This window comes from Rosa chinensis, chromosome 7, assembly GCF_002994745.2.
Source record: "Rosa chinensis cultivar Old Blush chromosome 7, RchiOBHm-V2, whole genome shotgun sequence".
NCBI classification, from domain to species: Eukaryota; Viridiplantae; Streptophyta; class Magnoliopsida; order Rosales; family Rosaceae; genus Rosa; species Rosa chinensis.
The window spans coordinates 13452651-13523505 of record NC_037094.1 but is presented as its reverse complement, the minus strand read 5'-3'; the positions used below and the strand labels follow the sequence as shown (position 1 = coordinate 13523505).

General features: G+C 37.5%; 6 protein-coding genes and 1 non-coding gene across 15 annotated transcripts in view; 3 read left to right on the top strand and 4 right to left on the bottom strand.

Moving 5' to 3' along the window:
• Positions 1 to 12563: 12563 nt before the first annotated feature.
• LOC112176954 (ABC transporter C family member 10) lies at positions 12564 to 18888 on the bottom strand. The gene is made up of 12 exons (XM_024315097.2): positions 18699 to 18888; positions 16217 to 18305; positions 15819 to 16139; positions 15647 to 15733; positions 14960 to 15541; positions 14705 to 14869; positions 14287 to 14581; positions 13988 to 14202; positions 13599 to 13904; positions 13337 to 13400; positions 13018 to 13257; positions 12564 to 12914 (listed from the first exon to the last, which is right to left on the bottom strand). The coding sequence occupies exons 2-12, from the start codon at positions 18278 to 18280 to the stop codon at positions 12793 to 12795; spliced, it is 4461 nt and encodes a 1486-aa protein (XP_024170865.1). The 5' UTR covers positions 18281 to 18305; positions 18699 to 18888; the 3' UTR covers positions 12564 to 12792.
• A 2212-nt stretch (positions 18889 to 21100) lies between these two features.
• Positions 21101 to 26166, bottom strand: LOC112176955 (translation initiation factor IF-2). Of its 2 annotated transcripts, XM_024315098.2 has the most exons (8): positions 25979 to 26166; positions 25501 to 25576; positions 24961 to 25075; positions 24537 to 24606; positions 24055 to 24367; positions 22469 to 23512; positions 22060 to 22209; positions 21101 to 21875 (listed from the first exon to the last, which is right to left on the bottom strand). In XM_024315098.2, exons 2-8 carry the CDS (start codon positions 25525 to 25527, stop codon positions 21441 to 21443), a joined length of 2154 nt encoding a protein of 717 aa, XP_024170866.1. In that variant the 5' UTR covers positions 25528 to 25576; positions 25979 to 26166; the 3' UTR covers positions 21101 to 21440. The 2 variants fall into 2 exon arrangements, with proteins under 2 accessions (XP_024170866.1, XP_024170868.1); XM_024315100.2 differs by lacking the exon at positions 25501 to 25576 and having other exon boundaries at positions 24055 to 24422.
• A 10819-nt stretch (positions 26167 to 36985) lies between these two features.
• TRNAE-CUC lies at positions 36986 to 37059 on the bottom strand. The gene has a single exon. It is a non-coding gene; the product is annotated as a tRNA-Glu (tRNA).
• Positions 37060 to 47476: 10417 nt separating this feature from the next.
• LOC112176964 (V-type proton ATPase subunit E) lies at positions 47477 to 49917 on the bottom strand. Its single transcript, XM_024315108.2, has 6 exons — positions 49689 to 49917; positions 49454 to 49554; positions 48793 to 48949; positions 48264 to 48460; positions 47921 to 48020; positions 47477 to 47747 (listed from the first exon to the last, which is right to left on the bottom strand). Exons 1-6 carry the CDS (start codon positions 49788 to 49790, stop codon positions 47712 to 47714), a joined length of 693 nt encoding a protein of 230 aa, XP_024170876.1. The 5' UTR covers positions 49791 to 49917; the 3' UTR covers positions 47477 to 47711.
• Positions 49918 to 51344: 1427 nt separating this feature from the next.
• On the top strand, positions 51345 to 55991 carry LOC112176959 (hydroxyproline O-galactosyltransferase HPGT1). The gene is made up of 12 exons (XM_024315105.2): positions 51345 to 51656; positions 51775 to 51838; positions 51960 to 52009; positions 52110 to 52303; positions 52891 to 52954; positions 53034 to 53106; positions 53436 to 53559; positions 54067 to 54154; positions 54247 to 54297; positions 54532 to 54603; positions 54709 to 54821; positions 55399 to 55991. Exons 1-12 carry the CDS (start codon positions 51550 to 51552, stop codon positions 55419 to 55421), a joined length of 1023 nt encoding a protein of 340 aa, XP_024170873.1. The 5' UTR covers positions 51345 to 51549; the 3' UTR covers positions 55422 to 55991.
• A 559-nt stretch (positions 55992 to 56550) lies between these two features.
• Positions 56551 to 62989, top strand: LOC112176958. Of its 8 annotated transcripts, none has more exons than XM_040510994.1 (13): positions 56551 to 56923; positions 57591 to 57777; positions 57988 to 58146; positions 58270 to 58404; positions 58929 to 59063; positions 59220 to 59375; positions 59559 to 59735; positions 59833 to 59881; positions 59992 to 60501; positions 60588 to 60767; positions 61218 to 61324; positions 62005 to 62119; positions 62626 to 62989. In XM_040510994.1, exons 2-10 carry the CDS (start codon positions 57665 to 57667, stop codon positions 60612 to 60614), a joined length of 1461 nt encoding a protein of 486 aa, XP_040366928.1. In that variant the 5' UTR covers positions 56551 to 56923; positions 57591 to 57664; the 3' UTR covers positions 60615 to 60767; positions 61218 to 61324; positions 62005 to 62119; positions 62626 to 62989. The 8 variants fall into 8 exon arrangements, with proteins under 8 accessions (XP_040366928.1, XP_040366927.1, XP_040366929.1 ...); XM_040510993.1 differs by having other exon boundaries at positions 57982 to 58146; positions 58935 to 59063; XM_040510990.1 differs by having other exon boundaries at positions 56552 to 56923; positions 57982 to 58146.
• A 6560-nt stretch (positions 62990 to 69549) lies between these two features.
• LOC112176961 (common plant regulatory factor 1) overlaps positions 69550 to 70855 on the top strand; it is a 3231-nt gene continuing 1925 nt past the window's right edge. The window contains exons 1-5 of the mRNA XM_040511612.1: positions 69550 to 69718; positions 70139 to 70267; positions 70360 to 70411; positions 70524 to 70575; positions 70736 to 70855. The exon at positions 70736 to 70855 is cut by the window's right edge and continues 65 nt beyond it. Of these exons, the coding sequence (XP_040367546.1) occupies positions 70155 to 70267; positions 70360 to 70411; positions 70524 to 70575; positions 70736 to 70855 (337 nt within the window). The 5' untranslated portion in view covers positions 69550 to 69718; positions 70139 to 70154. The remainder of the gene's footprint in view (positions 69719 to 70138; positions 70268 to 70359; positions 70412 to 70523; positions 70576 to 70735) is intronic.

The following is a 70855-nucleotide window of genomic DNA, read 5'->3' as shown; positions in this document are numbered from 1 at the left end:
AAAACAGCATGATAACCATTGCCAAACATGCTGAGCGAAGGAACAAGAAACAAATAAATGAGTTGAGTCCTCCATAGTGCAAAAAGAGCAAAGCTGACATACTAAAACCAATGGGATGCCCCGTCGTTGAAGTTGGTCATCTGTGGGTAACTTGTTATGGAGGAGGCGCCAAACAAATATAGAGAACCGTGGTGGAATAAAATGACTCCAAACTTGAGTTTGTGGACCATTAGAAGCAAAGTGTGGACATAGAAGATTATATCCCTCAGAAAAGGAGCCATTAACCAAATCCTCCCAAATCAAAAGATCATCTTCAAAGACAATAGGGAGGGGCAAACTATGAATCTCATCTACCAGAGTTGGAAATAAAGTAGAGAAACAGTGTGGCAAACTCCATTGCTGACCAGTCAATTAAACCAAATCAAACCAATTCAATCGATAAGTTACCAATAATTGTGCTAACCGCAATCTCCTTGATGAGACTACGAGTGACTAAGAGAGCGAGAGACAAGCATATAGACTTGAAAGAAAAGAAAAACAGTTTTTACATGCACCCTAGTTTAATTTGGGTACTTTGAATTGGTTAACTAAGTAAAATTGTAATTTAGAAAGATATGTGTAGGGTGAAAAGAGAATGTAGGGTAAACAAAGGAGATGGTAGGGTGGCAATAGCCTCACCATTTTCAATTTATATCTTATGCTTTTAGGCCTGTGCTTTTTGTGAGTTATAGGAGTTTCATTTTTATTTTTATTTTCTAATTGTATGGTGTGTTTTGTGGTAAAGGTTTGCATGAGATATTTGGAGCCTATAAAAAGCAACAACCTTTTCCAAGTTGATAACAACAGCAAAAAAGGTTCTCTATTCCACATTTGACTATCTATCACTCTGATTACTATTTTTCACATGTTATACTAGAATCAACTGCGGTCCATTTCCCTTACTACAAATAAGAGAAACAATTTATAATTTATTAATTGAAGCACAATTTTAGCTTAATTTTAGGGTGGTGCTATTCACACACCTTTTTTCTCTATTCACACATCTTTTCTAATTTTCTATTACTTTAATTCAATCTTTTTTATAAATTACCTTAACTACCCTCCCTTGTAAATCTATTTCTTTTTCCTTTTTCTTTTTTTCTATTTGGCAATTCAATCATGAATCAAACATCATTATACAATAAATCAATTTTTTTTTACCCATAAATGAAGGAAAAATAATACGTTTATTAAGTGGAATGACCTATATTATTAGACAAAGAATATGCTTCCTAAGTAATCACCTTTTTTATTTTGAATCAAGAGAGGTCAGATATATTAATATTCAGCAAGCAGTACCAGAAACGACACACCCCAGAGAAGCCGACAGAAATAGCCGTCATTTAGGACATACAAAGGGCCTATTCTAAAAACAGAACCTCGCACTCTCGGGTACACCCACCTTTTAAGGACTAATAAGCACCTTTATTCTTACAAAATCTAGTAAACTCAGAAGCAAAGAAATATAAAAGTAACAACCGAGCAAAACTAGATTCTGCGACCTATGGAAATTTAAATATTACTAGTTGAGGATGACGCTCAAACATCCCCAATACTGCCAACACCTGCTGACAGCTGTGCCATGTATTCAGAGGTACTGCTGAGCTCTTTTTCCTCAAGAACTTGACCATTACGATCGTTTTCCCGAAGTTTCCACTTTTTAGACTTCCTACCCTAGAATTCATTCTCCAGAACTTTTGCACACTTCGGCCTATTCTTGCTTCCCTTTGGTCTACCCAATTTCTTCTTTCTTGGCGAAACAATCAGCTTTCCTTTCTTATGTTGCAAGACAAGCTGCATCCCATCGTCAACTTGGAGTAACGGTTTAGTGTTAGACACACATCTCTTGCCCAACCGTCCCAGCCCTTCCACAGCCTTACGCTTAGTTCCTAAAACAGGATAGGTATGAGTTGAAGCGACTATCACCCTTGTATCCTTACCCTTATCCATGCACGGAGGTTTGATAACAGCCACCGGGAGTGTCTTCCCCACTATTTCCAGAGGAGGTTGACTAGCTTGCTTTGTCCAAGTTTCCAGAAACGCAGCCAGGTTAAAATCTGCGAACATCGAAGGGAAAACCTTAACAGTACCAAACAGCAAGGGCTGATGTTGTGGAATAGTTTTCATTATCGCCCCCCCCTCCCTACATGTTCCGGTTCAATCACCATTTCCCTCTGAACCTACAGGTCATACCCATTAGGCCGAGGACCACTTTCCCCATCCGTCAATGATAGCCCAGCCATCGCCGTAGCTTGGACCCTAAACCCTAAGTTGAGTGACAGTTCAAGCGCCAACGTCGCTGAAAAATAAAAAAGCATCCAAAACCTAATCCGCCTTCGAACAACAAAGACTAAACGGATCTTTTGCTCTGCCTCCTTCCGATATAGAGCATTCTGATCAAAGCGAATCACATGGCCTAGAGCATATCCCACCAAGTTCAGTGCAGACTTATTTCGGAGACCCACCTGAAGTCCCTTAATTGCAACCCATGCTTCCATCAGATTCAGAGGAACCTCACGCACCGGACCAATACCGTCATAATTGCTAAGCACCACCATCGTATTTCTATAGAACTAAGATCCTCCATGCAGGATCTTGTTTCTTTCAGCCTCACGCTCAAATTGAAACACAAAACGCTCTCCCACTTCATGAATTGTCCGTCCATATTTCATACGCCAAATCGTAGGTATAGTACCTATGAACCTCGGAAGCTTGCCCTTCAGGCCAAGTAGGCGACCCACCAGATACCAACGATCAGCCTGCAGCGCCGCAAGCCCTGCTGAACCTAAGGATTCAGGAGCCGTGTCTGCCAGATGAAGATCATCGAGGTTGCTCTCCACCAAGTGAGCCATGTCACCAGAAAATCTTGGAATTTTACTCGAGGAGGTATCGAGGAAACCATACCAGACAGCTAGGTCAGTTTTTTCATAAGCTGGTACCAAAGTTAAAACTCTTGAAAGTAGATATTGTATAAGTAATCACCTTCACCCAACTGAATCCAAATTGTCAAGTTTGTCCTCATACTTTGCAATTGAGTACCAAACTCAATGTTTGTTTGTTTCTGATTCTTAATCCAGGTGCATCATCCTCAAATAAAATAAAAAAATAAAATAAATATGGAATCAACATTTTATCCACTTCGGCCTTAAGCTTCCACACTACAGTTGATGATGTACACAAAATTTGGAGATGCTCTACATAATATTGAATGCAATGAGTTGCAATCTTCGTGTGGGGACAAAATTATATTCTACTAGCATAATATAGTAGAACAAATCATGTTTATAATCATAAGACCATCATTATTAGACTGTTGTAAAGTTTTATAGTTGCTCAATGGATTCAAATACACCAAATAATTTTAGTTAGAATCTTAACAGGAATAATGGATTCAAAGGGGGCTCGAATGATCACTAAACTCATTTTTTTTTCCATGTCTCCATTGCAAATCAAATGTAAAATTTCTCAAAAGATTGGTCTAAAGTTTATTGTTCTACCATGATTAAACTTCAAAGCATCATATTAGAGAGTTGAAGGAAAAAAAATTTTATATATATATATATATATATAGAGAGAGAGAGAGTCAAATGTGACCACAGATATGCAGATATATAGAAACTTGAATTTACTTGGGACTGAGGCATATGAATTTGAAATAAAAATCTCCAATCTAGAATTCTATGACAAAAATTAACTAACACCATAACAGAATATATATTAAAAGTACGCAAAAATTTCTTATCAAGTCTATGATAAAGGTAGATGCGAATCAAGTCACATTGGTAAGAGAAAAGCTTTAGGACAAATGGACACGGTCTTTGATGTTCTTCACCATACAAGACTTGTTTTCTTACTTTACTTTTACTATATGTATTTAGAAAAAAAAAATTATATAAGTGCAGAAATAATCCCCTATATTGCATGCAATCTTAGCAAAATATTCTTATTAATTGTAATCCAGTGACTCATCAACCCTAACTAGGAATATCTTGATGAACAATAAGCAAAAGATAATATTATGAGGGGGTGAGGTTACCCAAAGCAGGCACGATGACCTGGGCTTCAAGCAGAGTCGGACCTGACATGAGGCTCGTGAGTCGGCCGTCTTAGGCCCAGTGTGTCGTCGGGCCTAATTTTTTTAAAGTAAATAAAATGTATGTTTTTTACTAAACAATAAGATTAGTTTAGTTGACAAGTTGCATTCCTTTCTTTTATGTTACCCCTAACCTAGGTTCGAATTCCCTTTCAGTTATGTATTTATTTATCTTTTCAATGTTTTTTATTTTTCTTTTCAATCTGTTGTAAATATTTGTGGATAATCATGTAAATAGATGATGAGTAATAGGTGCCTATCCCTATAGATTGGTGATTGATAGATTGTAATTATAGGAGTGATTGGATTGTAATTAAGCATTACCCTTTTGTGCACACCATGTAGTCCTATATAAGGCTCCTCATGGTGAGATGAATAAGACACACAATCTGATTCTATGTGTCCAAAATCTCTCTCTCTCTCAAAAACTTTTCTGTTTTACAACACGTTATCAGCACGAAGCTCTAACCAAAGCTCTAGCCAAGAAAAAAAACCCCCCCTGCTGCAGCCTGTTTGCACGCCCCGAAACCTCTTGATCGGGACGTCAGATCAAAATCTTTCCTTCATCAAAGTTGTTCGTCTCTGCGTCTTCTCTTTGACCTCCAAATTTCAGTCATATTGGAGTCGTTTTGAGACCTGTACACCATTTGAAGTGGCAGCTGTTCAGAAGAGAATCTGCTCCGTGTTCACGACTAGCTCTAAGATTTGGATCGAATAGCTTTGAGATTCGGGATTTCCTACCAGAAGAGGTGAATAGTTCTTGGATTGGCTGAGAAGACAACCTTCTCAGTTCTGCACACATAAGCTGAAGATTCATCCGTTCTTCATCGAGTAATGTTTTCCAAAATATAATTTCATATTCATGTTTATTGAGCCTAATGATTGAATATGAACAATCACCATGATGCATGAACCCTAATATTTGGTATATACATATTTATATATATTCGTTTATGTGTCTTGGTTTATTTGGCTTTGGATTGTTTGGTTGGAAAAGAAAAAAAAGGTTAGGATTCTTGGATTTGAAGCATTTGGTCCAGTAGTACCATATAGTGCATACCAATTAAAAAACAAGCAAAAAGAAAAGGGATTTTGCTGCTCCTGGGATTCGAACCCAGCCACATCATGCATTAGCCTAGCACATTGTCCACTATGCCACTATGGCTAGCTAGAATTTATCAACACCATTTAATATTAATACTGCCATAAGCAGATTCAACTCCATATAATTGGTGATTGATCAATTGATTCAACCTGTGATTTGATTTTGATTGATTTTATCCAAAGCAATTACCATTGTAATTTATGCTCATTACCACAGCCACTTCATTATCACATTGAGACAATTCTGAATTATTACGTGAATTATGATAGAATAATTATGGGCTTAATTTTTTTGTTACACTAATTTGAATTATGCCATTATAATTCCTTATGCTAGAAGCATTATTGGCTAAATTATTACGTGATTATTACATAAACATTATGCCAGAAGCATTTGCCAAATTTATTACCTGTACATAATGCCAGAAGCATTAATGGGATTTGAACCCATTTCCTTAGGTATATAACCGCTGCATTAATTTATTTATGTTACGATTTAATAACGTATATTGAATTTGGTTATGTTATAATTGTGAATATTAATAGAGGCTGAGTCAGAAGCTCAAATCAAGCCCAAAGTCATAACAACAAATTCGAGCCAGAAGGTCAGGCCCAAGTTGCAAGGCCAGAATAACAGCTCACTACATGTTACCATGACAAAAGTTATGAATCTTCTCAAAGTAGGCTCATCCAGTTGGATGCGATGTCTGGGTAAGGTTCAAATGAGGCTGTGTACTTAAGTGAGCCTCGCTCCACCTAAACCTCATCCTTCCTTACCTGGTCGTATTCAATTGGAGTTACCGAAAGGGTTGAGTAATAATTTTTCATTCCTTGGCAGACCAGCCTGAGCCCAGCAGGCCCACTCTCCCTCCGTGGGACCAAGCAGGCCAGCATGCCTCACACACCATTTGACTTACGCATGAAATCCCGGGTCACAAGCCTGCAGACTAAGCCCGATAGGCTTCACTATCAAGCCCACTCCTTCTTTGGTCCAGCAGAATCAAAATAAAAATGATTTCATATTGTAAATAAATTCACCATATCTAATATGTGTAATTAATTGCCAGAAGAATTTATTCACATAATTGTGTGATAATTAATATGTTATTTTACTAGCATGCAATTAATATCTCAATTGATTTATGATTTCCATTTATCCAATTTGTGAGATATTATTACAATTTACCTTTTTCAATATTATTGTGTTACTTGTCTGAATTTTCGCACTAGAATATATGTGTAGAAAATGCAGGTACCTAATGAACTAGAAGTTCTAAATGAACCCATAGTTCATACATAAATCGAACTTGTAGTTTCGATAATGCCGTTTAAGAAACTTGAAGTTTCCTTTCATAAATTCACCACACATGATAAAACCAGTAGATTTTACATGTCTGATCCGATTTTTCATACCATGTTATAGAACCTGAAGTTCTCATTACTTGCTTATGGATGATATTACCCAAAGCACTAATATTATTTGTTCCTTTCCTGTAAGAAATGTCAAATCTCAACATGTTTGACTTTGTTGCTTTGGATCTCCAGAAGAAACTATCTAAAGTGAACTCAAGATGTGAAAATTCATCTGACTGCAGAGAAGATGAGATCAACAATCGATATTGACAATGTCGTCACTGAGACTTTTAAGGCGAGTGCCATAATGTTCATAAAGAAACATATGGAGAGAGCACTCTAAGTTAAGTACCCAATTAAGAGGATACATAGACTCTTTGGGTTGCTCTGGAAGAGCACTTTCACCATCAGATGACCCATTTTTTGCTTGAAGCAAGACATGATTGGCAGAACGAAATTAACCCATATGACCGTCTGCCACTTGGCCCAAAGCCCAAGAGGCCATGTAATCAAGCTCCATGTGGCCAAGGCCCATGTGGTAGGAACCATGATGCCATAACTCAGCAAGCCCGAGTTGAAAGGAACACTGGTCCGGCCCGCTGCCACAAGAATCAGCATGATCTTTGTTATCAATGTGGAGGAATTGACTGTTGGTCCCGCACCTGTTGTGCGATTGCCGAAGCAGTAGATGAGTATTACGCCGGTCGCGGAACTCGAAATACCAACTTTATTAAAGGGTCATTTTCTATTGATTCCACACTAGAGATCACGGATTTTCAGGCAGTTACTGAACATACCGAGGATTAGAACTCGAAGACATGGGTATAATTGGCCCCTTGTGCCATATCTATTTCATCTTAATGAATGAAACATCTTTGGATTTTGGTGATTTATGTTTTCAATTATTTTGGATTATAGAAATGTGGTTATGTTCGAATATATTTAATTCAATAAACTTATTCATACATGTGATCCATTGAATTAAATAAATGAATAGGCATATTCTGTGGGGAAGTTTGTTGTCTGGTTAAAAGTGCTATTATGCACACCATACTCCCAGATCGGAGATATTTTTCAAACTTATTGTCTATTCATACCTCTGTGACAACCGTATCAGGCCAATCCAACCTGATAGAGGGTTATGGCAAAACCCACTATATGTTGTCCAATGGTACTGAACCTACCATTAATGAGGCCTTATAATCTCCACGTTCCAGAAGAACGTTATTGAGTATTAAGGATATTCGAACCAACGGTTATCACGCTGAAACCACTGAGAAAAATGCGTGGAATATCTTTGCATAACCTCCGAGTGTGCGGCCAGAAGCGTACATTGGAGAAATTGAAATCTGTTAGTTAGAAGCTAACTAATTCAAGCAACTACTTGCTATGGCATGACCTTTTGGGACACCCAGGTCAAAGTATGATGCACTGTATCCTCAACTCATCGTAGGTGCAACCCCTTCTGAATAAGGGTCCTGTATATAATGACACACTATGCCATACTCGTTAAGAATATTTAATACTAGACCATCATATGCAAAGACTAGTACATACACCACCATTTTTCTGCACAGAATGCAAGGAAAATTTGTGGACATATCCAACCACCATGTGGACCAGTTAAATATTAATGGTTTTGGTTGATATATCGACAAAGTGATCACATGTTACACTATTGTCCACAAGAAAACGCTGCTTTTGCTAAACTCTCGCCCAAATCATGAAATTGAGGGCTCACCACTCGGATTATCCCATAAAGTCTATAAGACTTGATAATACCGGAGAGTTTACATCGAAGTCTTTCGATGATTATTGCATATCCCTTGGGATTGATGCTGAACATATCGTTCCCTATGTTCACACCCAAGATGGTCTCGCAAATAGAATCTTGGTAATGCGCACCAAGCTCCTAGTTTTTGTGTGGGGCTATGCAATCTTGCATGTAGCTATGTTGGTCCCGTTGAGGCCCACTGCTACCTAACCTTACTCCGCGTTACAGTTGGTGACTGGGTACGAACCTGATGTTTCACACTTACGCGCATTTTGGTATGCAGTCCTCGTGCCAATTGTGCCGTCACAACGTACAAAATTGGGTCCTCAACAAAGGATGGGCATACATGTCGATTATGAATCCCATCCATTATGTGCTCGTTCGAGCCCTTGACAGGCGATCTCTTTACCGCTAGATTTGCGGATTGTCACTTTGATGAGACAGTCTTCCTGCCGTTAGGGGGAGATAAGAACGTTACCGTTCCTGATGAACGACGTGAATTGACGTGGAATGTCCCCACTATGTCTCATCTTGATCCCCGAACCGCACAATGTGATAATGAAGTGCGGAGAATTCTAGATCTACAGAGTGTAGCCCAAAATATGCCAGACGTTTTCTCTGATCTAGCTAAAGTGACGAGATCATATATACCTGCTGCAAATGTGCCTGCAAGGATAGACGTCCATGTAGGATGTGTCGTCCCAGATGGACGAGGTACGACCATGGCGGCTAACCAGTCATATGTCTCTGCCCAGAAATGAGGTAGACCTTTAGGTTCAAAGGATTCTTATCCCCAGAAGAGGGTAAACTTGGCACAAACGAATCCTCTTGCATCGCAATCTCAAACTGATTCATCTCACGAGATAAATCCGGATTATGGGTATGTCCTAGAAGAGACTAAGTTGGGGGACGCTCCAACATTTGAACCCACTCCCCAAAACAGAGAAATCTCGGTAAATTTAGTGAGATTTGGAATTGGAATGAGATCATCATCGATGATATATTAGTATTTGCGGTGGCCACCGAAAATATAATAAGCGATGACCTCGAACCTTGCTTTGTTGATCAATATCAATGAAAAGACGACTGGCTAACAAGGAAATAAGCAATACAGGTCAAAATAGATTCCTTGACAAAGAGAAAGGTGTTTGGACCTGTTGTTCCTACACCTCCCCATGTTAAACCCATAGAATTTAAATGGGTATTTGTAAGGAAGCGTAATGAGAAAAACGAGATTGTGATACACAAGACTCGTCTAGTGGCGCAATAATTTTCTCAACGCCCTGTGGTTGATTACGAGGAGACGTATTCTCCCGTAATGGACGTCATAACGTTCCACTACCTTTTCAGTTTGGTAGTTTCCGAAAAACTGAATATGCAGCTTATGAATGTGGTCGTAACTTATCTCTATGGGGATCACGATACAGAGATATACATGAAAGTTCCTGAAAGACTTATGATACCCGATGCAAATAGTTCTAGACCACGGAACACGCTCTCCATTAGTTTTGAGGCGTTCACTTTATGGATTGAAACAATCCAGACGGAGGTGGTATAACCGTCTAAGTGAATATTTAATCGGGATGCGATATGTGAATAATAAACTATGCCCATGCGTGTTTATTAAGGAAACAAGTTCCTAGTTTGGAATTGTGGCGGTCTATGTCAATGACATGAATTTGATTGATACTCCTGAAGAGATCAAGGAAACCGCAAAGCACCTGAAGTTGGAATTTGAGATGAAAGGCCTTGGGAGAACAAATTATTGTCTTGACCTGGAGCCCGAGCACAGTGCAGATGAAATTTTGGTCCATCAACCAAATTACATCCAGAAGATGTTAAGATGCTTTAATGAGGATAAAAGCAAGCACACCCATGGTCGTCTAAAGTCTAGAGAGAACCGTATCGTCCTGCAGATGATAACGAAGAGATATTGGTGCCAGAAGTCCCATATCTAAGTGTAATAGGCGCATTATTGTACTTGGCTTAATTCCCTAGACAAGAAATCTCATTCGATGTGAACTTGTTAGCTAGATATAGCTCTGCGCCAACACGCAGCCACCGGAATGGCACAAAAGACATTTTTCGCTACCTTAGAGGTACAGCGGATATGGGCTTATTCTATCCCTATGCATCAAGGAATTGATCAAACCCCCTTGATCCTCAGAATGATGCTCGCCTTGTTGGATATGCTAATATAGACTATCTATCAGACCCGCACAAGGCATGTTCCCAGATTGGTTATGTCTTTACCATTGGGAATACTGCAATTTCTTGGAGATCTACGAAATAGACACTTGTTGCTACCTCTTCGAATCATGCTGAGATACTAGCTCTTCACGAAGTAGTATGTGAATGTACATGGCTGAAAGCCGTTACAAAGCATGTTCGAAGCACATGTGGACTGCATTCCACCACTGATGAACCAACCATTATCTACGAGGATAATGCTGCTTACATAGAGCAGATAAAGATGAGTTTCATCAAAGGAGACAACACCAAACATATTGTACCGAAGTTCTCCTTCAATCAGCAACAACAAGAGCATCAGAAGATTAAAGTTAAGCAGATTTGATCTGAAGACAGTCATGCAGACCTCTTTACCAAGTCACTACCAAAGTCTACATTCCAGAAGCATGTTCAAGGTATTGGTCTACGTAAACTATCTGAATTAGCTAACATGTAATTTTCAGGGGGAGTCGAAATCAGGGGGAGTATCCTGAAGCATACCCACTTGACCATCGTGTACTCTTTTTGTCCTTCGTCCAGGGTTATTTTGTCCCACTGGGTTTTGTTACCTGGCAAGGTTTTAACGAGGCACATCTTTAGCATGGTCACCCCAATTATAGTACATCCTGAAGATGCTTTGATTTGACATATATGCATTTGCTCATCTTTTCCCTTCGACCACGGGTTTCTCCCACTGGGTTTACCGGGCAAGGTTTTGGTGTAGCAACTCTAATGCATCCCTCTCGTAGACATACTACCTACTTATGGTGCTGATAAGAAGACTTCACCTATCTCTAAAGCTGTGATACTGCCACTCCACACTCAAGCGCGTTGTGCACTTTTTCTCCTTCGACCAAGATTGTTTTTTTCCCACAGGGTTTTTATTACTTGGCAAGGTTTTTGACGAGGCAACTTAGAAGCGCTCAGCCTATGCAACACTATTGACATGGAATATCCAAGGGGGAGTGTTGTAAATATTTGTGGATAATCATGTAAATAGATGATGAGTAATAGGTGTCTATCCCTATAGATTGGTGATTGATAGGTTGTAATTATAGGAGTGATTGGATTGTAATTAAGCATTACCTTTTTGTGCACACCATGTAGTCCTATATAAGGCTCCTCATGGTGAGATGAATAAGACACACAATCTGATTCTATGTGTCCAAACTCTCTCTCTCTCTCTCACAAACTTTTCTGTTTTACAACACAATCTTTTTTGTACTATTTTTTTTTCTTTTTTATAAAAAATGTAGGCTCATTTCTATTTTTCGCCTCAAGGCTCAAAATCTCAAGTCCGGGACTGGCTTCAAGTTTCAAATTACCCACCGTTATGGCATGCTAGATGGGAATAAGCAATTTTTGATTCATTGAAAATGAATGTGTTGTAAACGAAGGAGATACCATTGAAGCAAACAACGAGTCGGCTGCTAGTTTTCCCGTAATTGATAATCCAATTTGTAGTTTTTGCCCATATATAGCTAGCTCACAACAACTTGAGATTTCCTTGCATAGAGGGTCGGATAAATGAGAATCCAGAAATTCTGGATAAAAAGTTTTTAGCTAAGCTCAGTTGGGTAAAGCACTGGCCAAAATTTATAACACTCGTGCGGTTTGCTACTGCCCACGAGAACCCGACCGTCCCGCGAGAGCATTGCAGAGAGAGAGAGAGAGAGAGAGAGAGAAGTTGTAGATTTTTTATACGGAAATGAAGGTGATTGAATGAGACCCAGAGAGGGACAAGGGGAGATTTCTTTCATAAACCTCAGATCTGTCAAAGTGAAGAAGATGAGAACTACATAATTAATAGGAAAAGGTTAGTGGGATTGGCCACCATTCAACAAAGTGGGCTTCCCCTATTGCCGAGTAAGCTTTAATACTTCTTGAGCTTTCATGATCTTTATCAGTCAATAAACAACTGTCAGATTATATTATTTGCTTTGAAGGCATAAAAAAATTTAAGTCTCATTGTTGATAATCTATGTCATTGATAAGAAAGATGACTAACCTTGAAGGGGGGAGAAACTATATTTCCCAGCCAATGCAAGGCTCATGAGCATTTCTTTTGTTAGCTTTTAAATAATGCATCAACTTATTACATTCTAATAAGTCAACAAGATTTTATAGAATTTAAAGCCGGATGCTGCCAACAAGGCAGCGCTGTACTAAAGAATCAAGAACACTCCAACACCTTTCACTATCAATCTTCAGAGTGGATGCCGACATTGGCAGAACGAGACCAGTATTCCTTGACAAGCTGCCCAAATAATGATCCCTCATTGTTCATCAGCTTCGTTGGCTCATCATACTCTACCAGTTTACCTGTCAATGAAATTTAGCATGTTATAAGAAAAAAAATCACATAAAGTCCAGTAGAACGCAGAGAGTTTTGTTTAGTCATCGCCATTGGGGATATAGTGCTTACCATCAGCAATAGCAAGCACCTTGGTGCAGTCCATGACAGTTGGTATCCTATGTGCCACTGTTATTACAGTGCAGTCAGCAAATTCTGTTCTTATAGTTTTCTGGAGAATAGAGTCTGTTGCATTGTCCATTGATGCAGTAGCTTCATCGAGCACTAGTATTCTGCTCCTCTTTAACAAAGCACGCCCCAAACAGAACAGTTGTCGCTGTCCCATGCTCCAGTTTGTTCCATCTTGTACAACTGAAAGCCAAACAGAACAATTGTCAGAATGTGGTCTACTTGTGTAACACTGAAAAGCAATAACACACAAATTTCATACCTAAAGAATCCAGGCCCTCTGCTTTTTCTTGAATGGCCTCTCGTAACTGACATTTCTCAAGCACCTTTGACACATTAACGAAAGATGAATCAAGTCAGAAAAAGAAAGTTACAGAATATGAGTATCTTCGGTTGGTTTGTTCGGATGAAAAATAGAAAATACTTAATTTTGACACATATTCAGTTTAAATGGCTGGTTTTGAAAGCTTGCTGATTACAGACTTCAACACTGCAATTCATCTTGGTATATGTGAAAACCGAACCTGCCATATCTCATGATCAGTATGCTTCGATAAGGGGTCTAGATTGAACCTCACAGACCCACTGAATAGAGTGGGATCTTGAGGGATGATCCCAAAACATGATCTTAAGTCGTGAAGTCCAATTGTGCAAATGTCATAACCATCTACAATGACCTTTCCCTCTGTAGGCTCTACAAGTCGAAACAAAACACTGATAAGAGTTGTCTTTCCACTTCCAGTCCGGCCAACAATTCCCACTTTGTACCCTCCTTCAATTGTGCAAGTTATCCCACGAAGAACGAGAGGAGCATTTGGCCTATATCTAACCTGCATGAGTTTCATTCAATCTCATACACCAGTCCAATTGTTCTTAAAGTTCAAATTTCAGAATAATACCAAGAAATGCTAACCTTTAAATCATGTATTTCCACTTTACCAACAGTAGGCCAATTTTGCATTGGTCGGTTGTCTTCTATAACTTCTGCAGCTTCACTTGGAATATGCATGTATTGCTCTACCCTTTCTACAGAAATGATTGAATTTGCTAGCATGCACTGAAATTTGACAGAAATTACGAGGAAAACATTTAAGGAGAGACCATATGACAGTGTCATCCCAATAAACCCTGTCAAAATATTAAGCAACATGTTAGACACTGTATCATATGGATAGTTACATGAAATGTATATAGAAGCTTATGTTTACTTACCAGAGGAAGAAGAGGAATATGTAGTTAAAGTAATGGCAAGTGCTGCAGCTGAGAGAACAATAGCACATAGCAATTCCAGGCGTTCGATCAACCACTCATTTGTGGAAAAACCATGGAAATCAGTGCTAGCATTTGCATCGATAAAGTCCAAGTATTTTGTGAAGAATCTGTCCTCCTGTCTGAAAGCTCTGATTGTCAGGGCTCCAGCAATAGATTCGGCAAGCTGGCTTGCAAGTGCAGACTTAGTTGTGCCATTCATTCGCATCAACTCTTTTGCAGAAGCCATGTAGTAGTTCTATTTGTAGAAAAGGACATCGTAAGAAAATTCATTGTATTGAAAGACAGAAATATATAAATAAATCATTGTATGAAAATAACTCCAGTAAGAAGACCTAAAAGATTTGGTTTAGTGTAATACCTGAAAGAGCATAGTAATATAGATTGTGGGGACAACTAGAAACACCATCGGCCAAGTAAGATAAACCAGTACTAGAAATATGCTGTATGTGTTCAAGGTTCCCCCAACAGCAATTATCAACTTGAAAGCTACTTCAAGGTCAATGATATTCATATCCGACGACACCTAAATGAAAGAAAAAAATGCAAATGTAAGTTCCATTAGGTCCCTACACAGCATATTATAAAGTTCTGAATTGAAAACCTCAAGTCTTACCCGACTAAGTATTCTTCCCACAGGTGTCGAGTCATAAAACAACATTGGTGCTCGGAAAAGAGAGTTCAGTAGTGTCGAAAAAATGGACTTTCCTGCCCCAACTCCTAAATCTACTATAAAGAAAGATCGAATGAGCAAAGAGACTATCATGACAGTCATGATCACAGAATAAACTGCATAGAGGTTGACTCTGGATACACTATAATCCTGAATGTTCAAAGCCAACCAATAAAACTGAAGTAACTGCCCAACTATGAACATCGAGTAGAGAAAAATTGACAAGGAGAAGTTGAAAAATCCCCTGCCCTGCTTCAAATACTGAATGTATGGCTTGAAACCAATGTCCCCTGTTTCTCTCTCTTCTCTCTTAATCAATTGATCCCCTGCAGACTCTTGTAGCTGTACCTCAGTAGTTACTTTCTCAATCTCCTTTGCAGATGATTTTTCTGTAGAAGCATTTTCATTTGGCCTCTCTGAACCAGCAGTGTCATTGTTTGCATTCACAAGGTCTTGGAACTCATGACAAGAAGTTAGCAACTCATCATAAGGCGCTGCTTTTAAAATTTCCCCCGACGACATCAGCTATGAAGAAAAAATATATATACTCAAATACCACATATATGCAAAAGGGACTATAGCATCAAACTCATAGAACATATGTTCAAAGTAACAGTATAGACAATATACCAAGATTGAATGAAAAGCAGGAAGGAAGTCAACTTGGTGTGTGACAAGCAGAACTGTCTTCTCAGCCAGAGCTCCCATGACATATTCCTGAAAATGACATAATTAGCTTTAATCATTGGTGAAAAAAAGGCAATAATGTACATTACTAGCTTGAGAGGAAAATTATGATTACATTGAACAGGCTGGTCGCAGTGTGGGCATCAACTGCACTGAAAGGGTCATCTAAGAGGTAGACATCAGCATTTTGATAGAGTGCACGTGCAAGTTGAATCCGCTGCTTCTGGCCGCCACTTAGATTGACACCTCTTTCTCCTATCTGAGTGCGATCCCCAAATGGAAGCATATCAAGGTCCTTTACCAAGGAACACTTTTGAAGTGTTTCTTGATATCTTACATGATCCATGGGAGTCCCAAAAAGTATATTTTCTTGTATAGTTCCTGTTTGGATCCATGCAGACTGAGATACATATGCTATTGTGCCGTATACTTCAACCTGTAATTTAAGCTCTAATTATGGCTTTTCCCTCTATAACAATTTAGTGAATAATTTAGAAATGGATGATTACTTACAACACCATTGATCCGTGGCACTTCACCGAGAATTGCAGCTAAAAGGGTTGATTTTCCTGAGCCAACCTCACCACAAATGGCAACTTTTTCTCCTGGTTTTACCACCAAATTGATGTCCCTCAATGTGGCCTTTGTAGCATCAGTATCCCATGAGGTTTTAAAGGATTTAAACAAAATGGAATGCTCAACCTCTTTTTCACTGCTCTCTTTCCTTGTATCTCTGTGCTCCAACTCTGGTGCATCAAGGAACTTCACGATCCGAGAGAATGAAACCTTGGCTTCGATAAATGCTCCAAAAACATCCGGCATCAGCTTGATTGGCTCCTGAACAATACGTAAAGTTGCTAGAAATGTGAAAGCACTACTAGCAGAGAGTGTAAATCCCAGGAAGTAGCATGTCCAAAAAGTGACAGCTGCTACCACAATAGGAGATGACCAGAATAGAACATTGTAATATCCCTTTTGTGACAATACTTTAGCTATCCATTTGAGTTCTTCTGTTCTCAACCCTTCTATGACCTTCTTGAAATTTGTCTCCCAAGAATACAGCTTCAAAATCTTCATATTGGAAAGTGCTTCTGTAATGGCCTTCAGCCTCTTGTTCTGTGCTACCATGAGCTTAGTTTGATACTCATGCTGCAACTTTGCTAATGGAGAGCTTCCCAGCAGAGTCACTATGATTACAGTTATAGCTGAAAGAGTTGCTATCCCCACGCAGTAGTAAAAGATAAGTAATGAAAGAAGCAACTGAAGACTTGTGGACCATATCTGATGAAACCAGAATGGAAATTCACCGATTCTATAAGCATCCACGCTCACATAATTCACTATCTCACCAGGAGAATGAGTCATCTTGGCAGCATTTGAGAGTCTTAGTTGCTTCTGATATATTGCTGCTGATATCAATGATCTTACCTGGAGACCAATAAGTCTAGTTCTGAAGAACCATTGCCTCTCCGACAATGACTCCACGACTTTAACCACAAAGAGACCAGCAGTCAGGGCATATCCTTCACCTTCAAAAGCTGCTTCTCCTCCAACAACCCTAATGAAGGCCCTCAGAAACAGTGGACCGCTGGTCAGTGTGAGAACCTTGATGAGTGCAAAGATACCAGAAATCAGAATAGCTTTCCTCTGGCAGAAAAAAATTGTGGACAAAATAGAAGGTTCATCATCAGATGAAATGTTTTCCTTCCTTTTCTGCACTTCCTCCTTAAACATCAAGTACAATGTTCGTGCTTGATCAGCTTCTCTCAGCTGTGGGATATCTTCATTCTCAAGAATCTTCCCCTTTCCTTTTTTCAGTAATGGATTCAACCACCAAAATGACATTCTACTAAATAAACCAGCTTTTGCAAAAGGAGTAACATTGTCATGATTTGAAGTAATTTCACCTGCGATATCCGATTCTGCACCCAGCAGAGGTGTGTCCAGAGCATTGTCAACATGGACTTGTGGATCACCTTTAGCAACATTGCATCCCTCAAACGCACTAAAAAGCAAGAGAACAGATCCAGGGAAACAAAGAATGTTCAAAACAATCATAACCGATACTGCTTCATCAAGAATAGTTTCCCAAATTGATGAACCACAAAGCAAAACTGCAATAAAAAAGCCAAGAATTGAAAGCACTTTTGTTATTGCAATGTAGGGAGGGTGTGGCTTCTTTAGGTTTATGGTTAATCCCAGTATAAACCAAGTAAACCCCTGAAAGAAAAACACTAGCCATCCATGCAGAGGTAAAAAAGTCTGATCTGTGTTTACTTTCTCGACCATTTTCCATATCCCAAAACCCAAATAGGCCAAAGACAAACAGGCATTGAAAGTGGCCGAAACAACTGACACAGCAGAGAAGGTGTAAGGCTCTGATGATGCTATAACCTTCTTTGATAATCTATAGATGAAGATACAAAACAAGATGAATAGAAGCGAGATATCAACTGCAATGACCGCAATATTGTTGATACATGAATCTGGATTGATAATGGCTGCAATGTCAGAACTGCATTCAATTCCAGACTCAGTTGAACAATCACAGAGCAAGGTCCAGTAACCTCCCGCCATGATGTGTCTCAGTTATGTACAAAATCTGCACAATTAAAAGAAAGAAGAATTTAAAAACAGATAAAGGAACTGTATCTCACACCCATGGTTTTTAGCATAATAGTCACTAGAAGTTCAAACCAAACAGAAAACAGAGAAAAATATAAACTGACATAGATACTTAAACACAATTATACAGCTAAGCACCTTCCTCTTCACAAATTGAAGTGGATATGAAGCTTTCACCAAGTTGGAAAGGATATCACCCAAAAACCAAACATATGTGTAAAAGCTACGACAGCAATAACATGTAACAAAATATAAGATTCCACTGGAAGAAGCCCAGAAAATCTTACTCTAGACTCACTATGATTATAGTGTACCTAACTTGCTTTTGAAGCCATGCATTATATCAATCCTACAGAAGTCAATTACTCACTTGTATGCACCGATCATGCCAACTCACTTCTTAACATCAACACATGTTTTTCATTTTGATCTCTAGATTCAAGCCCTGCTGTGAATCACGCATTCATATAATATTTCTTTTCTGGATGAACGAGCTACAACATGTATATATAATAATTGCAAACACACTTGCATAGATCTTCTTTATCAGATTTCTTGTCCAAAAAAAAAAAGAAACTGCTTACTTGATTTCTTTAGTGGTCTCCTCCGCTTGGCATGCAGAAAAGGTTTTCTACCTTGTGTCACAAATGCACTAGTATCTTTTCTTATATAAAAGCCACGTGGATCTTCAGAACCACATATGAAAAACCAGGTCCTCCTCCTTCAGTCATTTTCAGAACCAGGCTACCTTTTTTTTTTTCTTTTGAAAAATCAATGGAACCCACCAATACATAATTTACTTTTGTTTTTAAGTTTTTATACTTAGTTTTGTATTTGTTAATCAATTTTAGACCCCAAATAGTCTGCTCAATTGACGTATAGCAGACTATCAATACAATGGAGCAAAACCACATGATAATATTAGAATGAATTGGGTAATGCAATTGGACTCTTTATTAAGATTGTATATGTAATTAACATCGTAAATGATACGATCATACAACTACAAAGAGATTTCTAAAAGATTAGGCGGCAATTTCTTTCAACAAAAAATCATAATAATAATAATAATAATAATAAGGAGCCCCGTTGGCCCTGCTGTCTATTCTTATATTGATGACTTTTCAGCCATTGTAGTTGATCTTTAGCTCCAAAAATGATTAGTTAATTTATATTAGTTTCAAATAGTGCATGATATTTATGAAGTTGCTCATGTTTCAGAATAGATATTGATTTGGTTGTTGTGCAAGTAGATGAGGAAGCTGGCTCTTTCAGAAGCAAAATGTATTAAGGTCCTAGAACTGTAATTAATAAGATGCATATTCAGAGAGCAGATGTATTTATGAGTACACTTCCATTGAGATCGAGTAGCTTAATTTCAATACCATAAAGATTGACTAAAATTCAAGAAGGCTCAAGTGGAGCTGTCAAATTAGAAATTAAAGGAGGAATTATTCTGTGGTGTGGGTCTTGGACTCTTGGAGTTTCCCCAAAAGTATAATTGAAAGGCGATTTAATGTCATATCAGAAATGTCTGTATCCAGAATAGACAACCACAAAACTCGTGCAACATTCGAAAAGCAGGAGCTTTCAAATAGTCTAAGCATCAATAATTGGATATATAGATCAGTTGTATGGTCCAACTTCACTACGTATAACCCACTTCATCCTGTAAAAGCCTTCCGTTCTCTTCCCAACAACAAGTCAAGATAGTTGCTAATAGTGCTATTGAACACACCTAACAGTTAACAAAATTTTAGTTGCTAATAGTGCTTTAAAAGCACCGAAGAGCATAGTGATCAGAGTCGAACTCTTGTTGTGGTAATGAGGTATATGAGCTCACACTGGCGGGGTGGCAACTGGTGTGATTAAGAATTTGGGGACTAGATAGTTCATAGTTCTCGAGTTTAGGGTACTTGTTCAGTTGATCGTCGTATAAGCAACAAACAAAAATTGAATACATACAATCAACAAGATACTATATTCATTAAACAAGAAATCAAATTCACTAAATTAAAATCTGCTGCATGCAGGTGCTTAAAAACCATTCGGTACGTAGCAAGGTGACAATAGATTTTGATACTCGGGATACTATATAACTTCCGAAAATGATTTTTGTAAGCAAAATTGAAAGGGTTCGAGTCTTTGAGAAGCCTACTTACTTGCATGGGAGTTGTAACAGTACTAGTCACAGTGCTTGTGGCTCCCAGAGGTACGTAGCAACGCATGGATGATTGTCCTTGACGAGTTGACGTACCATACTGTGTGGTTGTGCGGGCATTTAAGACCGCATGTCAGGAATTAGAAGCATTCATGTAGGGTAGTAATGTAGTATTACTCTCCTGGCCTTTTTATAGCTCCTAATTTTTATATAACACCTACCGTTCTTCACTTTTTGCTGGAACCAAGACCATGACCGTACACACTGTTCATAATTAACCTCATTCCTCATGCACACCTAGAAAGTGTTTATAATACTTCGAGAAATAAAACACAGATCCCCATCAATTGGCTTCTTCTTGTTTGTAATGAGATTCCTCTATCCCCAGTAAAAAAAGCTATTGCGCTGCAGAGTTGGTGCTATCATGTGGCTATCTAACTCGTGTTGCACACTTGTTTGCACTACATGGGGCGGTGCATGTTTAAAAAGTTGATATCTACTTTACAGAGTGTTGTTGCTGATCTGAAATTTTCTCTTTACCAGGGCCTGATCAGGATTAAATCTCATATGCAGGAATAGACCGTCAATGAAATGCTTCTGATAGAAAATCGTATAAAAATGGGGCATATATTTCCTTCATTTCGCAACCCTTGTTGCGTTTATAATCAGCAGTTTCTCAATGGTACAACAGAATGAGTAGTATGATGTTTCTAAACAGATGAATCCACTGCGGTCTCCCAAAATTGGTGCCTATATAAAATAGGGTTTAATGTTTCTAAGCTGCTCAAGAATGTAGTTGGATGACAAAATGAGCTCCCCATAAATCCAAAGCTTTCATGGACTGTAATGGTACAAGAATTTCATCTACTTACTGAGATGCCGGGCAAACAATCAAAATTTTAGGTCGTTTACTTCATACTTCATATTACTATCGAGATAATGATCGGCAATTCAACACTCAATTCGAACAGCACCACTCTCCGATGAAATGAATTTGGGCTTCCTTATAACTTGCTGTAAGCACTGGACCATGTCACCAACCTGGAAATCGTAGCAATTTCGGATCACCAGTCCACACTCACTCCCCTTCTTTACCGTGTCCACATCCTGTTTCTCCCGCTTAAGCGATTCACATGATCCCTCAAATACAACTTCCCCACTCCTAAGAAGCCTCAGGGTTGCCGATTTGGTGACAAAACCATCAACCACCCGGCATCCGGCAATCTTCACATCAGGTCCCTTAGACTTGCTCCTTCCTTTGAGCTCAAAAATACTAAGAACCTCGGCTTCCCCAGCAACCTTGGTCTCAGTAGTCCCAGGGGCCTTCTCAACTATAAAGTTCCCAATGTCGTCCAAAAGATGATAGATCACACGGTGTTGCATTATCTAAGCCATTCGACACAAATTCAAATTATATAGTTAGGTGACATTTAAACTCCAATGGTGCATGCCCAAAATTATACACAGAATAGATGTTCATGTCCTATGGTCGATTAGAATAAGTGTGTAAAAAAAGGGTGAACCAAACTACTTGCAAAATGATTAATACAGTGAGAAAGGAGATTAGTACCTTGATATTGGCTCGAGATGCAGCCAAACTGATGGAACTGGGTGGAGCCTTGATGTTAAATCCAATAATACATGCACCACAGGCTTGTGCCATGTCCACGTCAGACTGAGATAGCGACCCAACACCAACATGTACCACATTCACAAAAACCTGGAAAAGAATAATGGAGTTGTCAAAAGAGAATAATATAATTATTTAGCAAATGCATTGCAAATCAAAATACGTTATACAGTAGGTGTATTTCAGCAAGGACAAGAATTTTAATATTAGAATAGATAATTCTCCTAACATTGCATGGAAACCCGGAAAAACATCAACCTAACCAGTAAGTGATAATTTGAACACATAATCGCGAACTGCATAGAGAGCATACGGTTATGTATATGGAAATTATAATCATGTGGCATACCTGAGGACTATTTAAACTCCCTAATGCATCTGTAACAGCTTGGACAGTACCCTGCACATCCCCTTTTACTATTATCGGCAATTCAACCCGCTTGGGCGCCTCATCTGATGGTTCTGTTTCTGGATCTTCTACCCTTCCATCCATAATTTTCATGAGTCTATCTTTCTCGAACTTCCTTTTCCTCCCTGCACTAAGCATTCTAGCTCGCTCCTCGGATTCCACAACAATGATATCATCTCCAGCCCTTGGAAGTCCCTTCAGGCCTTCAATCTCAACTGGCATAGCAGGTGTTGCCCGCTCTGTCGACTTCCCTGCCATGTCCCTAATAGCCCTTATTCTACCCCACTCGGAGCCCACGACCACATATTTCCCACAAATTAAAGTTCCTGCTTTCACTATTGCAGTAACCAATGGACCCTTTCCCCTATCAAGTCTTGCTTCCACCACATAAGCTTGAGCCGGTCCATCAATACAAGCTTTCAGATCCATCATCTCAGCCTGGAGAAGCAAAGCCTCCTCCAAGTTATCTAAACCAGTCTTCTTCATAGCTGAAACCTCAACAACCTGAACATCCCCACCCATATCCTCTAGCAGCAAGCCCTCCGACGCAAGCTGGAGTCTTACCTTTTCTGCGTTAGCAGCTGGTTTATCACATTTATTAATTGCAACAACAATTGGTACTTTAGCTGCCTTTGCATGGGCCATGGCTTCAAGAGTCTGAGGCATCACCCCATCATCAGCAGCTACAACAAGCACAACTATATCTGTGACAGCAGCTCCTCTAGCTCGCATCGCACTAAATGCTGCATGACCAGGGGTGTCAAGAAATGTAATTGATGCTCCAGATGTCATGCCAACAACAAAAGCACCAACATGCTGAGTAATCCCTCCAGCTTCTTTGGCAGCCACAGATGTCTGACGTAGAGCATCCAAAAGTGAAGTTTTCCCATGGTCAACATGGCCCATGACAGTTACAACTGGAGGTCGTGGTAGAATTTCTGTACCTTCATTGGAGTGCAGCCTCCTCACATTGACCCCAACTTCCTACAAATCAACGCACAGAGTCAGTAACATTCTTAAGGGGCCAAAATGCATGATGTTATAACCTGTACACAGTTGCCATTTAAGGGAAAGAACGCTAAGAGCAGCAAGTAGAAGTTGTGAATTGGTATCTAAGAATCAGAACTATAAACACTGTATTTCATCAAGCATAAATCTGCTATATGAAATATGGTGCTCCACGATGGGTAATGGCACAAGAAACAACTGGTGTGCTGGAAAATACATCTTTACCACAGATTGATTTGGGAACTAAAAATAAGAATACAATCCCTAGAAATGATATATATACACAGAGCAAACCCATGTGCCCTCCTACTCCCAACACTGCGATGAGGCGAGTGGTTTTGGAAGCAAATTTGCACGATCTCAGCAGTTTTGATCTTTGGATATTTTCCAAACACAATTTAACATGTTGGATTCCATTATAAGCATATGAACAATGTGATTTTCTGTGACATTGAAGACAGACCATTGCTAACGAGTAAATCCAATAAATAATATTCACTGCTGAAAAGGTGAAATACCATTGCAACCAGCTCTGCAATGTCGATGCTGAGAGTATCAAACTCCGAGCCAACCTTTTCCCCAACATTTGTAAGAATGGTTTGCAGAGTAGATATTGACTGTCCAGTGCGCTTGGCAAGTTCATCAATTGTCATACCTTCAAAAATCTCAATTGTCTTATCTGGCATGGCCTTGGTAGTTCTTTGTGGTTTAGGAGGCACATATGGAGCATCAACAGGAGGCTGTGTCTTATTGTCCCTCTTTACAAACTTCTCTCTCTTGGGAGCTTTTAAACCAAATGACTGGTCATTCCCTTTTCTCCCATGATAGCATCTATACAAAAAGTTTCCACCATTAAAGGTTGCAATTAGCATATGTACCTCCTAAACTGAAACGAAAATGAAAAGAAAAATTTGTAACAAACATTACTGCAATAGATAATCCTAGATCCCAAGGACTCTATAAGCGCACAACCAGAAAGAAACAGATAGGTAAAACTTACCGTATTTGGGTGTCTTTTATCAATATTTCACCATAAACAAGCTTCCGTAACTTTAATTTAAATGAGGGCTCTGCAGCACAAAAGTAAGGATATGAGAATGGCATTATATTTCATTAATACTCGGCCTGATGTCCAAGATGTAATATGCAAGCAAAACAACCATATTTTGGAGATGGATTCACTTCTAAATGTAAAATGAAACTATCATCTAGCACAATTATATTGTTAAAATGATGGAAACAAGTTCTGAAAAGCAAAAGGAACTATGAAAATGAGCTAAATTCAAAATCAGTGCTATGTTGAGGTTAATTGAATTCCAAAGGATGTTATGAAAATACAGAATAAAAAATTATGGTTGTGTTTATACAAACTGAAATACAAAACATCACCAAAAAAAGGTTTTCCTTGTGCAAATTCAGCTTACCTGGTGTATACAAAACTGATTTTACTACATCATCAACATTAGATAAAGAAGTAAATCCCACTGCATATCTTCGTAGTCTTGCAGTCAAATCAGTATTTAAACTGGCACGTATGCCCTGCAACGAGAAATTGATGCCAATGTTACAGATTGAAAAAGTAAACCAGCCAAAACGAGACTAGACTCATCGTTAAAAATATCCTATCCACCATCATTTAAATATTCGATATTTCTCTCTTATAAAGTGGGGGGGGGGGGGGGGGGGGGGGGGAGTGGCTATCCTCTCTCTCCTATAACAGTTTGAGTAGCCATCCTAGCTAGCAAATGTAACAAGAAGAAAATAACAATCTGTACTCTAAATAATAAGACAATCCAAAATTGCAACTCAGCTACTCTTTGCACACTAGCTAATATAAAGCAAGTGAACCAAACTGAAGGCACTTTTTTCAGGAAGTAGGGGTGAAGCATTAGCAGTGAGCCAAGTATATCTCATAAGAACCAAACTCACATTAACCAAGTAATCATTTGCGACTTGAAAGTTACCTTTTTGGTAAGCTCTCTCCACGCCATACATAAGTGTCTCAGGTCAAGAATCAAACTATTTCAAATCTTTCAAGCTCTGCGCAGTTGCACAAAGACATTGACATAAAACAGTGCATTAGCCACAGTGATTGGTTGCCAAGAAAAATGAAGAAACCAATGACAAAATGTCATTCTTAGGAAATGGCATGGTCAATAAGAAACCCGGACTGCCCTTCCACCAATTCACATCAGAGTTCAAAACAGAATTGAATAAAGGTTTAAACTTTGGCCTAAAAATGCAATCTTTTTCTGAAGATTAACCAACTTAGACCAAACTGAATGAGTTTTCTCAAAGGGAGAAGTAAACCCAGAACATAAAAGATGAATAGCAGTTGAGAAATTATAAGAATCTGACATTGTGGGAGACAAAATTAATGGAACATAGAACAGAGTCGAATAAAGCAATACAAAGTTGGGAGTCTTTGAAGCTTGTACTTACTAGTGTTTAAGAGGAGAACAGGGTACAGTTCGTCGGCGACGAGCAGTTTAGGTCGGTGAGCCTGGCTTTGCTCGCTTTCACCGGTAGTGTCCTGCGAGAGATCAACGACTGTGACAAAGAAATTTGCTTGGGGCTCATACACGAGGTTACCTACTGTACCCGAGGCCTGAGGCCAATTTTTTTTTTTTTTTTTACAAACTTCTTAAGAATTTAAATTTCTTCGAAATTATTAAAATTTTCATTGAGGTTTTTGTAATTTGACATGACTAAATATTTGACTAATATTCAAAATATTTTCCAAAATTATAAGACAATTCATGATACTGGAATTTTCATCTTAATCAAAATTGCAAACCCATCTGCACCAATACCTTACTCATGGAGTATGAGGAGTAAGGATGTTTTTGTCATCCATGTTTCCAAACTACCTTACAGATGATTTGAGTGCTAATTGATTTAGACATTTAGTATCCGGTAAGAACAATGAATTTTCAGATTAAAGTTTAGTACCAAAGCAATGGAAACAAGTTTTATTTGACAAGCTTTTAGTTTGAGACATTATCCAATATTGTGCAGAAAAACAATACTATACTAAAAACTCTACGGTTTTGCTCTAAATTTTAACTAGCCTTCATTTATGATTCATGCGGGTGCAAAAAATGATTCATGCAGGTGCAAAAACTCCACAGTAACCAATATTGTGGTGAAAAACATTACTATACTAAAAACTCACGATTTTGCTCTTAATTTCAACTTGTCTTCATGTATGATTCTTGCGGGTGCGAATATGTTCCTAATAAGCTTTTCTACATTACTTACTCAAAATATTATGCTAATTTTGAAATTTAACAATACGAGAGAATGCATTAAAATCAAAACTTAGAAATCAAAACGATAAAATAAATAGGCAAGTTGGAATGACGCCAAAGTGGCTTAGAGTATCTTTAGCAATGCTAGCCATTTTTTAGTCAAAATCATTTTAGCTAACCACTTTAGAAATACGTCTGCATCAGTTCTCTCTATTTTAACTAGTTTTAAATTTATATTATTTATTAAATGAATAAAAAATAGTGTTGGTCGAACAGCATACTCTGGAACCCCAGGTCTAGCGTTCGAATCTCAACTCCATCTAGTTGCCAGCAGATTTGAGGGACCCTTTGGGTTTGTGCTTTTGCTGTGCAGTGGATTAGTCTGGCTTTCACCGCAATGTCGGTGCAGGTATCCTAGCGCTGAGATACCACTGCATAAGTGTGTGAGTTACTAACAACTAACTACCTGATCAAAAAAAAAAATCATTTATAAGTTACACATAATAACTTGAAATGAATGTTTTAAATTTACAAAAATAATAGAGAGCCTCATCTCGCTCTCTATATTTATGAGCCACTTAGGAGTCAGATAAAACTGTTAAAACTGATAAAAAGCTAAACATGCTCTCTAAAATAGCTAAGGAGTCAATATAGAGAGTCTGTTAAAGATGCTTTTATAGGTTATTGGGTTAGTTGTAATAGAGTATGGTACGCTTCCATCGTTGCATGTTCCAGGATTTAATAAGGTCACTGAGTTATTCTTAATTACAAGTTTTTCAAATTTATGAATCCAATTTCGGATTGATCAAAAACAAATTTTGAAGTGTCTAGGATATATTATTGGCCATGCTATTGGTTTGGTTATATATATATATATATATATATATATATATATATATATATACACACGGAGGCAATCTAGAGCGGACGTCCGCACAATTGCTAAAGTGAGGACGGCGATGCTGCAGCAGCGTTCAGGCCTCGACCAAGCCACAGGACTTGCCGGGCGGAGGCCAGGGGTCGATCTCAACCTTCTTCTTGCTGGTGGAGTCACCGGCTATCAGTTTGCAGTCGCTGCCCAAAACCTTGAAGTTGTAGGTGAGGTCGCTGCCCAGAACCTTCAAGCTCGATCTCCTTCGACCTCGATTGCATCTCAGAAGCGGTCTGGGATGCCTTTGGCCTCTGTCCTGCAAGATTCGAGCCGCCGTCGGTGCCTGAACAAGGCTGCAACGTCGCCGTCCGCACTTTAGCGACAGTGCAAACGTCCATTCTAGATCCGGCCTCTATATATATATATTAGGGCAAGATTTATTTTTTTAATCATTTGAAGAGATAGTTTATTAAACAAACTTTTCAGTCACGTATCGACATCTCAACCGTTAAGAGGGAAGATGTTAGACACTGGACCTATAAAAAGCTCCATTGCTCCAACAATATTTAGGCTCATCCGTGATTTAAATTCACAAGGGTTAGCTAAAGATTCACATGAAATTAGTCATATAACGGGGCAGTATGGGATGAGCTTTTTCCCCTTAGTACTTACTATTCGAGATTGATGATTTAGGAACAAGGGGTAACATGGTCATTTGGCAAACCAATAATGGCCTTAATTGAGGGTTCATACTTCATACGGTTCGCCCGCTTCCTCTTCCACTCCACATATGGCATAAACGACACATGTGATTCATCTATGGTCACCACAGTACAATTTTTGTGATAAGAGGGAAGTAATGCAAGCGGGCAAGCATTAACTTATGATCATCTCTTCTTCTAGAACAAGTGATCAGGACCTTCCCTGGATATAGACAATAACATTTGTCTAACACAATTAAGCCCCCCCCCCCCCCCCCCCCCTCCCTCGCTTAAAAATTTAATTTTGCTTTAGAAGACCAAGTCTTTTAGGCTCACTGAATACGTGCGATCTTGATCACCTGGTCAGCAACTGACCAGGGATCATTTGCTCAATCACCGTCCGATTGAAATCGGATGGTTCACAACTCTTTCTTCTCTCTCATCACTTAGCTGTGAACCGTCCGATTGAAATCGGACGGTGATTGAGCAAATGATCCCTGGTCAGTTGCTGACCAGGTGATCAGTACTGGAATACGTAAGCGTAAATGTTTTAGTGGATATTGTACTAGTTTTTTATGAACTACTTGAAAACTGATGTAAAAACTTATTGTATGTATTGTTATAACCTTGCGATTAATGAAATCTATTTTTTCACTTAAGAATCCTAGTTGATAGTAATTTCACATTAGTTTTAGGAGTTCACCACTAACTCAAATGCACGACTTTGGTGCACACACAAGCCATTGCTATTAAATTAATTAGGATTAAGAGGTCTGTCTATGATACATTAATATAGCGGTACATCATGGGATTTGTTTAATGAAGTAAATAATAGTTCAACATCAAATAAAACTAATTATCAATACATTAAACTAATGATCAATACATGTTTTCTTAATATATAGGTACATTAGTATAGGATAGAACTTTTCTAAAATTAAGTAACTCTGAGAAAAAAGAAGAGGAAGAAGAAGGTTTTATCTTAATAATATGTATTTTATGATCCAGTAAGGCGACTGCTCAAACACTTCAACTAGCAGTATTGAGAAGATTAAAGGTAAGATGGATGAGAGCTCCAACAACTTAGAGACTCCAAGAGAAGAATGCAAACCTAATTCTTTTTTTTCTTTTTTTATCCGTCAATCATTTCCGTACCAAATTATTTACTAGGGCAAGTAGAGCAATTTTACTTGCTTAGCATTCATTCTTCCTTTACTAGGGCAAGAACCATCTCAACATGTTACTTCGGCACCTGGCAATTTTACCAATAGGCACGCAATTCAACTCCGGTTACAGTAAAAGACGAAATGTAGGAATTAATAGGTGATTTAGAATTCTTAATTAAAACTAACATTTCTCCACACATACTCTGCATGTGCAAGTTACTATTATTATTATTTTTTTTCAGAAAATAAAAAAGAAAAGAGTTGGTTATTGTAGAGAAAAGAAAATGGGAGAGAGAAATATGGGTTGTGGGTATTTTTTTATAAATTTTTTTAATAAAAAAATATTTTGTAAATGTCTTAATTATCCTTGTGATTTAATTAATTCTCAAAGTTTATTAATCTTCTAGGGTCAATTCTGTCAAAATTTTAGATTTTGGCTAACAAAGCCTCTTCTTATCTTAATAATAGTAATTTTTTTTTTTTGAGATAATGGAAATCCATTGATAATCGCATGTTAAGAAGACCATTACATACCCATCCGCTGACACATAATAATGGTCGGACAAGAATTCGTGGAGGGGCCACAGTGATACATAGGATAGACCAACTATATTCGAACTTATCGCTCATATATCTAAAATGAGCCTATAACTATGACATAATCTAATACATAGTGTATAGGCATAGAAACATAAAAGAAAGTCAATGTCACTTATGTCAAACATAAGCGAGGCTGTTTGAATCCACCCTCCAGGATCCCAAATACGATACCATGAAGAAATCAGGCCCAACCTTGTAGTCCAAAACCAGGCCCTTAGCCAATTGGGCCTCCAACCCCCTTTGGGCTTCCAATCTTGTATGGGCCCCTGAACAGATTTTGGCACCTAACCAAAATTGGGCACCACTGCCTTTCTATCACCGGCGTTTGTCCCGTTCGCTGCCACCATCACCGTCATGCAAAGCTCACGACTATCAGACCCCTTTGGTGAGCCCGCAGATCGATACTTTGAGACCACTATCTTCCGTATCATATCGACAGCAGTAGCCAGTTCTAATCGCAGACCCGAATAGGTAAGCCCCTGATCTGCATTTGTTTTCCGTCACCGGTAGAAATAGGTCATGGAGGAGGTGATCATTCCCTGATCTCGCTGTGTATTCTCCTCCACCAAGTCTCAGATCCGATTTGAGTCGAGCCCGACATGGGCGAATCCAGAAATCCGTCTCCCCAGTAAGGCCCACCAAACCAGCCTTCAGTCGCTTCCTGCCTGGCCAAAATCTGACCGGATTTTCTGCTATCACACGCGATAGCCCAACAAAGGCAAAACCCCCCAAACTCATCTCGATAATTCTCAGTGATGAGAACAATCGATTGGACATGCGTCGCCCAAAGTCGGTGTTGGATTGCCGTAAAGTGACAACGAGAGGCAGAGACAACAGATCTGCGTGGTGTTGGCACCGTTCTCCAATGATAGAGTCCCAAGCCGTGGAGGCTAGGGTTTAGCAGAGAGAGAGAGAGGTGGAAGGCCCTCATGCATCTAGGGCGTTGTTTTTTGTATCCATTTTTCCTTTCTTATGGGAACCCAACTTTCTCTTATATTTATAGATTCATGAGTCAACGGTTAATAGCTAATACCATTTAAAATTCAATATTAGTCTAGAATTGAAAACTAAATTTGGAATTGAAAATAAATTAAGGAACTAATTCAGAACCGATCCGGTTATAGTAAAAGACGAAATGTAGGAATTGATAGGTGATTTGGAATTCTTAATTAAAATTCATGAGTCAATAGTTAATAGCTAATACCATTTAAAATTCAATATTAGTCTAGAATTGAAAACTAAATTTGGAATTGAAAATAAATTAAGGAACTAATTCAGAACCGATCCGGTTATAGTAAAAGACGAAATGTAGGAATTGATAGGTGTTTTGGAATTCTTAATTAAAATTCATGAGTCAATAGGTAATAGCTAATACCATTTAAAATTCAATATTATTCTAGAATTGAAAGCTAAATTTGGAATTGAAAATAAATTAAGGAACTAATTCAGAACCGATCCAGTTATAGTAAAAGACGAAATGTAGGAATTAATAGGTGATTTAGAATTCTTAATTAAAATTCATTAGTCATAGTTAATAGCTAATACCATTTAAAATTCAACATTAGTCGAGTATTGAAAAACTAAATTTGGAATTGAAAATAAATTAAGGAACTAATTCAGAACCGATTATAATATAATCAAGGCTGATTTGGTAATTCACATTTAGTCCGTATTGGATAATTAATACCATTAATAACAAAAGGTAATTTGATAAATTTTCTTCCTCATAAATTTATAATCCATTGGTCAAGAATCTCGGTTGAATGTAACTTCCAAGTCAAATTACGTCACCAATTCAAAATACAGTTTGTCGTTCATAACGAAATTTCCCCACCTAAAGGGGCAATTTCGTAACTCGACAGAACCCTACCCTTCACTCATAATATAGGTCGTGCTTCACACACCCATCTCTTTCCCTTGTTCTCATTCTCTCTACACCTTTCGATGGCCTTTTTTGATACCAATAACCGCCCCTCCTCCTCCTCCTCCTCTCCGCTGCTGGTGTTGGTTTCCACCACAATAACCGCGCCTCGACCACCTACAACCTACAACCCTATGCAACATCTCGTTTTACCTTATACCATGGAGACCCCCAGAAGGTATATCAATGAAGAAACCCCAATTAACCCCCTCACCACATATATTCCCCCATAGACAATGAAAAAACCCAGGAAAAGTTGTCGGCGATCTAAAGAGTGTGTTCATTTTCATCCAAAAAATGAAGCTGGATTCATTATTGACAGCAGAAGCTTGTGGGAGGATGGATCTACTAGATCTGGCTTTGTTTTCTTGGCAATATATATCCCAGTTTCGCCCTGAATCGAGTTTTGACGATGATGAGGTTGGAGCTTACATCTTTGCAAGTTCAGGTTTTTTTTTTTTTTTGTCATTTCCGATCGTCTTTGCCAGGTCAGGTTTTTGCTCTCTCTTTTTTTTGTCGTTTATGGGTCAGGTTTAACCATTAAGGTTTTATCGAGATTTTTAAAATTTATCTAACGTAACTAATAATTTACCACGAATTAACTATTCAGTACGAGTAGCCGGTCCAGAGGCGATTGTGATTGCATTTTCGATTTTCAATTAGGGTTTTAGAAGCTCTGCATCTCTACGCCGCGCACACAAACCATGTACGGAAAACCTCTAATCAGTTGGAAGGCCAAACCTCTGATCAGTCCTCGCCGCAGGGTATATTTCCATTGTGATTCTCTGAATGCTGATGTATAATTTTATTTTGTTAGGCAGAGATTGTGTTTGTTATGTGTTCTCTCACCTTTTTTTTTTATGATGTATCACTTGATTTTTCATTTTTAGGTAGAGTTGCTGAATTTGAATTTCGAAAATCGTTAAACAAATGCTCCTCCTCTGCGTCTTGTGAATGATTCCAACTCTAATAGAGTTACACTCTGTGTGCAACTTCTTCCTCCTGTGGAACCACCATCCCCAACCCCAATACTAGATGATCATCCTCATCCTATTAATGTTTTTCAGTATTGGGCCTTTTTTATTATGTTGCCTAAAATTCTACAAGTACATGTCGAGGACCCTGTGCCTGATAGGAATGAAGATGAAGACACAATTTTGGATGATGGCACATTGGGTATTAAAGAGTTATTTACTTCTGATGATGATGATGCCAATGTTGAATTCCATTCTGCGGATGAAGATGAATTCTCATCTATGCATTATTTTGAAAATGAATACTTCTCTTTAGATGATTTCTCTTTTTGGGCTTTTTTTTATTATGTTGCCTCAAATTCTACACGTACATGTCGTGGACCCTGTGCCTGATAGGAATGAAGATGAGGACACAATTTTGGATGATGGCACATTGGATATCGAGGAGTTATTTACTTCTGATGATGATGATGATGCCAATGTTTAATTCCATTCTGCGGATGAAGATGAATTCCCATCTATGCATTCTTTTGAAAACGAATACTTATCTTTAGATGATTTCTCTTTTTGGGCTTTTTTTTATTATGTTGCCTCAAATTCTACAAGCACATGTTGTGGACCATGTGCCTGATAGGAATGAAGATGATGACACAGTTTTGGATGATGGCACATTGGGTATCGATGAGTGATTTACTTCCGATGATGATGATGCCAATGTTGAATTCCATTCTACGGATGAAGATGAATTCCCATCTATGCATTCTTTTGAAAACGAATACTTCTCTTTAGATGATTTATCTTTTGTTGAATTTGATATCTATAATGCTGACGGGGGCTTGAATGCTGATGGGAGCTTGGTTAATGCTGACGGAGGCTTGAATGCTGATGGGAGCTTGGTTATTGCTGATGGGGCCTTGATAATTATAGAACGAGACTCTATCAGATTGCTAGCTATAATTTGCCTGTCACTCCTTCTTTTCTCCCTAGGGTGTTCACTAGGTGACCTGATATTGCTGTTGCTGAGGATTCTTATTGGAGATATTAGTGTAAATTTGAATTTTAATGGCCGAGTCCTACCTGTGTGGTTACGACTTCCAATCCTCATTCTCTCTCTTTTTTCAGTAGTATCTGTTGATGTTTATGCTCATATTGTTAGGCAGGTTATTGCTGCTGCGTGGTATCAATTATGGACTTTTGCTAGCAATTATTTTCAGAATCAAGTTCGAAAATCTATTCGATCGCTTTTGCACCGACCTTCTCCTCTATCAAGACCACCTTCTATTTCTACACTTCTTTTTTATACCAATAACCGCCCCTCCTCCTCCTCTCCACTGCCGGTGTTGGTTTCCACCCACAACAACCGCACCTCGGCCACCTACAACCTACAACCCTATGCAACATCTCGTTTGACCTTATACCATGGAGACCCCCATAAGGTATATCAATGAAGAAACCCTAATTAACCTCCTCGCCACATATATTCCCCCATAGCCAATGAAAAAACCCAGAAAAAGTTACCGGCGAAAGAAAGAGGGTGTTCCATTTCATCCAAAAAATGAAGCTGGATTCATTCTCGATGACAGAAGCTTGTGGGCTTATGGAAGGATGGATCTGCCAGATCTGGCTTTGTTTTCTTGGAATTATATATCCCAGTTTCTCCCTGAATCGAGTTTTGACCTGAAACGAGTTTTGACGATGATGAGGTTGGTGCTTACGTCTTTGCAAGTTCAGGTTTTTTTTTTTTTTTTTGTCGTTTCCAGCCATCTTTGAGGGGTCAGGTTTTTGCTTTTTTTTTTTTCTTTTTTGGGTCAGGTTTAACCATTAAGGTTTTACCGAGCTTTTTAAAATTTTATCTAACGTAACTAATAATTTACCACGAATTCACTGTTCAGTACGAATGGCCGGTCAAGAGGCGATTGTGATTGCATTTTCGATTTTCAATTAGGGTTTTAAAAGCTCTGCGTCTCTGCGCTGCGCACACAAACCATGTACGTAAAGACTCTGATCGGTTGGAAGGCCAAACCTCCGATCAGTCCCGCCGCAGGGTATATTTCCATTGTGATTCTCTGAATGCTTATGTATAATTTTATTTTGTTAGGCAGAGATTGTGTTTATTATGCGTTCTCTCACCTTTTTTTGTGATGTATCACTTGATTTTTCATTTTTAGGTAGAGTCTCTGAATTTGAATTTTGAAAATCGTCAAACAAATGCTCCTCCTCTGCGTCTTGTGAGTGATTCCAACTCTAATAGAGTTACACTATGTGTGCAACTTCTTCCTCCTGTGGAACCACCATCCCCAGCCCCAATACTAGATGATCATCCTCATCCTATTAATGTTTTTCAGTATTGGGCATTTTTTATTATGTTGCCTAAAATTCTACAAGTACATGTCGAGGACCCTGTGCCTGATAGGAATGAAGATGAAGACACAATTTTGGATGATGGCACATTGGGTATTGAGGAGTTATTTACTTCTGATGATGATGATGCCAATGTTGAATTCCATTCTGCGGATGAAGATGAATTCCCATCTATGCAATCTTTTGAAAACGAATACTTCTATGACTCAGTAAAAAACTAGTGGAGAAAAAGAAGTATTTGGTGATTTTATCAGCACGAATTTGCTCTTATTTTTCTTCTTCTTCTTCTTTGAACTCCATGATGATCCGCAAGCCTTATGGTGCAACAGAATTGCTTATGACCAAGGTTAATGATCTATGAGTTTTTCTTCTTTCTCTCCTTGATGAATATCAATTTTCTTTATGCGATCATTTACATATATTGGTATATATCTTTTATATAATATAATTGTTGAAAATTTATATTTCATATGCGACAATGAGAACTACATGTTCCATTGCTCAAAACTCGAGTCCTCTGACCGAGTAGTCTTAGAACCTATGGTTCTATAGACATCACACGAATGTTTTTCTCGTGTGTTCCCTATGGGATCCATTGTTCATATTTATGAACTCTTCGAAACCTTTGTTTCGTATATGAATTTTTCATAGAACATATTGTTCTAATAATTATGGATCCTAATATATTTCATCTTTTCTCTTTGTAGAAAGATGATGCATCTGACAAAATTGGACTTTGTTCCTCTTAAAATTTATGGCAAGAACTATTTGATGCTGAAATTCACATTATGGCTAAAAACCTTGGAAATGCCATCAAAGTTGACAATAAGTCATCTGTGCAAGATCTAGCCAAGCCTATGATTTTCTTGCGTTATCATCTTGATAAAATCTAAAAAAGATGATTACCTTGGCTGATCGATTTGCTCACCAGAAAACCATTGTTCTATCTAGAGCACGATATGAATGGACGCATTTTGCGCCTTCAGAACTTTAAATCTGTCACTGATTTTCAATTCCGTTAAACATATGATTACCTCCCAACTAAAATTATGTGGAGAATCTGTCAGTGAAGATAACAAGCTCAAAGTCTCTGATTTTTTTGTGGACAATGGAAAACATATTGATTACATGATCAATTGCGGTTTTCTTGACACCGATAAATTTTAAGCCTATGTTAAGGCGTTTTTTTTGTCTCTATTTATTTTGTTTAGTCATTTTAAGCCTATGTTTTGGTACCAATTAAACGTAATTATGTTGTATTATCGTTAGCTGTTTAATCATATTTATTATGTTTAAATTACCTTTATTACAAATCTTTCATAACTGAATTTGTTATGAGTATTTGTTGCAAGAGCTACAATTATCATGATAATGTTTTAAATTGCCATTATCTTGTAGTATTGTTATTAATAACTCATTTTATTATCAATTTGATAACCATTCTCCAGTAATTATTGTTAAGTAACTCATCCTATTACCATTATTTGATACTTACCATAGTTATTTATTTTATGTGATCATAATAAACATTTATTATTTATGATTATTTTTGTCATATCTACCTCATATGATTATGTCGTGTGTGAAAAAATAACAAAATTATTTTCCATCGCTGGGACTTGAACCCAGGTCTTTTTGGGTGAGAACCAAATATCCTAACCAATTACACTACAACGGATTTTTGATTATTTTGTTATAATGTTATATTAATGCATGTTTCAATTATTGACTCTAAGTGAATCTGTCTCTATTTTGGAATATTCTATTACTCACCAATTGATATCAACAATATCAATTATATTTTCAACATAATCGAGGTATGTATTTTCATGAGTTTGACAACTTCATTTTGATTTCCTCTTATTGTCTTATCTGATAATTTGACATAAAGTTGTCAACTTCTAATGAGATCGAAACTACATGTTTCTTGATCCAATTACATTTGGACTTAAAATTCCTCCACTGATTGTCATACAATCAAATAGATCGAAACATCTTGTTTCTTGATCTCCAATTATGTCAGGACCTTTGTCCCTTCTCTTTATGAGTACATGTGAACCTCTGTTCACTCCACTTTTAGAACATGCTTCTAATTGTGAAGACTCCAACCAAATGTTTTGAGTATGAGGGCTATGGTCCCTAAATCTATTATTATTGGAGTATATGCTTATACCATATGGACTACTGTCCTAGACTCAAATTGAGTATATAATTTTGACATTTTTCAGTGTCAAACAATAATATGAACCACATGTTCATTAATAAATTCAATTTGAACCATGAATGTTCATGATAAATATAATGACAAACATAGTTGTCTTACATGCATATAATGCAACTATGGACATGATCCATTCTAATTGTTGATAGTTTTTCACAATTGATGCTTAAAAAGCTAAGGTAACAATCATCTCAAGAGCTGCAGATCTTGATTGATGGCTGGCTCCAACTGATCGAGCTCGTATTATGTTACCTATGTGGAATACATTGCATATATTTGGTGATGAAATTTTCACCTAAATTAAGTTGTATTAATCAACTATGAGTATACTAGTGTATACTATATCATGAATTAAAATTTTCATTGAGCCAAATAAAAATTATTTTGGCGTGACCAATGTGTCTTTATTTTATCTTCTATGTCATGTAGATTCATCTACATACATACTTCACATTGTTGTATAATACAACAACAGTTGCATACCTTCCTAATAAGGGCATTATAATTTATCGCATAGTTGCGAGTTGTCACTATAATAAGACAATCCTCCCGCCATTAGGGGGAGAAATATCGTTCATAAAAAATGTGAATTGGTGTGAGATTTTATCTACCATATCTCATTTTAATTTTGATAAAAAATCTCAATTCATTATCTTTTTGACCTAAAAATTGATTTGGGCCTGCCACCCACCAATGGATTTTCAATCCAATATTTATGAACACATATTTTGTGTGGTCAAATCTGATCGTCTTCCCGCCGTTAGAGGGAGGAAAGACTAATGTAACGGCGCGAATTTATGTGGAATATATCCACCAAGTCCAATGTTTCAAATCAAGCTCCCTATAAGGGAAGATTATACAAGCCCTATAACGCTCTTCATGAGGTTATACAAAGATCCACATTCTTTAATTAATTTGTCCTTGAGAGACAACAAATGCCCTAAAAGAGGCAAGGGTACCTGATATCAACAAAGCTTATTATAGCTAATACATGCATATATGAATGTGTGAGATCGAAATTTGATGATATCTCATCTATAGTAGCGCTACTGAAAATCATCAGGGGCTGTATACTATACCACGTTTCGATGTGTACGTCAACAAATTATAATATTGGCCAAATTGGAAAGAGGCAATTCCAATGAATTTGATTATTGGAAACGTGATGAAATATTTGGACTTTATAACCCCTAAAATACAAGAGGGTGTTCATTCTAGTGAATTAAAATCACTATGACACAAGTCTTTTTATAGAGACATGGGACTTATCATTTTTCTCCAAGCGACAACTTTTCTATAAGTACAGTGTTATATTGACGAGAGACTTATGGCATGTTGTTCTTGGCTAATATGAAGATCTTAAAGAAAAATTGCTAAAAGCAAATCCCCAAATCCTATGTGTCATTATAAGCATATTGCTTAATCAAATCCTTGACCGATTCATATTGCCAAAGGCAAGTCCATTAATGAATGAGCTTAAAGCTCACTCATGGAATCAAAAGTCTAAAGCTCATACATACTCATTCAATTATGGTCAAAGTGACTTATTGCCTCAATGAGTACTATGACAAGACTAAGAAATCGAATTCGAATCATACTCATAATGTTGCAACATATTCTAACTTTTATGAAGTTATGAATTTATCTAAAGCTCATATTGAGCCTATATGAAATTATCAATTACACTAATTGATATTTATGGCTAAGTATGCCATGAATTTCAATGCTCGGATAAAGGTAAATGTGTCAATTGTTGTTCTTTTATATTGTTATTCTTTGCTAATATCTTTATCTATAATTTGAGCATATGAAATTGGTTCTACTTGAGGTAAGATTTGTTATCATAGTTTTATTGGTGTTACCCTAACCTTTTGCAGGAATTGCAATTCATGATGAGTCCCATTTATGCAAAGCACACATAGTTTCACCTATGTGATCGACACACCATATCTAATATACATGGTGCATGTATTTTATTACATACATGACTGAAGCTTGCAACAATCAGAGGGAGATTCTCATAAGGGGGAGCATTGAAAATTATGCTACCTAGGACATATGCGCGTTGTACTCTTTTTCTCCTTCGACCAGGGTTGTTTTTGTCCCATTGGGTTTTTGTTACCTGGCAAGGTTTTTGACGAGGCAACATTAAGCGCGTCCAACACCATATCATTTAGTGGTGGACATCCAAGGGGGAGTGTTATAAATATTATATAAATGTGGCTGTCCACTGTAAATACTCATTAGTTATGTCCTTATGATGTAAACAGTACTCCTATATAAAGGGGTCTAATGAGAATGAAATACACACTTCTACCTCCTCCATACTATGTTTCTCTCTTCTATCTCTCTCATATTCTCTAGTTTATAACAGATTTTTAATTAGGTGTATTTTTTAAAATTAATTCAACTTCAACAGAATAGCTATAGCGAAGTTAAATTTAAGTTTTGCTAAAATGACTAGCTATATTTAACTAGTGAAACACGAATAGCCAAAGCAAAAGTTATATTTATTTATCAGCATTTTGTCTACTTGTCAGTTTGTGATTCGATAAAACATATCATATGACTTATAAATAACGAGAGATTCTTAGGTAGGGCAAGCGTGTCACGTGGCGGTATGACTAACCAAGCAGTGTCTATGTAGGTGTAGGAGATGTTATGGGTATTTCATTTTAATTAAACATGGGTAGTTTCATAATACAATTAAAAAACAGAGAAACATGATTAACTAGGCTTATACCGCGTACCAGTCACGTGGCACTTCTGCCCTCCCTAAAAATTTCTCTAAAATAACTAATATTAATGGAGCAAAATTGTTAAATCAATAACTATATTTCACCTTTTTTTTTATTTAACAAAAAAGTAACTTCTACTGTTGGGGATGCCCTTACCACTAAAGGCAGTTACTAACAACAAGAGCTGCTTGCCATTAAATCTTGTCATCAATTGTGGTAGAGAAGGTCGTGGAGTCTTTCTTTCAACCCTAATGGATTAGGCATTTAGGCCAAATCTCTTATCAGTTAGGTTGACATATAACTAGCCCTGCTACTATTATGTCTTTTTTAGGAGGATACCTAGTTGCTCTTTTTTAGCTCTTAGAGCAACTCTACCGGTGCCAGTTTAGCCCGATTGTTACTAAGGCCTCATTTGGTTTGCAAAAAGAAAATAATTTCGTTTGTATTTCCTATGGGAAAAGAAAACAAACTTCCCACTAACTTTCCTTTCTATTGTTTGAAAAAGTTTGGAAAGCAATGAGAAAATATATTTGTTTCCATTCTAGTGTTTGGTTTGTGCAAGGAATGGAAGCTAAATCATATAAATATTTCATTTATATCCTCATATATTAAAATATTTAGAAAATTATACGATACATTAATTTACTAATATATTAATACATCAAGTAGACTAGATTTGATATAAAGGTAGGCGGACTCCATGAATGAGTAGACTAGCATGAATTAGTCTGCCTCTGTATTGAACTAGTCTCCTTGATATATAGGTACATTAATATACCGTAGACAATCCCACATATAATTACACAAATCTCATAAACTTTTCAAATAAAATAGTCAATAATAATTTTCAATAAGGTTATAATTGTATTTATATTACATAATTAATGCACAGTTAATGCAGAAAAAATATCATAAAAATGTATCATTTGGAGGATGTGATGATTCACTTTCCATTGTTAAAAGAAAATATGGGAGAATTCACTTTCCCCCATAGGTTGTCAGCGTGGCAACCTACCAATGTGGGTGATGTCATCATGAGACCCACAATTTTGAAGAGGGCAAAATTCAAAAATCCAATATTTCAATATGAGATGTGAGTCAAACGGTCAAACCTATGCACTTTGGACAATTTTAAAAAGATGTTGCGACCAACTTAACTATCCAATGTAATTGTTGTCTTAGCAACAAATCTTTATTTATAGTATTGAAAAAAAATCTAGTTTAAAGGAAAGAATTGTCTCCTACAATTTATGAACAGTCAAATGATGTATTTATATCTTTTCAACAAAAAATAATCATGCATTTATATTTCCAAATGTATGCAAATAAGAGAAGTATGGACATACAAATTCAAAATCGGTTTAGATGTAAGTATTTTCCCGGGTCAAATTGCTAATAAACAAAATTACCATCAAAATTGGTTTGGACATAAATATTCATACTATATTTCGGGTTTAATGTTATCATTTTTCAAATAAATACTTTATAAATTTTTGTAATATGTGTCACAAGTATAACTTACAACAAAGTTAGTTTATAAAATACAACCAAAAAACAAAAAGTTTAAAAAAAAAATGTCTTCAATAAAACTCTACAAATACATTAGAACAAGAATCACTTATTTGATATTATATTGCATAAATAGATAAAATGATTGTGAGCCTTTCTTCTAAGCTTGCTTTGATGAACGTACTTTACTGTTGTAAACTTTGTGATATGCATGTGTCGATTAAAGTAGCTTTTTGCTTTATAGGTCATCCTGAATGAACGATTGACTAAGCAGTTTACTATATGGATGTCTTTTCAAATGTTGTTTATAGAAGTTGGTATAGATACCGAGGTGCAACAATTTGCTAGATGAATAATCTTTCTATGGATATTTAATGTTGTTGGGAATGTGCGTGCTGGTTCTTTGAGCAATGTGGATCATAATGTTGTGGGCAATGTGGATCATAGTGTTATGGCAAATCAATCTTCATGGGTGACATGGTTGTTTGGTAGCATTGGCAATAAGATGTGATTATGATGAGAAATGAGGCAAGAGTGGCATTAGATGGTTCGGTCAACCAACAATATGACTTGAATACTACCTTATTCTATTTGTGTCTGTTTTGTATGTCATTGTTTATTACCTCCTATGATTATGCATTTAAAAATATTATAATAAATATTTTTTAGATTGCTCTTAGGGATTGGTTTTTCACACCTCTGCCTATGTTGGTGAGAGTTCTGATTTTTCTGTTTGCATTGATTTCATCTATTGCTGATAAGGTGTACTGTGTATATTGCTATCATATGGAAGATTGTTTATTGCAGTTAGAATTACGCAAGAAGTTATGTGAAAAATAGAGTCCGTTCATTTTATTCTTCAGTATCTCATCCATCTGCACCTCCTCCTTCTCGTTCTACCACAACTGAGATTGTTGTTGCTATTTAGTTTAGACGAGTTCAGATTGATACCAATGCAAGAAGACTCATAAAATTGTTATCGCAGAATGTTTTGAGTTTTCTTCATATGAGTTCTCTCACCTATGTTGTTTGAGTTCTTTTGGCCTATTATATTTTTAGCAATATATTTTTTGATGTTACATTTGTATGTTACTTTCTTATATTATGTGTAATGTCAGCTTATTCTCTTTGTTGTCTTGTTTCTAATTATAGTTTAACAATATATTTTTTCTTTTGATGTTTTGTATGGTATGATGTTTTTCTATGTGCTGTGTAATGTCTTTTATACACCTTGTTGCCTAGTTCCTATATTATAACTTTTGTGTGTCTTATAAAACATCAGTTTTTTGCAGTTGCTTGGGCCCTCACATCATCACAATCGGGTTGCTTTTAAAGTAAGAACATGAAAAAATGGATTTGGTCGTTTGCAAAAAATTTATGAGGGACTAGTTTAAACTATTTATTTAGGAGTTGCCTACCTGTTAGAGTAGTTAATTATTTGTAACTATTTAGAGATGTTTTGGTTTCTTTTATTTTTGCGATGATGTTTTCAACATCAGTGGAGACTATACTAAAAGTTCATGATACGAATGATATTCTACAAGCAAGCGTATAATTTAGTATATGGTAAATAGGGATCGTTCAAATCCGGGGATTGAGGGTACATACACCTGTCATTGTAAAACAAATAAAGAATAAAAATAAAAATAAAGTATAATATTTACAAAAATAATTACAAATAACGAAATAAAGGGGGTTTTTAGAATTTGGTTTCAAAAACGAAAACAAATTAAACAAAAAAAAATACAAAAATACATATACAAAAGTGGAACGCAAGAAACAAAGATCAATTATACATAAACCCTAAAAGTTTCGAACCACTTAGAATAAACATATAAAAGATATCAATCAAGTAAATTCAATTGAACAATCTCACAATAGCAATTTAGAATCACAAGTATAGGAATTGAAAACTTTAATTAATCATAGGAATTGGGCTTAAACTTTGCCCTTAAACGTTATATATTAACTGTAACAAAATCATACAAATTCAAACAAGGAAAACCGAAAGAGGTTACAAGGAAAAATGTTGAATTACACCGTGAATGGAGATGGTGAAGAAGCACTTGAACGATGAACTATTGAATCTTGGAAGCAAGCTTCAAAACTCACGGCTTCTTCTTCCTTCTTCCTCCCTTGCTTGAAATCGCAAACTTGAACTAGAGAATTGAGAGAGAGCTTTGATGTTTATTGTGGGATGTTTCTGAATAAAAGGGAAGTGTTGAAAACGTCAAAGAAGGGGGAGTATATATAGGGGACGTGAACTTGGTCTCCAAGCTTCATGAATCTTCTATTATTTTCCAAGGAATTAAATCACGTAGTGCCATGTAAGCCCTGGTGTGTCATCCAACCAATCAAAACTCTCCAAAATAAGTCTATATCCCTTAAAATATATTATTGCCTAAAATATATAAGGATTTTCTTATTTTCTTCATTATTTTTGGCCAAAATTCCTTTAGGAAACGTAGGGATGAACCTAGACTTGTTTTGAGCATTTTCTTGTTGTCCACACTTCTTCTTTCCTTAAAACTCTCCCGAGAAAATCTCCCACGCAATTTCCTTGATAATTTCTTGATTTTCACGTTGCTTGTTTCTTCTCCTCTTGATATATCACGGCAAAACACATAAATCATCCGAAAAATATCTCTTGATGTCACAAAACCCTAATTCTAATGGGCTTTTATCTATTTTGCTGAAGTTCACAATAGTCTAGAAGGATCATGGGCCACCTTGCGTCATCTTCAAGCCTTGATGCCTCCTAACGTCATTTCCCTTCATTAATCGATTTGCATACTTAATTATAGAGGTATATGGAAAGTACAAGGTAATCTGGAAATCAATGATATACTAGGATTCTTATTGAGGTGACTTGATTTCTAAGAAACATATTTATGAGAGGATTCTCAGGGTCATTAGCCAATATAAATAATGTTGTGTTGGTCCCTGCTCTCTCTCTGTAACAAAACCTTAAGTCCTGCCCCATAGAAAGGTGCTTGAATCCAGAGCTGAGGAGAAGACCAACTTATGTTTGTTGCTTGATCAACTGCTGCTTTAATGGCTCTCAACACTAAAGAAGGTAATCCTCAGAAAACATATTGATTAGTTCATATTGTATTGATTAACATGTGGTATGTGTTTATGTACATGTGAATTGATCTTGGATTGTTTTGCTCATCCAGTATAACAATATGCTCTACCAAGTTCAGCTTCCATAAATAGTCAAGCGTTTATGAAGGCAAATTCAAAGAGAAAAAGTGATCTTTCAACTTATGATTTGGGATTTCATTTGGCATCGAATGAATAGAGATCTCTTCATCTATCTCCATGCTGTCCTTCTTCCCCTCTAACCACAATTCGTTATCCAATCGACAATTACCATCTTCAATGAACTCCATAGCCATTACAACACCAAAATCCCTACATGAAGAAGATATTACCGGAAGTTTGATTCTCATGTTCAAGTCTGAATCTCTTGTTAAACCATAGCTACATAAGGGGATCTCTTGTGACCAATAAAATCTAGTTCTAAGTTGAATAGTAAAAGGATTAACAAAAGGTGGAGTGTGGATTGTAAAATGGGGAGTGTGAAAAAAGGGTTAACAAAAGGTGGAGTGTGGATTGTAAAATAGGGAGTGTGAATTCACAATCCTTATTTTGTAATCCACACTCCTCATTATTTAGTACCTTAAATTTTGGCTTTTTGTAGTGTAGATTGTAAAAATGTGATGTTGAGATACTAAAAAAGAAAACATGGAGTGTGATTTCACTACGTATAAAAAATCATTAAGGGCTTTAAAAAGTAATTAAAACAAACAACTATTCATATATGGGAAAAATAAGCGGATAAAAAAGCATAAAGGAATTACCCCTATAAAGACTAAGGATGGAACAAATTCTAAGATTATAATGACGCCCTTAGATGAATACGATAAAACAAATTATCAGAGCTAGACTTACCAGTGATAAGCAGAGGAGAGTAGAGTAGAGAGAGGAATATTGGTGTAGAAGAAGGGATCTCGGGATTTATATAGATACCCCAAAGCGGTGCGTTTAAGGAGGTAAATAATGAAATAGGGCAAGAAGAGAAAATGAGAAAATATATATCCCTGTGCAATGACGTTTGGTTCCTTGTGAAGGCTGAACCTCGCACCAAAGCACGAGAGGACATAGAACTTCCAAGAATTAGAGGTAACCGAGAAAAGCGGTGCGTTTAAGGAGGTAAATAATGAAATAGGGCAAGAAGAGAAAATGAGAAAATATATATCCCTGTGCAATGACGTTTGGTTCCTTGTGAAGGCTGAACCTCGCACCAAAGCACGAGAGGACATAGAACTTCCAAGAATTAGAGGTAACCGAGAAATCATCTCTATTGCAATTGATTAGTCAATAAGGCTCATCTTCTGATCAAATATTGTAAAAATGGACAATCATATGAGCCACCACGTTACACATTAGAGGTAACGGAGAAATCATCTCTATTGCAATTGATTAGTCAATGAGGCTCATCTTCTGATCAAATATTGTAAAAATGGACAATCTTATGAGCCACCGCATTGCACTCGCGTGGCGTGGTGTATGAATAATTTAGTCCACCTATAAATGAGATAAAAGCTCGATTAGTAGTTTAACTTTCATCCATTTTGTCACAAAATACGGCTCAGTCAAAATAACAAAAGAAACTTTTTTCTCTCAAAAAATATAGAATCGTTTTTCTTACCTCTCAATCGAAGGCTCCTAAGACATTTCTTTCGAGCAAATCAACAAAAACTTCAAAAAGCTTTGTACAAACTACCAATCAAGTTAGGTTTTTTTCGGCTAATTTGATCTAGGTTTCGCTCCATAATTGTGAATTATACAATTTAACCCCTTGTTTCTTTTACAATTTCATGATATAAAATCATGTTAATGGTTGAAAATTCCACATATGCATAAAAAATAATTGCAGAATTCAAAGCAGATGAAAGGAATAGACATAAGATGCCAAATCACGACATAGTACAACCCAAAGCTTGAAACCCTCGCACCAAATGCAGACCCAAAGCTTCACAGGGATGATAATTGGCTGGTCAGAGTGTATTGATGTGGGCAGCCTTGGCTAACCATTAGCTGATCAGAGCCAAGTATCATCCCCATTATAGGGTGGTTAGACTCTACAACAAGCTATATTTTTTATTTTTTGGTCGAACAACAAGCTATATTAATCACTGAAGTGTGAAACAACACCACGTAATGAAAGAGCAGAGATCCCAAGCCGGACTCCCCCTCCCGGTGGACTAAACAAAAGATCATCCGGAGCTCCGCCATATGACTGGGAGTCTTGATGAGGTTCTTCCTCCAAATGTTATTTTCCCCAGATTTAAATGGAGGCAGGTGGTCCAAAGAATGTCATCTTCTGGATAAGAGATAACATGGTCATTTGGCGTTTTAGCAATTAACAATAATGGCCAATGTACATGATTATGTACCCGACAAAACATTAGGCAGCATCCTCTGAAAATGAGATCTGTAAGATTCAATTATTCTACAGGAACATATATGGCTCCCATGCCCTCCCACACCTACCAGTTTAAACAAGCAATAATACTAATCAGAATTTAATCGCTCGGAAAGAAAATTTATCCAACAAATTGCGGTGAAACTATAGCTGCAAACTTTTATTAATATCATTGTAATGATAAGAATGAGTACATTGCCATGCCCCAGACCCACACCACAGAAAACGATAGCTACGCTATTTTACCACGGATAAAGGTTATTCGGAGAGCAAGAAAATTGGAAATACACAAATTAAACAACTGAACAATAGATCCTTTGGTCTAGGGACTCTTTTAACTTGGGGTAAAACAAATACAATTCTTCTCATTATGCAACAACCTGACCGAAGAGCCTTCTGCGGATCTGCAGAAAGAATAACAAAAGCTCAGTAGTGTCGTTCCAGAAAACATGATAAGTCAAACATTGAACACTGAGACTGATCACATAAACCAGTACAAGTCATGCCATCTATGCAATGATAAGGACGGGCATTAGATGAAATGTTAAGATAGTAATCAAATTTGCGAGAGAAATACCTCAGGAAGTTTTTTACGGAATACAACATCCAACCGTGCATCGAGAGTGTTCTCACACACGATCTTCCCATCTCGAGAAGCCAAGACTACACCTCCAGAACTGAAAAATTGAAAATAATCATCAGTGAGTTCTATCATTCATGTTTTTTCAATCAGAACAGGAATTGTTTAAGAAGCTAGATATTAGCACGCACATCAATCCTGTCCCAATTGCAAGATGCTTCAAAAATAATTGGAAATAAAGAGAAATGCTAGTTTCAACTCATAAAGTCCTAGTTATACTATAATTGCAGCTAGAAACCCCATAAATTCGTACAAAATTAAGGCAGACCAAGAAACATACCAGGAATTAACATGGGGATTATAATGGGTGGGAGCAGGTGGAAGATAGACAGTATGGTCAACTAAAATCTCTGGTGCATGAACATCTCTTTTCTCTGCATATTCCTGTGCTGCTGCTTCCAGAACAGACTCCACCAGATGCACGTCATCTTTGCGACAACGCAACAAAACAGCAGGCTCTTTCAGCCTGAGCAAACTCTGCAAAATCATGAGTTTTCAGTAAGAATAAAAATGAGCAATTTATCCATGAAAGCATGCAAAAAGTTGGAGTAAATTAGAAACCATTCGGGCTTCAAGCATACTCAGTGAAATGATATGAAACAACACCATTAATAATACTTTGAACTTGAGTAATTGCCATCTTAAGAAGGTTACATGAGTTTACAATACCAAATGTATTTTGGGATCAACTATTAAATGTGTTCAATTATGTAACAAACCACAAACTTATTCTTGCTAGCAATTTAGCACATAAAAACTGTTTGGGCAAGTTGCTTAGTCATGTACGTTGAAATAACAGGTATACATACCTGAATGATAAGATCTTTCAGAAGCTTTGCATACCCATGGTGATCTTTGCTCACATTCAGGAGCTCCTTGGATGCAGCATCCTTCATGGCATTGACTACATCATCTTGAGCTTGAAGAACTTTAATACGAGAAGCATTGAGCTGCATGGAATACTCACTGCAGAAGCCAATAAAACAACCCGTTACTTACCCATAACTGTCCAATTCGCACAAACCCCTCCACCAACAACCAAAATGAATCACACAGAACTTTAGAACCCATTTTAATTGAGCATGATATCACAATGACACAATCCGAGGTTCTGTTCACAGTAAAATTCTATTCTAGGTTCCATTCAGTCCTTAGGCCACCCCAATATGTTTTTCCCAATCGAAATACAACAATCTATACTTCCACGGCTAAATCCAAATTTACCGGTACCAAATACACATCTGATTGTGAAAATAGCATTTCTCCATATGAATGAGTTGCTTTCAACTCTTCCAAGCTAATTTTCCTAAATCAACAAAATTAGTAGAACCAAGTTTCCAAATTCACTAACCTACTCCACACAACCTAACAGCCACTAACAGTAATAAACATAACACCAACAGTTTAAGTATCAGATACATCTAGATCATAAAAACACAAATACAATCATGAAGGTTTAAGCAAGTTTACATCTTCTTTCGGACTTCGACTTGCTTCTCTTTCTTCTCATACTCTTGCCTGATCTTCTTCTTCTCAGCCTCAACCAGCTGCAACTTCTCAATGTTGAATTCCTGCCGAAAACCAACACAGCCACCCAGACAAACAATCAGAAAAGCAACCTTGATTCGAGCATGAATATACAGAGCTGTTGGATCAAGATTAAGATGAAACTCTAAGTAAGAATTGGGGGAATTGGGGGAAGTACTTCTTCGGCGGAGACGGAGATCTCGTTGGCCTTTTCCTCGGCTTCTTGGCGAATGAACCTCACCATCTGCTGGATCTGCTTCGAGACATCGGCGTCGTTCATGGTGGCTGAGATTGGGAGTTGAAGATCGATGGAGGAGGAGTCTATCTCTTTTCTCTGAGAGTCACTGTGAGCCTTTTCTCGTTTCTCCGGAGAGTCGTGAAGGGAAACCGTATGCCAAGAACAAGAAGAGTCCAACCGGTTTTTATACCGTGTGAGATTCACCAATGACAGCAGGTTTTTTTTGTTTTTTTTTTTTTAATCTTTTTAACTTTTAGGCCATTAATGAAATATCAAAAGATTTAAAAAAAAAATAACAAAAGGAAAAGAAAAAGAAAAATTGGTCCGACAATGTAATTTTATTAAAAAAAATACATGTAAATTCAAGAGCAGGTAAATATCAAATAAAATTATCAATATTTAACGAGTCAATTGGTTCGACGATGTAATTTTTATTTAAAAAGACATGTATGAAACTATGAATTTGAGAGCAGATGAATATCAAACAGAATTTATGTAGGAATCTATATTTAACGAGTCAACTATTATGTAATTATGCGGTTAAGGTTTAATATGGCGTAACGGTGCATGACAATTTGAAGTTTTGAACTCCTTGTTCTATTTTTGATTTAATTTCTTCAATTAAATCATTTGTGCTTGAGCATGATCTGTTTGAGATATTTGATGAGGTTGAAGGCAATAACAAGTTCAAGGTAATAGCCTCCATTGAGCCAACTGCCAAGATATCAACACCCTTAGGAAATCATCCCAAAAACTTCTCGTGCCAAACTAGTAATAGACGAGAAGAAGGGGAGTTGGTTTTAATAAAATCACAAAGACAACCCAAAGTTCTTTAAGCCTGACTAGTGGGAAGATTTAGTAGCATTCTTCCATAGTCAAAACTATGGTTTTTGCACATTCCTCAAATAGACATCATAACTATGGTTTTTGCACATTCCTCAAATAGACATCATAAGAATTTTGGATTCTTCTTGTTAAAGCTACTCATTCTCTTGACTGAAAAAAACAAAAGGTGTTCTCATTCACACATAGCATGAGGGTCAGTCACTTGATATTGTTGTGTATCACTTACAAGTAGAAGGGTGTATGAAGGTCACTCTTGAATATCAAGTATAAAACAAATTAATCAAACTATAGATCATTTTAGTTGTCTATGTGTATGAAACACATAACAAGTTCATTGTAAGGAGCATTTTGTTATTGACAAACGTCCATTTTGATTGATACAAATAATCACGAGGGTTGTATGAAGTTCACTAACTTTTATCAAGTATACAACAAAATAACAAATTATAAATCTTGTGATCATTTATACGTATTAAACACTTAAAAAATTATTCATTACAGAGCACTATTTTTTATACCATAAATATTTGTTAATTTGATTTGAAGATTCGTGAGTCAAACTGCACAAAATAACCTCACAATTACTGGCCGATCAAAATTTAATTAAAATGAAAACCAACATAGTAATTCAATAAAGTCTCCATTTTCCACATGGTCAAAATCCAAACTCTATAAAATTTCCATTTCAATATTTTACCTTATTTCGGTTCCTTTCCACTTTTTACTGAGCATATTAAATTATTAATCTGCCAAAAACTGCCAAAAGCCCTCTCCCGTTACACACTGGAGCAATTGAATTCAGTTACAACGTCTTCGTCATTCATCCACCTCCTTCTTCAAGCTCAAAGTCACACCTCGATCAAGCTCTCTGACTCCTCTCAGATCCGACTCCCCATTCAAATTCACCAAGCCTCGCCTGAACTGAAAGAAGAAGCTCTCTCCGTTTCTTCGAACCATGCATGGCCGGCCATCGCAGAACCGGCTATCGTCTTTTCAGTCGAGAATTTCAGCTCTCCTCCTCGCCATGCTCTCCACCATGGCCGTAATTTACGTCGCCGGCCGGTGAGTCGTCAAAATCCTCACTCTTGAGCTCCAAATTCATGCTCTTCTTGATTCAATTTTTATTCGTTTGGAAAAAAAAAAATCTGGTTTTTGATGGATTTTTGTGTGGTATTGACAGTCTGTGGCAGGATGCTGAAGATAGGGTTTATTTGATTAAGGAAATTGATAAAAGAAATAGTCAGGTATTCTTAGCCATTGTTAAATTTAATATATGTTTTGGAATAGTCCACATTGAATTTTAGAATGGTGCTGATTTTCCACTAAGAAATGATTAACTAGTCAGAAGCATTTTCCAATTTTCAGGGTCGCTCTGCTATATCTGTGGACGATACGCTTAAGATTATAGCTTGCAGGTAAATTGAGCCAAGGTGTCCTGTAAAAAGGAGTCATGTGTTTTGAGTGTTTGTGATCTCGGGTTTACTGCTGTGGTAAATGATGATCGCTGTTTTCTAGGGAGCAACAGAAGAAGTTGTCCGCCGTAGAGATGGAACTGGCTGCAGCAAGGAAAGAAGGGTTTGTTCCAAAGAGCTCGTCGAAAAATGAGAAGGATGATTCTAAGAAGAAGCTTCTAGCAGTTGTAGGAATTTTCACAACGTTTGGTCGCAATAAAAATAGGGAGGCAATTCGTAAGGCGTGGATGCCTACTGGTAATAATTTCCAAATTTCATTGTTTACTTCTTCTGTCCATCTCGTACGATATGAGATGTAAATCATGTAATGACACTTGTTAATTTTATAGTCTCAGAGACTCCAGCTGAATTTCTAGTTGATACGTTTGTGGTTGCCATTTTTAATTGATAGCATAGCATAGCGATCAGTCTATGACTTTATGTTTTTTTTTTTTGGGGGGGGGGGGGGGGGGGTGGTTGATTAATAAAGGAATGGATATTCACTTCTTTAGTCGGAATGGACTCTTGGAATTTCATGGTATAAGGATTTTGACTATGTTGTATTTTGTGAAAGACATTATCTGCATTTTTTTTTATGGCTTTTAGTTTGTCTCTGTTATGATGTTATCCTGTTTAAGGTTACATCAATATCTCAGTTACATTGCTTACATGTTGTTGCAAAATCAAGATTAAAGATTGATAGGTTTTATTTTAGCATGTCCGAAGTTGTTACTTAGAAGATTTGTATCTAGATATTACTGATGCAAATTTTGCCATTGCTACCTTCAGATTGTGTTATCCCATGAGCTCTTGTTAATTAATCTAGATATACACAATATGTACAGGTGCAGCATTGAAAAAATTGGCAGATGAAAAGGGCATCGTTGTGCAATTTGTAATTGGAAGAAGGTCTGTATATCGATCATTTAGAATGATGACCAGGAATTGTCTAGAGTTCTCTGTTCAGCTAAGTATGTATGTCTTGCAGCCCAAATCGTGGAGACAGTTTGGACAAGCAAATCGACAGTGAAAGTAGGCAGACCAAAGACTTCATTGTTCTTGTATGTTCAATCATTTGGTGAATTCTTTCTAGCAGTATTATTTTGGTTAAATAAAGTTTGTATTGTCGTTGTCTTAAGTATTGGATACTACAGAAGCAAATATATTTGGATTCACCTAGTTAAATTCCGTAAGAGTACAAGATTCTCTTTGAGCTATAGTTGAAGTTTATATGTTAATGAACTTATCTATCCTAGGTCAGCATCTAGTCAACTTCATGTATGCATGTGAATATAGAAAATTAGGCATATGAGTTCATGCATATGTATATTTCGTATGACTACCACAGTAAATTTTTGTGTATTATTGATACCTTCCATTTGCTTTACAGGATGGTCAAGTAGAGGCATATGAGGAGGGTCCAAAAAAGATGAAATCATTCTTTATTCATGCTGTAGAGAGCTGGGATGCTGAGTTTTATGTCAAGGTCAATGATGATGTTTTTATTAATATTGGTATGTTGACCTAATATAATTTTCTTGGTAATGAAGTAGATAATTGGATGTTCAAGACACTTTCACATCCAACCTGCAGAATATTAAGAAAGAAAATGACTTTAAATGAACACATTATAACTTCAGGGAATTTTGGCTTTACCATTTTATCTTTTATCCCAGTAATAGTTTGCACCTGTTTGTGTTTTGCAAATTGAGTTGATTAGTTTCTGTAGCATTAGAGATGTTGGTATAAGAAATCATGTTTCATATTTGACAAAACAAAAAATATTGTCTGAGGCAATTTAGAGATTTGATTATGCTAATTGTTTTACAAAAATAATTTTGCTGCAAAGACCTGTTATTGTTTGTCCTGCAGTCCTTCAGAATAAATCAGGACACAACATGAATAATTGATAAATTCTGGTGTAAGCAAATAACATGAGGCAATTGGAGCATGAGAAAAACATCTGATGTTTTGACTGGTAGTGCATGCTAATCATTGGCACTTCCTTCTTTCTGATGCAGATGTCCTTGGAGCAACACTAACTACTTATTTGAATAAGCCTCGTGTCTACATTGGGTGCATGAAATCAGGCGAAGTTTTCTCTGAACCGTGCGTGCAGAACATAGTCTATTTGATGAAAGCTTTTATAGTTACAAAGACAATTAAATTAGGCCTAAATTTTTGGGTGGTCTTAATAACAGGACACACAAGTGGTATGAACCAGACTGGTGGAAATTTGGCGACACAAAATCGTAAGCCAAAAATATTTGACTGTAGCCTTGATAGAGAATCTCTCTCTCTCTCTCTCTCTCTCTCTCTCTCTCTCTCTCTCTCTCTCTCTCTCTCTCTCTCTCTTATATTTAGGCAAAGTGATTTTACGGTATCTGTGTTCAAATGGTTTTTAGCACTTGTCTTTGCTACTTCAGTTCCCAACATTTGATTTAATTTTCCTTTTGGCTCATAATTACTTGCCTTGTCTGATGCAGATACCCTAGACATGCATCTGGTGAAATGTATGCCATTTCTAGAGCATTAGCTCAGTTTATATCAATAAATAGGTACCTCTGCCCCCTTCTAATATTTTCTTTGATACTATCATGTTGAATGCAGGCAAAGCACAAAGATTGGTGTGGTTTAGGTGATAGTCTTCTGTTGGCTTGCAGGTCTATTCTTCATACATATGCTCATGATGATGTTAGTGCTGGATCATGGTTTATTGGGCTTGATGTGAAGCACATTGATGACCGAAAGTTTTGCTGCAACTCCTGGTCTCCAGGTTTGTGTCCTCTAACTGAATGATTATTCCACACATGAAAAGAAAAGAAAAGAAGGAACATAAAAGGGTTTGCGGGTGGGTTGAGCTTGGGGGGGGGGTTTAATTGGCCTAGGGATTTTGACATTTTGTGCATATAATATTATGTATAATATATATAGTTGCATATTACAGGCTATAAGAAATTAGGGTCAACTCCTAAATTTGAATGAAATAAAAGATAGTCAACTTCTAGACTCTTCAACAAGTAATGAATTGTTGACTCTCCCCGAATATATACGATGCCTCTTCAGAGTCTATCTGATTACTACTATACCTTATCCTCTTTGAGCTTTGTACATAACCAAAAACCGGTCCAGATGTTTGCTGACACTTGAAGTCATTACTCATTAATACAAGTTATGGCTGCATTTCACTATCTTAGAACCTGTTGGTGGAAAATTCATGTTGAACATTGGGAAGTCTAGAGAGAAACAATAGTCGTTAAGATGATTTTTTTTTCTCTGCTTTGGCTGTGTACTCTCAAACTTACATGGACAAGTTTAATGATTTTCTTTATAATACACATCTTTGATTTCAGGAGCAATCTGTACAGCTGTGTGATATAATTTGCCTCACAAATATTGATCCCTAGCAGTATATATAAAAGAAAGGGAAGGCTAATCATATACAGCTCATCTTGATGCCATTGTTGACAGGACGATTCAAGCTGTATATAAGCATTTTTTTTTTCCCAGGCAGAAAGTTGATACAAACAAAGTTCAAAATATAGATATTGAAGAGAATTGAAGTGGTTATGCGAGGATTGTATCTATGTGCTGCTGGTCAGAGTCCTCTCATAACCTCCGGACGCCAACAGCATTTCACTGCTTTTACATTTTCCATCTGTAGAATTTTTGGAAAGGATTACAATTCTTTAGTTATATTTTCGATAGAACAGCATGTCAGGATTCTCGAGTGTTACTTAAGTTGGGGGTTTTGACATGATTTTAACTCATCATCTCTTGTTTAGGTATTAATTTTAGGCTGATCTTCGCTTGATTCACAAACCCTAGAAAATGTGTTTACACAAATAATTAGGATCAGTGCAAAATACGAGTGATGCAATTTGAAATGACATGATGCAAATGGTATGTATTGGCATTATATCAAAGAACTCTCTTTGCTAACTAATTTGTAGTCTAGCGGTATTTTACATTCATGAATTAAATTATCCGTGTAATTAATTACCGGTGTTGCAATCTCACGTTTATCAACTTGATTTTGGCTAATATCTTTTTCTTACTGAAAATTTGTAGGCTTACTTTATATAAAATTCAGTCATAAGTCACATTGGGTCAAATTTGTTTAGACCTTCAGACCCTCAAAATACTGAAATGGAAAGGCTGCAACAGAATAACTTGTCTATAATCCTTTCTCAAAAAATCAGTTGTGGTCTAAATGCTATCTACAGTTATTACATGAAATCTTCATATAGACAAAAAAAAAAAAAACTTTCTTTTTTCAGCAAAAAAAAAAAGAAGAAGAAGAAGAAAAAGAAACCATATAAATTATCCAGGACCATAAAATTTCTCAGATCATATTTAGCAAAAAAAGGAGAAGGGAATATTCCCGAATAAAAATGACTATTCTGACACCCGTGTCTCCCCTCCCTCCATGCCTCGACGTCTATCCTGCTGACACCTGTCCTTTTAAACGAACATTCCAGCACAACTATGCCCGATTCCACCTCGCCCTTTGAAATTCAGACCTCCAAATTCTCTCCCTCAAACCTTCAGTCCACCGCTCTCACAAAATTTCATATTTCCGAAGAATCTCTCTTTCAGCGTCGAAATTACCAAAAAGCCCTCCCACCTTCCTCAAGCTCTATGGCTCAGAACAATTCTGCCTAACCGATCATCTTCCCCGCTCTCAGCTCAGCTCAACTCCGCTTCTCTCTGTTGTCTCGCTGCCTTTCTCCGACTGAATTGCCATCTCTCTCTCTCTCTCTGCTGAAAACCTCAACTGAATTTCCAGAATTTTTCAGGCGAGGTAGTAAAGGCGGTACCGGTGAAGCGCTAGGGTTAGGGTTTCGTTTCTGCTGCTTTCGGAAGGTTTCGCTTCAGGTAATGTAAAATTTGTCCTCAGGTTTCTGTTAAATGTTTGGATATGAATGTTTATGATCAGAATTTAGAAACGGGAGTTTTATTGATTGCGAAGCTGATTTTTAAGTCTGTGTTGGTTTTGAGATGAGAAAGCACATATATGAATTGATGAATTGAAAGTTTGAGGGTTACACTTATGAGGTTATGTTCAATCCGGATGGTTATTAATTATGTTTGATTGACTGTTAGGCGGTAAATTTAAACTAGTGGATGATGAATTGTGGAGGTTAAAAGGGAAATTGTGTTTTTGTGATGTTTGCATGTGTCGATGGAAATGTTGATGATGAAGCTTCTTTGGACAAAGATCAATATTCGACATGTATCAATATGGTTAATTTGAGCATAGTCGGAGTTGCAAATATTTGGAAAATTTGTTGACACAAACTGTATTTTGTCTTCGAAAATCGTTTACCGTTGAAGTTTGGTTTGTTAACCTTTACATTGTAAATGTTTGGCATGTATTAACTTTGTTAATGAGCATATTCGGAGTTGTGAAAATTTGGAAACTTTGTTTCAGTCATTGACAGACTGTATTTTGCCTAAAAAAATCATCCGCCGTTGAAGTTTTATTTGTTAACTTTTACATTGTAATAACTAAACTCAACTGTATTACGTTTTACGTATGCAGTTGCGAAGAGTAATTGAAGATTAACTTGACTTCGAGCACAGTTCGTGACGGTTTATTCCAGCACATTGGAGAATATGGGCCAAGATATAATCAAGCAGTTAAAGGGAATGAATGGGCAGGCAGTACCAGTTGGATATGGGAGTCCTAACAGTGATGCTGGGCACGTAGTCCTTGGATCATCAAAAAGGTCTGCGACTCTTATGGAGCTAAAGTATTCTATTTGATTCTTGCCCCGATATATTGTTTCTTCTTTCCCTTTCCACATTGGAGGCTAACGGCTAACCTCTATACAGAACAAAAGTTGAGATTATTAGCCACCCCAGCAGCTTCCTGTTAGTTCTATGATGTTGTGCCTAAATGTAACCAAACTAAATTTTGATCTTATGACCAGGTGCAGTTTTCAAGCACAGGAAAAGCTATCCAGACCATTTGTCAGTTTGGGCCAAGATGTAACAAATAGGTTAAAGTTCAAGTTAAAGCGAATGGAAATGCGATCACTGGGATATGAGAGTCCCAAGGATGATGCTAGACAGGTAGTTCTTGAAGCATCAAGGAGGTGTGTGGAGCTAAATTCATTTTATTTGCCTCTGCTCACTGTATAATTATCTTCATCTTTTTTTCCTTCCCCACTCAATTTGGGCCAATTGTAACGATACTAAATGTTGGATCTCATGAACAGGGGCAGTTTTCTTCAAGCACCGGAAAAGCATGCTAAAACATTGGACGGTACGGGCCAAGATGGACGTGCAGTACCAGTTGGATTGGACAGTCCCAAGGGTGATGCTACACACCCAGTCCTTGAAGCATCGAAGAGGTATCTGGAGCTAAAATTATTATATGTTGCTCTGCTCCATATATCTTCTCTTCCTCTTTTCCTTTTTTCCCCCCTTTCTTTCTCTCATTGGGATAACCCTTATGTGTGGGGCACTAACAGGGGCAGAACCAGGATTAAGAGTTTTTTTTTTTTTTTTTTTTTTGGGTCATCCAAATACATAAATTGAAGTATATAAATGAACAAACTAACAGTAGTTAATGTCTTTTTACAACCATATTGTAGGTCTTGCCGGATAAGAATTCAATGTTTGATACATATCATTCCCAAAAGGATGCTTAAAAATATTAAATATAAACCCAATACAAAAGGAAAGATTAAGGAAGTCATGTACCGTATTAAAAGAGAAAGTAAAGATTAAATATAGGAGGGGTTCAAATATAGTATATATAGCATTAATAATTAAAGAAGCTATTCAAAACTGGCAGCGGTCTGGACCCTCTCCCTAACATATGTCTGCAGCTGGGCGCTAGTATAACCATACTAAATGTTGATTTTATGATCAGTTGCAGTTTTCTCCAAGCTCCGGAAAAGCATGCCGAAATGTTTGATAATACGGGCCACAATGGGTCTCCAGTACCAGTTGGATTGGATAGTCGCAAGGGTGATGCTAGGCACCTAGTCCTTGAACTTCCAAAGAGGTATCTGGAGCTAAAGTTATTCTATTGTCCTCTGCTTCTCTTGGTTTTTGTTTGTTCATGTTGGAGACTTTAGAGCCCAAGTTGAGACTATTCCCAACTCAGCAGTTAGTTCTAAATGTAACCAGACTGAAATTTTTGATCTTATAATACATGCAGTTTTCGTCAAGCACAGAAAAAGCGATCTAAAACATTGGCCAATAGGGGCCAAGATGTAACTAACAAATCAAAAGCTTTGGATTGGAATGCAGTATCATTTGGATGTGACAGTCCCAAGGATGATGCTAGGCACGTAGTCCTTGAGGCATCAAAGAGGTGTGTGGAGAATGTTAATTCTTTTTGGTTCTGTCCCCATCTTTCTTTTTCTTTTTTTCCCATGTTGGAGGCTGACCTTCATCCAGAATGCGTAAGATTCTTCACAATTATCAGTTTTAAGTGTTCTATGATTTTGTTACTAAATGCAACAAAACTAAAGTTTGATCGTACAATCACATGCAGCTTTCTTCAAGCACATGAAAAGCATTCTAAAAAATTGGACAATATGGGCCAAGATCTAACAGAGAAGTTAAAGGTCAAGTTAAAGTTAAAAAAGGGATTGCATGGGCGTCCAGTACCAGTTAGAGATGATGGTCTCAAGGGTGATGCTGGGAATCTAGTCCTAGAGGCATCAAAGAGGTGAGTGGAGTAGAATTCGCAATTAAGTAGTTAGCACTTAGTTCTATGATGGTTTCGGTAAAATAACCAAACAAAATTTTGATCTTATCACGTGCAGTTTGGAACAAAGTATTGGTGGTTTGATTGATGGAGGTGGAAATACTGAAGTACGTGTTTCCTTTTGTTATTTTTGCTCATATCTGAATCTCCTCTTTACATGTTATGCTAGATGATATTGATGCTCAAACACCAAACTAATATGAATTTCACTTACTAGGTAGACCAGCACACTCAGATGGAGACTAAGTCGATCAAGCCAAGACTTGTACGGATATCTGTCACGGATGGTGATGCAACAGAGTCCTCCAGCGATGAAGAGGCTGAGCCCTTGGCCACTAGTCACCGAGTCAAGAAGTTCATCAATGAGATTATGATCGAGTCCTCCTCCACAAAAACTGATAGTGGTGTTTGGAGGAGCAGGACAACAAGGATGTGGCGGAAGAAGACAGGTGGAAAATCTGGACTTCCAGCTACTTGCCGAACGTTGAAGGCACAGACAACCTGGAAGAAGTTCCGCGGTGTGAAGGCACAGGCAACCAAGAACAAGTTCCTAGGAGTGAGGCAGAGACCATGGGGAAAATGGGCAGCAGAGATTAGAGAGCCTCATAGTGGTAGACGGCTCTGGTTGGGTACATTTGATACGGCTGAGGATGCAGCTATGGTGTACGACAAAGCAGCCGTTCTGCTGCGTGGACCTGACACTTTCACCAACTTCAGTACACCTCAGGTGAAGTCTCTGCATGAATCTTTGCTATTGTTATGTTGAGAATTTTTCCCATGTGGTTGTGTTAATTAATCGTACAATATGATCAGGTGGCAAATGAAGATGGCAATTTGTAATTGGAGGAGTTCTGTCAAGATGATTCAGAATTATGACAACGATTTCTCTACGGTTAAGTATATACCATGCAGCCAAAACCATGGACACAGTTGGGAGTTTGGGACTGGAAAATCAACGGTGAAAGTAGGCAGACCAAAGACTGCATTGCACTTGTATGTTCAACCATTTGATGAATCCTTTTTAGCAATTTTAGATTTTAGAGTAGTGATGTCAGATTGTCGAGATCTGAAACTTTTATTGAACAGTACATAAATGAATATACTCTGAAAAATACCAGATTCTGTTTTAGCAATAGTAGAGACTAATGAGCCTAATCTACCTTATATTGGCATCCTAATTAATAGTTGGCTTCATATTTATATATTTACACACACACACACACACACAGATACAAGGAGATATTATTTGCAGCCAAATAAGTCAATCTACCTCCATATTTAATACTTCAACTTCTAAATTTGTCATCAATGATAAGGAGAAGCTCTTCTCATGTGTGCTATTAGTCAATATGCTTAAAGTATTGCCAGACATTGAAGGAGCAGACAATGTTGGATCACGCTGTGCTTCTTTCTTTTTCCTTTTTTATTTTTATTTTTTCACAGGATGGTCAAGTGGAGTCTTCCATAATGATGAAATCATTCTTTATATGTGCTGTCGACTACCAGGGTGCTGAGTTTGATGTCACGAATTCATGATCAAGTCGATATTGGTATGTAGTCCTTCTGTGTTTTTGTGACACTACTTGTACCTGCATATCACTAGTTTGATCTGCTAGAAAGAAAAAGATTGTAATGTGTTTGCATGATAATCAAGGAGTGTCATCTGTTTCCTTCCACTCGTCAGTGTGCGCATTGTGGTAATTAATTGTGGTTTGAACTTTTGAGAAAATGGAAAATTTATGGGATAGGTATTGTCCTCTGAACTGGTCATTTTCTACCTTAGAACTCGTAGCATCACAATAAATAACTTCAGAGATAATTTTTTTTAATTTCATTTTTTCCATGTCTTTACTGATGGAACTTTGCAGAATAACCTGTAGCTTATTGTTTCAGAATTTGAACCCTATAGTTTTCCACCATACCTATTGTCCAATAGCTGAATATACAGAATCATTATTTCACATTGTGAATAATGAATCAAGCAATGATCTGATTGTTAGATAACAGTGTGGTTGCCCTAATATACGTAGAGTTATTCTCAATATAGCTCGTTTCTTTGCTACTTCAATTCCCAAGTTTCTATATGGTCATTCCATTTGGCTCAAATCAAATTAAGTGTCTTGTCTGATGCAGATGCCTTAGACATGCTTCTGGTGAAATGTATACCATTCCTAGCTCAGTTGATAACCCCATGGTGGGATTCAGTTGACAGCCTTCTGTTGGTCTGCAGGTCTCTTAATTCTTCATACGTTTGCTCTCAATGATGTTACTGCCAGATCCATGGTCTATTGGACTTGACATAAAGCACACTGATGAATGGAAGTTTCTGTTTCTCCTCAATTCAGGTCTGTTTTTTTTTCTATCTTCTGACACTTCACACATGCAAATTTTACAGAAGATATACAGTGAAGAAAACTACAGGTAATAATGAATTAAGAGAGTTTGAATGAGAATGTTGAAGACATTAAGAATGTAGTAATGAATACTTGCTCTTTCGGAAAATAACTGGTGTTCCTCCTGAGAATGTAGTGGACTATTAAGTACTATTACTTTTAAATCCTTTGTTCAAGTTCAGTTAGTATAAAACAAAACACCGCTGCTGATTTCCTGAGCCTGAAGTCATTACTCATTAATATCAATAGAAGGGCAAGGAAATGATTTGGCTGCTTTTATCAAAATGAATAAAAAACCGAGGATCTTATCAAAATGATATTAAAAGAGGCCAAGGACAAATAAAGATATAGTGATCGATACTTAAGAACTCATTCAAGATGATTCGTTCTTTTCCTCGCTGTCGTAGTTTATTGTTGATGATGAGTTTGATGATTTTAATATATGTCTCTCATTTCAGGAGCAATATTATGTGCAATTGTCTGATCTAACTTGCCTCAGAAGTAGCGCAACAGATACAGAGGGAAGGCCAATTATTTACAAATTGCCTTCAATGTCTTTCCTTTCCACAGGATGATCGAAGCAGTACTTAAGGGTTTTGGACTTTTGGTTTTCTGCTGAAAACTGTATTGAAGAGTGGATGTTGAATTGATAGGTTATCTCAGAAGCTTTACCCTCAAGGATGCTGAAAGTCAGGACTCATGTCTTATGTATTATTGAGTATATGTATATATATTGATTATGAATTCCTTTATATATATTACATGCACATGTCAGAGTACATCAATTAGTAAATTCCACTAGAGACTATGGAATGACTGAAATATTTACATTTCTTTGTTTCTGTTGTTTTATGGTAACCACAAAGTTGAAAGCATGGCAGAATGTTGGTTAGAAATCTGATAGGATATATTTTGTGCCCAGTATTAGTTTTGGTTAAGATGAGAATATGACTATAAAATCCATTGAACCGGTGGAGCTTTTATTATATAATTGGCCGGTTCATTTATCATGTTATTGGGATTGTAAAACAGGACACGCTTAACATAAGTGGTAAGAACAACTCGGTTCCTTAAGGAGTTTATTGTTTACAGGCGTGCCATGCCGCTCGAGATAAGAAAACATTGGTAGGAAAAAAGAAAAGAAAAGGATTCGTCAGCAAACTATGGATGCAACCAGATAACTCGACTCCTCCTTAATCTTCTGATTCTTCTTCCCCACCATCGAATCCACAAAGTTCATAATCATTTGAATGACTAAAACGAGAACAATGTTGACGATAAGGGTCTCGTAAGAAGCGTCAGGTTTGAAGCAGCACTCAGACATGAGGACCCCGATCACACCCTGACGCAAATAAGCGCAAAAAAACTGACCAAGAGCATTGAAGAGGTCTTCTCTGCGCTTCGCAACCATATCACAGGCTCCTCGGCAAAGAACGAAAATGCTCATACAAGCATAAGCCAAGGTGATGATTCCGATATAAAGAACAGGAATGTACGTAACCCTACTAGTTAGATCAGCTGAAGTGATGAACACAATGAAGTAAAGACTGAATTCGGCCCCCACCGAGGCAGCAACAGCCATGAGTAGGGAAACCCTCGTTTACTCATGATGAGGAGGGGTGTAGAGTAACAAGGCCATGAGTCCTGTAGGGGTGTTAAAAGTGTACTTGCGAAAAAGGTTCAAGATAGCTCCGGCGGCAGAAGCAGCAAAAGCACAGTATAAGGTGAGATTATTCATGTTTGCTGTGGCACACGGCGATTAAGCAGATCTGTTTGGTGTCAAGGGCCCTAATTTCTTCTGCTTTGAACGTGGGGTCATTTGGAAAACCCTCTTCACTAGGACATGAATTTATTTCCAAGTTGATATAAGAGTTCTAATTTTGTGAGGTTTATCAAAACTACGTACGAGGCACTACAACCTATAATTCCCTAGCTCAACTTGCCCGCCAAGTAAACAGTAAACCCTGCAATCTGTTTATAGAAACCAAAGAAGAGCAGTACTCCTGCTTAAACCATGAATACATAGCAGGCAGTTTCCAAACTAGATGTGGGTAAATCACTTGTGCTCTATAATTGACAAAGAATTAAATATCTCTGCTAACCATTCGGATCCTTAATTTTTTAGGAGATTTGTTTCTCAAATTCCGGCCAGCCTTGACCCTTGTTTTTGTTGGGTACGGACCTTGGGCTGTTCAGCTGTTGGACATATAATTCCGAATGGAATTTCTTTAGAAAGAAGTTTATGGGACTTTCTTACCGACTAGTGGCACTATTGGTGGGTTATTTACCTCCATTATTGGCAAGTCTTTCTCTCCCCAACTGAAAAATATTTGGCTTACTAGTTGTCTCTATGCTCTTATGGCTATATGGAAAGCTCGCAATAAGCTTAGATTTGAGGACAAGCGTCCTTCCCTCATGCGAATTTTCAGCTCTCTCAAGGCTTGGCTTCGCTTTGCTGCTCCTTACATGCCAGGTTATTCGAATGGTTTGGTTGACACTCAGTTGTTGGTTGGGTTGGGTATTCAGCCTATTCCTAAAAATCGAGTGGCGCCGCGGTTAGTTCTCTGGCACCCTCCAATTTTTCCTTGGATTAAGTTGAATACTGATGGTCTTGCAAAGGGTAATCCAGGACCTGCAGCTTGTGGTGGTGTGTTTCGTGACACCCATGGTCATTACATTGGCGGTTACTGTCAAGGATTGGGACACAAATCTGCCTTCTACGCAGAGCTTATGGGTGTGATCATTGGGATTGAATATGCCTTCCAGTATGGTTGGCGATGCCTCTGGCTTGAATGTGATTCGACTAGTGTTATTGCATGCATCAAATCCTCATCTTTTGTTCCACCTTGGCCGCTACGAATTGCATGGCTTACTTGCTTAGCACGTATTAGAGCAATGACCTTTCATTGTTCCCATATTCTTCGGGAAGGAAATACGGTGGCTGATAGAATGACAAACATGGGCTTACTTTCTCCATCTTTGGTATGGCATGTTTCTCCCCCGCCTAATATATCTCCTTATCTTCTTATGGATGATTTGGGATTCCCTTACCTTCGCCATGTTTAACTCTCTTTCTTGCATGGGTTGGTGTTGGGCTTGTTTTAATAGTTGGAAGTTGGGTTAATTTGAGATTCTGCTTCAATCTTTTCACTTCCTTTTGACTTTCTTTCTAGCTTTTGGGGTAAGGTTTATGTCCCCCCCTTCTTTAGGTTGTATTTTCTTTTTTATGTTATTAATGAAATAATAATAGGGGGACGGGCGGTGGGTTCCCAGAGTGTGGCAAACCCCTCTCCTTCGGGATTGAGGGTGGGACTTGTTCCCTACATCGTTTGACTCCGAGGAGCTAATATCGCCTAATCCCTTATTCAAAAAAAAAAAAAAAAAAAAAAAAAAAAAAAAAAAGTTTATGTGATAATGTCAGTTTTCCGGTGGATGTTGAAGGCTTATGTGCTGACTATGGCTTGGCCTCTGCCTCCTCTTCTGGACGACCAAGAATTCCAAGGCGCAAGTACCAAACCGGCTAGATCAGAAGAACCAAAACTCGATCAGAAGTTGCAATATAGAATTGTTCTCGTTAATTAGGCACTGCATCTGGATGAGTTGTTCTCGTTATAATTAATTTGATACGCTTTCCATAACTTTCTAAATGTTACTTGTTACTAGTTTGCTTGCCAAGCCTAGGTAGCTTGCCTTTCGATCAACATTCATGTGATTTTTAGGTTGTTGATTTGGATGTCCTTGCCTACACACACAACTAGGGGTCTAGATGGAGCAGGTGTGAGACGTAGAACATGCTATCAATAAACTCTAAACTTTGCATACCCAATTCTACTGCTTTGCGGTGAGATGTTTAATTGCCAGTAAAGAATCATATCATGATGAATTTCAAGATTTCAATCATGTTTAACCCTAAATTGTACCCTAACAAAACTAAAATAATTAAAGGTCTAAGATCTCATTTAATTACCAGGTAATTGGTATGCATGGCAACAAGCCTACAATTTAGTAAGTAGCTTACTCTATGTCTCTTAAGAGTGCTTTAACCTCTCTTTTTTTTTTCTTTTCTTTGGTTGGATCGATGGGGAACACGCTACAAAGAAAGCCCAGGATTCAGGACTACACCGTGATCAAGTCGATGAAACTCGAATATATAGCATATTAATCAGTTGAGATCTTCCAGTTGCAGTAAGATAATAAGCATTAATTTTGGTTTAGTGAAGGCAATATCAATGTGGCTTCAGGCTGTTTGATTAATGGTGGCAATTAGGGAAGGGAAGCTCCATAGAAACTCGGCTGAATCCATATATATGGTTTCAAGAAACTAGGAAACTTCTGTAAGAGTGGCTTGACTTTTCTATCTTTCATACTAAATACACCACATTGTTGGGTAGCCATTTGATCAGTCGTGAAGTATATGCAATTAGCCTTACATCTAGAGTAGTCTGAGGTCTCTATAGAGAAAGAAGAACGACAGGATGACCACATTAGTAGTCGATGAAGTTCAATCGGAGTTTTCGGTACATTCAAATTAAGTCTGCAAAACTTGCCTTTTGTAAGGTTGTAGCAGTACTTGAGCTTGGGAGTAGTATAATCGGCCTTCTCCTCATTCTCTGATGAATAATCCGGTAGCACAAGGAATGGAACTTCATGTGTTAATCCACCAAGAAAGTTTTCTTTGGTGGAGGCACGACTCCATGTTTTACAAACCGCACCAAAAGTAACAAAGTCTTGCACTGAACAAATGCGTCTGGTGATGGACAGAAGAAGCTCTTGAGGAAGATCCAACCAGTTAGCCGTCAAACACTTCCTTTTTTTGGACCTCGGTTCCATTGAAGAGCAAAATTTCCGTACTGTTGAAAACTTGATCAAAACTCAAAACTAAAGGAGAAAAGAATGGAGCAGAGCTAAAGCAAATTAGGGGTACACCGAATAGAGAGCCAGAAATTACAAGCTGCCAAAGAAACCATGTTTATATGTGCTCTCCGTAAGTGCTAGGGTAGGACTCGGATTCCAATACACATTGGGAGCGTCAATGTTGAATATACAGCTCAAATCCGGTCCATGTATATTGTTTCATAAAATATAACCTTATTAAAATGGGAAACACAATTCAAACCCGTATAATCTATTTCATAAATAGATTGTGTAAGGTTAAATTGAATTAATAGCCGTCTAAGAGCAAGTTCACATGTTGGGTCACCAAGTCACCCACTATTCACTGCTTTTTAGTGTTAATTTCACCCTCTGGGTCACGAGCACAGTGTATTTCGTGTCTTAGGTCACCCTGTACAGTGTTCTGGGTCACCATAGTGACCTGCACAGTGTATTTTGTGCCTTGGGTCACGGGCACAGTGTATTTCGTGACCCAGAGAATGAAAATATACACTAAAAAGCAGTGAATAGTAGGTGACCCAACGGGTGAACTTGCTCTAACAAATATAAATGATGAATTGACCAAATTAACTGATTTACTATTAGGCTACATGGATGCTAATATCTTAATCATTATAACAATCTACATGATTTGCAAATGAAGCACAAAATGGTCGTAATTACTTGAAATTTGTCGTTTTTTTTTTTGAACGAAATAGGTCAGCCCTTTCATTAGATTTAGCGAGCAGTACAAAAACGAAACACCCCTATGGGGTCGACAGAAAGCAATCGTTCCTTAGAACCTCCTGACACCTTATTCTAGAAGAATAAAATCCCAAAAAATCTTTAGTACACCCACCTTTTAGGAAATCCACACACCATTATTCTAACAAAAACCAAGAAACCTCGAAGCATGCATAAAAGGGAAACAACTAAGGCTCTGGTTTTTGCGACCCAAAACAAAATTAAATTAAACTACTGGTAGAAGGTGAAATTGGAGACTCCACAATTGGAGCCGCCGCAACCACTCCCTCTACAACCGGAGACTCCACAATTGGAGCCGCCGCATCCTCTTCTGTTTGCATGATTCCATGCCCAGTCACATCCTCAGCAGCGACAGCTAATGCTTCCAAAGTTAAGTCAAAACACAAATCTTTTCCCCTCCTCTTATACTTGCGAATCTTATTCTCTTCCTGGTCCTCTGTATTTTTAACCTTATTTTTGCTTCCCTTCGGATGCCCAATCTTCTTCTTCCTAGGTGAGACTAGTAGTTTTCCATTTTTGTGTTGCACAACCAAGGAAGTATTCTCTCCAACCTCCAACGATGAGTCTGAAAGTGCTAAGAGCTTCTTTCCAAACCTGCTCAACGTTGACCTAGCCTTTCTTTTTCTCCCATTTGACATCGCCTGCATGGAAGAGAATTCCACACAAATATTCTCTTTCCCGCTCCCTTTCATTACTGGACTCAAAGCCAATGTTTTCGACCCCATATCCGGCGGAATGAAAAGCAAAGGATCATGAGTCTTCAACTGTTGCAGGACCGGCTCCATCACCAGCTATCTTCCTATCATCTTGGAACGCAAGACACCAATGGACACTCAAGCTCTAGCTTCCCTCCTAGTCCGTAAAGTCCCAACACCCTGACCCTCCGAAGCCGATCCAGCCTCCAAACAAACCAGATCAGTACCGCCCTGTCCTGACTCCATCTGCATCACAGAAACACCCACGGCCTTAACCACAGTCAATGACAGACCCTTCATAGCCGCCACTGATTCCCTTGCCAAAAGCTCCTCCTTTTCTTTGATCAATGTTGTATCACAGCCCATCGCATCATGGATAAACAAACCACAATCACGACAATAGCCCTTAACCTTCTCATATATGAAAGTTAACTCCGGTCGCACCACCGGAGAAAATTCAACAACTTTTCAGGATCGAATACGGCGGCGAACATCAAACACGACCTTTATTCTCTGCTCTTTTTCTTTCCTTTTCAGGGCTGTCAGATCCATCCTAACCATGTTGAGCGCTACCTTGTTCCGCAGGGCAAGAGGAAGACCCCGCACCACCACCCATGTCTCCATCATATTCAAAGCCACCATCTCCGGTGGGCAAAGCCCATCATAGTCTCCCACAACAAGCATCGTGTTGCGATAGAACCAAGGACCACCATCTCGAGTTTGTCGTTGTTAAAGAATTTTATTTTTGTCTACCTTACATGATCTATCGGAATTTTTTTAATAAACAAGTTATGTTTAGTAATTGACCATGATCTCGTGTTTAAAAAAATAAAAAATAAAAATTGGCCATAATATATTGTTACAAGAATTAACTTATTCACTATTTTAATGTTGTATTATCTGATTGGGGAAACTGACGACTCTCATTGGATTAACTTATTCACTATTTTAATGTTGTATTATCTCTTCCGTAACATACAATTCTTCTTCACCCAAAAAAAGAAGTGGAGACTTTTTTACACGTGTATGGCTGAAAAGAAGGGAGCCACATTGATCCTCCTCTACACCAATCACGTTATTTCAGTTTTCAACCTTCACCGCCGTTATCCCCTGTCGACATCTCAACACTGAATCCAACACCTTCCCCGCCTCTTTTACGACGTCGTTCTCCTCCACAAGAAACCCCCCCCCCTTTGTCCCCGGAAATTTCCAAACCCAGGTAATTAAAGGCGGGAAATTTGAAGATCCCGGTACGGTAATTTTTGTTTGTTCTGATTTGATTTCGAGGCGTAAATCGTTACAGCTTGGAATCTAAAACTGGAAATCTTTTCTCCATCTTTGAATTCTCGGATGCAGATTAGGGTAAAAAAAAAAAACAAAAACAGAAATTTAACCCCGAAATTAACCGTAGAAGATGAATTTTGTTCTGTCAGAAACGGATTTGGGTGACGGTAAATGGTTAAAGTCTAGAAATTTTTGGCTTGTGGATGATGAAAGCTTCAAATTGTTGATGTGTGTCTTTGTTGTGAAACATTGAGTTGAAAAGGCAAAGGAGGGATTAATTTCTGGTTGTTGGGTTTTTCATTCTGCAAATGTAGCTGCACTAAGACATTGATTGAGCTGAATGTGAATTTGACAGTTTTTTCGAGGGCAATATGGACCAAGATGTAACAAAGAAGTTCAAGGGATTGGATGGGCATGCAGTACCAATTGCATATGTAAGTTCCAAGGGAAATTCTGGGCACCCAGTTCTTGAGGCATCCAAGAGGTATGTGGAGCTAGAGTTGATTCAAGTTGCATTCAATGTTTGAGATTGTGCACTATGATGTTTGTGCACTACATGTTACGTTTTGCGTGCAGTTTCGAAGAAAATAAGGATGGTTTGACAGGCGGAGCTGATGGAAACACTCGAGTAAGAGTTCGATTCTGTTATGTCTGCTCATTTTTTTGGTGTTTCTATTGGTCTTGTGTTTGATGATTGGATGTTCATGAATGACATTGATTAACGTGGATTTATTTATCAGGCAGACCACCACAGGCAAGGGAAAAATGGGTCTTACAGCGTGCCAACTTCTGGTATGCTTAAGTATTTCTCATTGGCTTATACTTTGTTCTTTTGTGGTGGCAGAAAGTATTTCTGGCTTATATTTGTTGCTCATCCTTCTGCTGATTTTTCCTAGAAAGGAATGTTTTAAATGTGACTGCTGACTCGTTTGTTTTCTTGTTTGGGTGACAGATAATGATGTGAAAGACCATCCCCAGGTCCATCCAAACAATGAAGGGGAAATAAATAGGAACTTCGCAACCTCTAATGATCTTGTGCGAGTACCTATTCCTTCTCCCTATGAGAAAATCG

Excerpts from the sequence above, each read along its gene's own strand:
- LOC112176954 (XM_024315097.2), bottom strand. The coding sequence starts at position 18,280 with ATGGCGGGAGGTTACTGGACCTTGCTCTGTGATTGTTCAACTGAGTCT. Across the intron at positions 16,140-16,216 it reads TGCCACGGATCAATGGTGTT|GTTGAAGTATACGGCACAAT; the intron begins GTAAGTAATCAT and ends CTTAAATTACAG. Across the intron at positions 14,203-14,286 it reads ATATTCCTCTTCTTCCTCTG|GGTTTATTGGGATGACACTG; the intron begins GTAAGTAAACAT and ends ATATTTTGACAG.
- LOC112176955 (XM_024315098.2), bottom strand. The coding sequence starts at position 25,527 with ATGGCGTGGAGAGAGCTTACCAAAAAG. Across the intron at positions 24,607-24,960 it reads ATCAGTTTTGTATACACCAG|AGCCCTCATTTAAATTAAAG; the intron begins GTAAGCTGAATT and ends TTTGTGCTGCAG. Across the intron at positions 24,368-24,536 it reads ATAAAAGACACCCAAATACG|ATGCTATCATGGGAGAAAAG; the intron begins GTAAGTTTTACC and ends CTTTTTGTATAG.
- LOC112176964 (XM_024315108.2), bottom strand. The coding sequence starts at position 49,790 with ATGAACGACGCCGATGTCTCGAAGCAGATCCAGCAGATGGTGAGGTTC. Across the intron at positions 48,950-49,453 it reads GTCGAAGTCCGAAAGAAGAT|TGAGTATTCCATGCAGCTCA; the intron begins GTAAACTTGCTT and ends TGGCTTCTGCAG. Across the intron at positions 47,748-47,920 it reads TCCGTAAAAAACTTCCTGAG|ATCCGCAGAAGGCTCTTCGG; the intron begins GTATTTCTCTCG and ends TTCTTTCTGCAG.
- LOC112176959 (XM_024315105.2), top strand. The coding sequence starts at position 51,550 with ATGCATGGCCGGCCATCGCAGAACCGGCTATCGTCTTTTCAGTCGAGA. Across the intron at positions 51,657-51,774 it reads GTAATTTACGTCGCCGGCCG|TCTGTGGCAGGATGCTGAAG; the intron begins GTGAGTCGTCAA and ends TGGTATTGACAG. Across the intron at positions 53,107-53,435 it reads CCAAAGACTTCATTGTTCTT|GATGGTCAAGTAGAGGCATA; the intron begins GTATGTTCAATC and ends TTTGCTTTACAG.
- LOC112176958 (XM_040510990.1), top strand. The coding sequence starts at position 57,665 with ATGGGCCAAGATATAATCAAGCAGTTAAAGGGAATGAATGGGCAGGCA. Across the intron at positions 59,376-59,558 it reads GTCCTTGAGGCATCAAAGAG|CTTTCTTCAAGCACATGAAA; the intron begins GTGTGTGGAGAA and ends AATCACATGCAG. Across the intron at positions 60,502-60,587 it reads CCAACTTCAGTACACCTCAG|GTGGCAAATGAAGATGGCAA; the intron begins GTGAAGTCTCTG and ends CAATATGATCAG.